Below are 72,089 nucleotides of genomic sequence, written 5' to 3' on the forward strand. Positions count from 1 at the left end.
TATTTCTGCCAGGATACACTTCTTTCCACACCTATCACCCCAGCGGCAACGCCAAAGGTGGCGCCTCAGTGATTGTGCGCTCCACATTGAACTACACTCCACAATCTTCTATCTCAACTGTGGAATGGCAAATAGCTCGAGTGAATCTACTAACATCGGAGGGAATAGTAGAAATCGCGTCCGTGTATCTCCCTCCTGATGTACCATGGACCCGAGTGGGATTTGAATCCCTGTTCGCCGAGCTTGGTAACAAATTTATTGCTGGAGGTGACTACAATGCCAAACATGCATGGTGGGGCCCCACGAGTGGCAATCCGATTGCCTACTCCAGAAGCAAACTGTTGCAAGAAGTAGTAGCGAATAGCCAATACCAGATTGTGGCAACGGGTGAGCCCACTTACTATTCCTACAACGCACAAATTACACCATCAGCAATAGATTTTTTTGTTACCAATGGCATTAACAGCAATAGGATCCATGTCAGAACGCTCCACGAACTTTCTTCGGATCACACTCCTATATTGGCTGAAGTGCACGCTACTCCGTCAAGGAAGCCACTACGCGATCGTATACTCTCTCGTGGTGCCGATATCAACATTTTCAAGGCGCACTTGAAGGAGGAATTGGACATATACATGGAAATTCAAGAGGAGGAGGATATTGACAACGCCATCAATATTTTCATGAACCAACTAACACAAGCTGCAACAAGAGCTGCTCCTAGAAACCTACAACAAGCGAGTGAACAACGGCAGCTTCAGCTTCCTCATGCAATCATCGAACTCCTCCGAATTAAGCGCAAAGTCCGAAGAGAATACGCCAGAACTGGTGATGCTCGAATCCAGCAGATTCACAATAGATTGGCCAATCGTCTTCGCAAAGTGCTGGCTCGCAGGAAACAAATGCAAATTGGCAACATGCTCGATAGCTTAGGGACGGATGCTTCTACTAACTACTCCCTGTGGAAAATAACTAAAAGGTACAAGACGCTGCCCACAACAAAGTCTGCTTTTAGAGACCCTGCTGGAGGCTGGTGCCGCACTAGCCGTGACAAAGCAGAAGTGTTTGCAAACAACTTAGAGCAACGTTTTAAGCCACATGACTTTGCGCAAGAGAGCCATCGCCGAATGATTGCGGAGTCACTTGAAACTCCTTTTCAAATGGCCTTGCCCGCAGATCCTGTCACACTGGACGAAGTTAAACATTTAATTTTGAAATTAAAAGTGAAGAAAGCCCCTGGCGAGGACTTGCTGGACAACAGGACCATCAGAATACTTCCAGATCAAGCTTTGCTATTCTTGGTCCTCATCTTTAACAGCATCCTGCGTTTGGGATACTATCCGAGAGCTTGAAGTCGGCGAGCATCATTATGATACTCAAACCAGGAAAGCAACCATCAAATGTGGATTCTTACAGGCCTATCAGTCTTCTTCCTTCTTTAGGAAAAATAATGGAGAGACTGATTCTGAACAGAATGATGAGTGTCGAGGCTGTCACCCCACAGTGGGCGATTTGGTCCCGCTAGCGGCATTTAATTAATAACTTCTAAACTAAAATAGATGTCTTCAGTCGGTTTTTTTTCACTGATCAGAAAAAATCATAGAATTTTTAAGTTAAAAAATTTTTTTTAATTTTTTAAAATTTTTTAATTTAAAAAATTTTTTTAAATTTAAAATTTTGTTTTATTTTTATTTTATTTGAACTTCAATTAACATATTTCATATATAAACTTTATCTAAAAAATGATGGGATGATGGAAAAAAATGGGATGACTTCTGAGTGCAATACTAAAAAAGATCCCTTTTGGTACTAACACTGTATCTAAAAGTACCATAGTTTCAAGGCTAGCAGATAATAGCAGTTGATAAATTCACATTTTGGACGCCACTGATTCACACTTTCGGCTAATAAAGGAGTTAGACTGGACTTAGTTGAACAAATTAAGTTCTACTCCACGAAAGACAGGTGTACGCTAATCCGGGCTAGTTGTTAATACACTGAATTACCACTACGTTTTATGAGCTACACATTTATAGACCGGTCACAAACATTGATTTTTTTGAAAATACATACCTTGAATATAATAAAAAACCAAACTTGTAACAAATTCACCAAAAATTTTAAATTTCCGAGGAACTCAAATTCCATGCGCGCAAAGAGAAAAAATTGTGTAAAGCTCTTTGCGAAATCATATGCTGTGTTTGACCGATCACAGCTGATGATCAGCTGATCGTAGAGCTTTCAAAAGCTTTTAAAAATCTAATCAAAGCATCTGCTATCGATATGTGAAAAAATATTAACGGATTTTTCAATTTGAAAATTTGAATTAAATGCCGCTAGCGGGACCAAATCGCCCACTGTGCTCCGTTCCGCCGACCGAAAAGCACTCAAAGCTTTTTCGCTCACCAGCAATGCGCTCAATGCGTAAGAATGCACTCAAGCTCCAGTGCTCTCAGCTTCTCTCTCCCACAACTCACCACCGCTGAGCGCGGCTCAGCGCAATAGATCGACGAAATGCCGTCGGCATTTTCTCTATTGTTAGTTCTAATTTTCGCCTCTTTCGCTACGGTATAATTACCCCCAATTGTGCGTTTTCAACAACCCGAAAAGTTTGCAATAAATACATATATATAATAAGAAAAAAACGCGAGTGTTTTTTATTTCGGGAAGAAGAAACTTTGGAACTATTTCAGCGCCCCCACGAACATTTTGTTTTCATTTTTCTTTTTCTTTTATTTATTACAAATTAATTTTCTGAGCAACTTTTATCAATTTCTCATTTATTCTATTTTAACATTTCTTTAGGTTCATTTAGTTGCGTTAATTTTCATGTGCGAAATGTGCGAGAACATAAATATTTGTACCGGGCGTACATTTTTCGAAGAACGGGTTAAACGACAAGGTGTTTTACAAAAAGAATATTTGTTTCTCTACACATTAAACACATTCGCACATTTTCAATTAAATATTACTAATTCTTTGTATAACAAATTATAAATTAATTTAAACAAATTTTTTTTCTAATGTGTGTTCATTTTTTTCACATGACATTTAAATTCTTTTTCTAATTTACGATTCGCTTTCGAACCACTGAACATTTCTTTTCTTTTTTTTTACAATTTACTTGTACTCTTGTTTTTATACCCGCTACCCATAGGGTAGAAGGGTATTATAACTTTGTGCCGGCATGAAATGTATGTAACAGATAGAAGGAGGCATCTCCGACCCTATAAAGTATATATATTCTTGATCAGCGTCAACAGCCGAGACGATATAGCCATTTCCGGCTGTCCGTCCGTCCGTCTGTCCGTATAAACACCTAGATCTCAGAGCCTATAAGAGATAGAGCTATAATTTTTTTTCGACAGCATTTGTTATGTTTGCACGCAGATCAAGTTTGTTTCAAATTTTTGCCACGCCCACTTCCGCCCCCGCAAATCAAAAAAATTGAATAACAGACGCAACTTTAAAGCTAAAGCTGCGAGTTTTGGTATATACAATAATAACAATAGTAGTTATGATTCCTGAAAATTTGGTTGCGATCAGCGTTTCGTCAGACAAATCCTTCGGAGTCGGGGTCGGGGTCGAGATCGCTTGTCCCGAGACGCCCTCGGGGTCGGAGTCGAGATCGCTTGTCCCGACACGCCCTCGAGGTCGGGGTCGCAATCGGTCTCGCACTCGGGGTCGCAAACGAAAACGATTCGTAGATCGAGGACGAAAACGTGCAACGAACATGTGCTACGATACGCTCTCGAGGTCGAGACGAGACGGTGAGGGATCGTGGTCGGTGTCGCAATCGAAAACGATTCGTAGATCGAGGGCGAAAACGTATGACGAACACGTGCTACGATACGCTCTCGAGATCGAGACGAGACGGTGAGGGATCGCAATCGAAAACGATTCGTAGATCGAGGACGAAAACGTGCAACGAACACGTGCTACGATACGCTCTCGAGGTCGTGTGTCCCGAGACGAGACGGTGAGGGGGTCGGGGTCGTAGTCGATTCGTAGTTCGTACACGAAAACGTGAGACGAAGTCGTCCTACGAAAACGTGATACGCTCTTTAACGAACGTAGCGTATGAACGCGCGAACACCCACATCGAAAACGTAGGTCGTGGGGCAACGCATCATACTAGATCGAAACGAATGGACGGAAACGTGACGCAACGCCACATCCAAGACGATCGAATACGTGAACGTCTAACACGAATCAACGTTACGAAACGTGATGAAATATATTCGGAAACCCAACGCTACCTGAAAAAACGATCGAAGGTGTCTTGCACGTAACGCATGTGATGTAATTCAGACGAGAGTACAACACCATTTCCAAGACACTTGAAGATAAAATAGAAAATCTGAAAGAAAAACCGAATAGTGCTGTAAAAATTCCATTCCCCATAAAGATATAGTATTCTTCTTTGTATGTTCTGTATGTAACATAATTTTATTTCCAAATACATTGTTTAAAATCAATTCTCTAAACTAACATACATTTTTATAATTTTTTTTGATTTTTGTGAGCGAACAGTATAGAAATGACAGGCACATGTATCGACTCCATCCTCCACATCGTTATGAGCCCAACAGCAGGATGTGAAATGTTGTCCATGAACATTAGAAACCAATGGCCCATCACATATTCTATTATTAAAATATTTCAATGATTCTGATAAATATTCCATGTGATCAGGAAAAATTTTATCGTTAAACATTTTCATAAAATTATTTATTTCAGTTATAAGTTGTTGTATCGAAATATGAGTTGTGGAGTTGGTCTTGTTTTCAATCAACATCATTTTAAACGCAATGACTGCAAACCGTGGACGTTCTCTATTTGCAGCTAGCTTAACGTTCCATACATGATGAGTCCCCTGTACCAACGAGGGATTTATATAACAATCCCAGCTGCGGAATGAAAGTGGAAGTGTAGCACCACTTTTGACTACATTGAACATTTTAATTTTAGTAGTATCGCTTGGAACAATGTGGGGTACTCTCCAACTAATGTTCTGTATAGCAATTTTATGTTCAACACCTCCGACCGTTTTTTCAAACATATCATTCATATTTTTAGCTAGCAAGAGAATGAGTTCATGTTTACAATTTAATATAACTTTTTTATGATCTTCAGCGAATCCCATTAGCATTTTTAGTGGTATTGAGAAGCTGAAATGACCTCCGGAAGATATACTCTCACCTCCACTCCACCCGGCATTACGATAACATAGAGACTCCTGTCGACCAATGGAAAGAAAGTTTTTCAGAGTAGATGTGATTCCAGTAAACCGTGTTCTATCCAGTTCGCATCCGTTCAATTCATATCTTATTTCATCCAAAAATAGGCCATGCAATTATTTTAAGCAAGCCGGCAACATCATTTGTTGTACTTGTGCCTGAATTTTGGTTAGTAATTTTACTAAGTGTCCCTTCAAAGTGGAGGAAACTTTCAGACGGTAATACATACAAATCTTGGTTTTAGATTGTAATACGAACTTCATCATTTGTTTTGAAGTTCTGCTGATATGGGTAATAAGTGTGATATTCTTTTTCGTGATACTCTCATCATTGTGAGGTTTATCTTGCACAAAAAAAATTTCATTCATTTGAAATGAAGGTAGTAATTTTACTGAATATTAAATCCAAGTGATTTTAAAATCAGTTTATTTTTAATGATACCGCAGGTCGTGGATATGATGGTGCTCGAGGTGATAATGATGATGGTGTTTTCACTTCACCTTTACATTTAGTAATGGGAGTTGTGAGGTGATGTAACGACCTTTTATTATAAATAATCATTCTGTTGCTCGTAAATGAAGACGAATTGATATAGTTTCCCTCGAAAATTGATTAATTCCCCCTCCTGATCAGTTATCCGTACTTCGAGCGTGCTTATTTCTCTAGTGTTGATAGGTAAATAAATCAAGTTTCGTGGTGTAATACTCATTTTATATCCCGGAGGAACATTGATTCCAAATTCATGAAGCACATGATTTGGTCTATTACCTACATATGATCCACTGATAATGTTGCATTCCAATCTAATTGTATTTACTTTTAAAATATTCACAGGATTATCTGAGGCATAAATTTCAGTATTGTGCGGTTTTAGAATACGTGCACCAAATCCAAATAGCTTTCCAATACTTCGTTCACGATTAAAATATACTGTTTCTTTTTTAGTGGTAACTTGAACTTTCAGCGTATTATTGTTGGTTTCTATTTTTAACTCATCATAAGAACCATACCCCTTTAGGACATCAATAATATATGTTGCAATCTCTTCGAGTTCATACGATCCAACAGGTATTTCTATACATTTATTTCCAATATGAAATAGATTGTTCCCTCTATCTACGTTTGGTATAGAATTGTATGTGTGAAAGTCAATGAGAGCACACTCATAATTTCTATTTAATTCAATTTGTGGGAAAAAATTTTCGGTTATAACTGATGTGTTTCCATTTAATGCAAATGTTAGTGATGTAGACATTTTGAAGTCTGAGTTTGGACTGTTGTTTAATCATCATATCATTAGTTTTATATTCATATTATTAAAGTATAATAAATTGATCAAAGCCTTTTCTGTATCGCCCATTTTTCATATCATCATCTTTAGAGATTAGTAGAAATCCAAATTTCTCCTCCCAGCATTTTCGTGAAATTTCCATAAATGATTCATAGTCCATGTCACTGTTTACATGATCTCGATATATATGACGCATGTTCAAATCATCTTGTTTAAACATTATAATAAAATTAGCATTGTCACGTATTAAATGCTTCGGTATATGTGTGTATGTTTGACATAAATAGAATGAATCAATATTCTTATGTCTTCCCATACAAAAATAGTTTCGGATATTATCCTGCTTTTCACATGCCACATCATCGAATATCATAATGGAATTATTTTTAGCTTCGTGCGGTGATAACACTGCATCGTTTCCAGAGAATGTAAAATATCCCATTCCTTGAATTGGTTTGATAAGTTTTTCCAAATATTCATATTTGGGTTGGTATAAACTCTTTGAAAATACATAAATATTTTCAAATTTGAGACCATTGGGACTCTCTATAAGACTAAGCATCACATTGGTTTTCCACAATTTGATGGTCCAACAATTAATGCTCTAATTGTATTGGGTAGCAAAACACTATGTCGAGGTTGTTGATTATTCTCTCCATGTCCACCACCCTCAATGTTTCGTACTAGTATGCTTTTCTTATGTCTTAAAAAACGCATGTTAGTGAGAGAAGTACTTCATTCAATGGGAATCGTTTGTTGATTGAGGTTGCTATAAAATGGTCAAACGTTTTTATAATTTAATTAGTTCAAAATCAAAATTCAAACAGGGTAGTGGTCTTGTAAACAATATAATAGACTCTCTACCTTTTGAGGCTCATATACTTGGATACAATTACTGTGGACCTGGAACAAAGTTAGAGAAACGATTAGGACGTGGTGATCGTGGAATTAATGGTTTGGATGAAGCGTGTAGAGAGCATGATATTGCATATTCAAACAGTAAAGAGTTGAGTGAACGTCATAAAGCTGACTCAGTTTTAATTGAAAAGGCTTGGAATCGTGTAAAAGCGTTAGACAGTAGTATTGGAGAGAGAGCAGCAGCATACTTTGTAACAAACATGATGAAGACGAAGAAAAATTTGGAATGGGATCAAATCAGGAGAGAAAGAAAAGAGTGAAAACATCATTGACTACAATAATCAAAAAGGCTACAAAGGAATTGAAAAAGAATAAACCGCTTGATATCTTGAGTGCAATAAAAGTTGCACGTAAAGCAGTATCGAACTCGATGGGATGTAGGAAAAATGTTGTTATTCCACGTATTATAAATGTACCCAAGATAGGTGGGTTCTTGCCACTTGTCCCAATTTTAACAGCTCTGAGCGCTGTGGGTAGTTTGGCGTCAGGTAGTGCAGCAATAGTAAAATCTATTAACAATGCAAAGATGGCTAAACAACATCTAGAGGAAAACAAGAGGCATAATAAAAAAATGGAAACGGTTGCATTGGGAGCTGGCTTGTATTTACAACCATACAAAATGGATATGGTATATCATTTGGTAGAAATAATCAAAGTCAAAAACGTATTCAAAAACTAATAGGTAAGCTACCCAAGAGAGCATTATCAAACTTTGATATAATGAAGTTTGCCTTTAGAAAGATTCCTCATTTTCGAGGTGTTTATATGAAGGATCAATTACCCAAATTTCCACATCATTTCGAGTGTGGAATAATAAATTTAGCAGACTCAATATCGAATGGAACGCATTGGGTAGCATATTACAAGAGAGGATCAGATTCTTATTATTTCGATAGTTTTGGGAATTTACAACCACCATTAGAAGTAGTCAGATATTTAGGAAAAAACATTAAGTACAATTATGAGCGTTTTCAAAATTTTGGGACTGTAAACTGTGGACATTTGTGTTTAGAATTTTTAATGTGGTGTATGTCAGTTGAAGAGTAGGGAGACACTTATCAGTGGGATGGTTGTCCTTCTCTAGCACTTGAGAAGTCCTACAGCTAGTAACAGCTAGAAAGTCAACCAATCAAAGGAAAACGTCCTTAGGTAATGAAAACCTTTGAAAACAACAGTGGAAGGGGAAAGTGAGAAGTATAAAATCAGCTAGCCTCTCGAAGGAAAATATCATTCAGTCATCACCACTCATCACTCAACAACACCAGCAGCACCAGCAACAACAACAATATCATCACCATCATCAACATCCTCACCAACTCCAGCATCAACAACAACGACAACTGCAGTATCAGCAGCAACAGCAGTACTAGACACAGAAACACACACAGACACCAAATAACCAGGATGAATCCATCGTTTGAGGTTAGCAATGGAGAGGAGATTAACTTCACCGAAGTTAATCTTCCTCTTGTTACTCCTCTTGCTGAGGACATTCAATTCCTCGCCAACGACATGGAGATTGAATCAACACTGAAATATTTGAATGCAATCAAGAAGAAAGAGAAGCTCCCTTTCCGCGCTCTTCCAAGGAATACTTAATTCAGGATATATGAAGCGTCGAAGGTTCCTAGTAAATTTAATACCAATTCACTAAAATTAACATTGGAAAACTATTTAATTTATCTCCCGAAATGTTATGATGATGTTAAGCCTGTATACATTAAAGAATTAAATACTGGTAATTATACCATAACAAAACAGGATGATGGAAAATGTTTATTCAAATTGAAAATGTAATAAAATATATCCAAAACAATAAATTATATTATCAAAATAAAATAACAAAATTATTTTAAATGGGGAGTGGTAAATTTGGGGAATTTCAGCCTTCTTTTTCAGCTTTCTTTTTCACCTTTATTAGTTCTGATACTTATTACAAATAAATGTTAATGAAATATAAAAACGAAATTTTCATTAGGAATGGGAAATTGGGGAATTTTCAGCTTTTTTTCAGCCACTGTTCTTCTTTTACATTGCGTGAATATATGTAATTGAAAATTTAATTTCATAATTTTAAATGGGGATATGGGAAATTGAAACAGATCTGTTAACAGAAACAGGTCTGTTATCAGAACCGGATACCTGATCTGTACAACCAGGTCTGTTTAGAAGAACAGCTAGCTGTTTGATACAACCAGGTATCTGATCTGTACAACCAGGTACCTGGTCTGTACAACCAGGTATCTGATCTGTACAACCAACTCTCTTCATAAAAACATGCTAATGTATCTGTTTATTGGTTATATATGGTTATGTTTCGTAAAATAGATCACAGTACACTAATGACCACAAGACTGAAATAATCATTAACCCACTAACAGTTGAATGAGATAAATTTGAAAGAAAATGAATCAAAAAGTTTTAACTCAATTAACTAAAAGCCGAAATGCTCTAAAAAAATTTTCTGATCTTAAACAACTCAAAAGTCAGAACAGTATTGGTCTGGAGGAAACATTTAAATCTATAACTGAACCACTACATGAACTTGTGAATGATAACAAAAATTTCAGACATTGATACCATCAGAGTTCAATAATGTTGAGAGTGGAAAAAAACTATGCAAAACTACTCTCAATCGACCGAGAGAAAAACACACCACCTAACAAGAAAAGGAAACTCACATTTCACAGTGCTAAGAGTCAATTCTCAAAACCTAAATATGATATTGAGAAGGCATTGGATTGGGGATGGATAGTGTTAATGCTCAAGATGATGATGATGATGATGATAATGATGATGATTAATTCTATTCTCAACCAGCTATAGAAGACACATCGTTTGAAGGCTTACCTCATACCTCGAAATCGTTAGCGAGAGAAGGTTCTCCTTATTCATCATCTAAGTTTATGAAGCAAATATCCCCCCACACTTCGCTTCCATTACCGGTTCAAGACTCACTCCATTCATCATTGCCGTTAATGAGTCAAGAGCCCTCTCATTCATCGAACGTGTTATCAAATGAAACAGCTATACATTCAACGCCTTCGATAACGAGTCAATCAATCGAACATGAAGACAACTCAAAAAATTTGAATATCAGTGAACTGGCACGGGAAGATCTTTTGGATAAGACATATGGTCCATACAAAATGCAAGTGGACAATTAATGTTGGGGAATTCACATATTAATGTGACTCACAAAAAAATTGAATTGGATGATGGGAAAAACTGGCGTCTTACAAGCGGATTATATTCATTAATATTCCACCGCCTACCTCAAAATTATAATTCAAATGATTTAGAAATATATAATGAAATTTTATTGATAACTAATGTGCACCGGAGAAATTTTAATTCCGATGGACAGATCAGAGGAACAAGGGCAAAGAAATATACAAAAATTATTAAACCACTCTTAACAAAATCACGTACTGCCGAGTCTACACCTAAATTCTCAAAATCTATTGTTTCTGGGACTGGTTTCATGTCACTCGCGACGAATAAACCCAATTATGTATATTGGGACGATCCAAATGAGTTGGTTGAGCGATTACAACTCTTAATTGCCTCTCAAACAGCTGGAAATACGAATCATACTAATGAAATTACATCAATAATTGAAGAATTGAGAGAGGCTCAAATTATACACTAAATTCATATATAATTGATTGATAACATTGAAATGAACTTATAATCATCATGTCTGTTGACAAGTTTGGACGTTATGTAAATGATAAGCAGATCTCTATTCATTTAAAACGACGTGAGAAAATACCAGGACTCTACATTGATAATGATGGAAGTTACAATATACAAGGAAGACGTTTAAAAAATGGTCGCTTACCAATTGAGAATGCCGACTTGGCGATAAAAGAATATGTGGACCAAGTTGTAGACGATCTGAGAAATTTTCTAACATCAATGATTTCAAGTCATCAAGAAAGGAATGAGAGATTATTATCCGATAAATTGTCTACAGTTGAACAGCGAATAATCAAGACTGAAAAACTACATCAGATATTCTTGATAAAATTGTACGCTCTCATATTCGAAAGTAATAAATATGTCTAGACGGGGAATAATTAATGAAATACATGCTTCTTCACGTAAGCATTTTCTTAGACGTAGAGTCATAACAAAAGGGATAAACGAATTATGGCAAGCTGACTTGGTTGAAATGGGGAAGTATGCACACTCAAACAATGGGTATCGCTACATGCTAACAGTGATAGACACATTCTCAAAATTTGGATGGGGGAAGCAATAAAGTCTAAAAATGCAAAAGATGTTGCTGAGGCCATGGAGAAAATATTTCAATCAGGAGAGGATTCCCCAAAAATCTTCAAACAGACGATGGAAAAGAGTTCTTTAACACCCAATTTAAGATATTAATGAAACGATATGGAATCAACCACTATTCAACATTTAGTAGTCTAAAGGCCTCAATTGTTGAACGATTTAATAGATCATTAAAAGACCTAATGTGGCGTGAATTTAGTTTCAATGGGACATACAAGTGGGTTGATATATTCAAATCACTAATTTCCGTTTACAACAATAGACATCATAGAACTATACGAATGCCACCCGTTAATGTAAACACTAAAAATGAGAAACATATTTTGAAAACCGTCTACAATAACATTAAAATGTTTGCGGGAAGCAAATTGAAAATGGGTGATTATGTACGCATCAGCAAGTACAAACACGTATTTGAAAAAGGCTATACTCTAATTGGACAACTGAAATTTTTAAAATAAACAAAGTACAGAATACTTACCCAACAACATACTTACTACAAGACTTCAATGGGAATCCAATTCAAGGTGGTTTCTACAAAGAGGAACTGAAAAAAACAAGTTTTCCTAACACTTATCTGGTTGAAAAAGTGTTAAAAAAGAAAGGCAATAGAGCTCTAGTGCGCTGGTTGGGTTTCCCCAAAACCGAAGACAGCTGGATTCATAAGAATGAAATTTTGTAATATTATAAGATTGAAAACAATTTTGTGTTTTGTATTTTTCCTTTTTATTTTATCTTCAAGTTATTTATAATTTTTTATTTTTCTTAATTTACTAATATGTACACTTAATTTTAAACATTTTTTATTTTTTAATTTATACATTTCAATTTTCAATAAAGTATTGTTTATTAATCTAATCATCTAGTTTTCTTTTTTTCATTCTATCCATTAACAAGAAATGAAATATTAATTGTCCTTCGTAAATGTTGATCGCACTTTCATTATTATCCAACTTTCTTTTAAGATTATTTATTTTGTTCACATCTGCATACTAGAACGTTCTTGCTTTCCTGTATACAAAGTATTTGAATAATTTGATAATGAAATGCCCATCAAACAACATGCCTTTACCCCCTTATTTTTTTTGACGCATATTTCACCAGAGTTATCGAAATTTTCATAAGTGTACGCATACATTTTTGAGCGTAAACCAACAAACTCAGTCATTGGTTTACCATGCAACTCATCCTTAAAGAAACCTAATCGTTTCTTATTACATTTCTTAAACTTATACAACTCGGCCAATTCATCTGGATATTCGGACGTGTCAAACTTTAATTCCACATCATCCCGAATATCTGCATAAAAATCATTTGTTTTTATGCTGTAAATAAATGAATCCGTATCCATATAATTTAATTTGAGTGCTTTCCCAAACTTAGGTTTCATGTAGTCATAATGGAAGTCATACATTTTGTATTTTGACATCTCCAACACTACAAATCCTAAATAAATTGGTTTATCACAAATGTTGTGTAACCTCTTCATTTGAATAGCATACATACTTTCACTGAACCTTGATGCACTATGAAAATTAGATTTTGATATTAAATCCCTGGCACATAATTTGGGTCGTCCTAACTTCCTATTTTCAACTGGATACTCCCACTCCGTTATTATCCGTACATCCACCCTTTTTCACTGTTTTCCATGGTTTTTCCATAAACAGCATTGTTCAATAATTTAAAAATCTTTTTCAAAATTATTTTTGGTTCTGGTCCTATGCTCAGTGTTTATATCAATATATTTCTTGAGCCAGGCTTTCTGCCTAAATTGAAGGATGGAGTGAATTTTTTAATTCCAAGCCATGTCTCATACACTGTTTTAAAGTCTTATAGTATATGATATAATTCTTCTTTTCAGCGAGATCGGCTATTAACTTGGGAGTTTTACAACTGCTTGATGGTAGCTTGTTATCCGGACAGAATGGTAGATCATTATGTTCATCATGAACTGAGTAAGGGTAATCTAGATCAACCTCTAGAATATATCCATACTCACTATTTTCATGAATATTTTCTAGATTAAAACTCTTAATCTGATTCGTGTCTAACCATTTGAACTCACCGTAAGGTAGTGGTTCAGACATAGCCCATCCATACAAATTGTTTGCATCCACATACATTAAAAATTCCGATTCTTTAGTAGGATCAAAATTTTTAAGTATTTGTGGTTTGCTTTTGTATGTCTATGACTACATTGCACCAACCCACCCCGAATTCCACTCTTAAAATATGTAATCATATCAATATCAGTGAGTAACTCGAGTTCAATCTCTGTGGTTTTTAACATAGCATCCCACGACAATCCTGGTGTAGTGTAATAATGGGCGGGGTCAAGATTGTAAATTGAAGAACAAATTGCCCTAAAATTTTTGGAAAACGTCTGTTAACAATAAAACATCAGTTTTCAAATACAATTCTAAGTATTCCTTCAATGAACGACAATTAAAATGATGCCATACTTGGATGGCATGAGCGTAATCCTCTTCTGAACATTCTGACTCTGTTAAATTACTATAGAACTTGGATCTCGGTGGGAGAGAAGTTTCATCTAGTTTTTCAACAGAATCTAAATATTCATATGGGAAAACTCCTTTCCTGCGAAGTAGTTCAAAATCGGACTTGTTTTTGTACTGTGATTTCAGCACATTGAAATTCTCCTCACTCAAATTCCCGCGAGTGTGTCTAGACTAGAGGGCATGAATCTGATAGTATCCAAAAACCTGATTTCTAACGTATTTTTCCTTAGAGGGAGATATTTAGAAATTGAAATATACAATTCCTTATTCAAAGGAATAACTTTTATTTCCCTCAATTTCTCCAAGTTCTTTAACAAACAAATGAGAATCGTATTTGGAGAAATTAGTGAAAGAATACGGGGATAAAATCACCCGTCTTGTAATTAAGATTACAGGAATTATGGGCTGCACCTCTATATCTACCTGTAAAATGACAATGATCTTTCACTCTATCATTATTTAAAATACCCTTACATATGTGGCAAATGGTCGCTTTCCTAAAATTATCTAACTCATTATGAGTCATGTGCATTGGAACCACTATTTTCATGTGGTTCTCATACAAATCGGACAAATCTGACGTTAAATTTTTAATGAAAGTGCGAGCGACATTACCTCCTGTCTTCGAAACAAACTTATCTAAGCCAGAGTCAAATGCACACTTTATGTAGTATGCAAATGCTACTGGCACATGCTTATTAATAATTTTCGTGTTTACACTTACATCTAATGATACTGGTTCCAATATACATTCAAAGTCTGCATACACGACGAACGGAACCTCCAACTGACGATGATGGTTTTTAAAGTTAATCTTCTGATCCTTCCTTGGTCCCTCGGTAACCACCACATCTCAATGTATGTTGAGCCGCCCTCTCCTCACTCGTTGAGTATTGTAAGCATTGATTACAGAACCAACGCTTAACTCGATGTTTACCCAGTTGTTTGGCAAGTAGACTGTGAATGAAAATTGAAATTGTAAGGTGATTGTGATATTTTCAAATTTAATGAATGTACTTACGATGAAATATTTTTAATCCACACATAGTGTCCATGAATACCCGCCGTTGCTCCGTCGACGAATAATAAATTAATGTGGATTCTCATTTCCACTCCATCGCAGTAAAGTGGTCCAATTATTTTATCAGATTCCTCATCATACCCGAAAACATTTAAACTTATGTGAGGGTTTCGTTGAGTGAACTCTTTTATTTTTCGAATTTCCATCGGGAATGATAATCCATTGAAGTCAATCTTTATGTTATTCACCTCAATTATTGGGGACGTAATCTCAACACCATAACTATTACAATGGTATGATCTACTTATTGGTTTGAGGGCCGATATAATTGCCCACTTAAAACAGAAGGCATCTTTGTTATGTACATTAACAACTGCCTTTCTATTTTTTAATTTAAGCGGAAGCTCAAAATGATTAGATCCTTTTGTCGGATCACATTTATAAACATTAAGCTCCAGCCTAATAATTCGTGTCAAGGTCCATCCACTATCCTTTTCCTGAAACTCACTCATTTTTGCGTCTATCACATTTTTATGCGATTCAAAGAAGCGGGTGAAGTCGGATCCAGTCGTAACCTGAGACATTGTGCTCTGGAACGATTTTATTTCTTGTTGAATATCATACTCTTTTATTAGCATGTACTCAGCAAACAACTCAAAATTGCATTTAGATGATAGGTGGGTAGTCATCACGCATTCCAAGTGTGGGATCAGTGCTAATCCAGCCTCATTTAGGAATTCAATAGGCATCCTTACATCCGCTCCCTCATTCTCAAACATGTATTGGAGAATACGTCCCTTGTACCCATTCACAATCTGCTTGATTCTTCCGTCCACCGGACGGATAGAGTTGTATTTATGTATATCAGTGCGAGCGTGGAAATGCCATTGCATACCTGCAGGTAGGTAATGCTGGCAGGAATAGCAATACTCCCCATTGATGGTGTTGGTGGTGTAGTTGAAGTTGTTGATATTCTCGAGATTCATGTTGATTCTTCCGTCCACCGGACGGATAGAGTTGTATTTATGTATATCGGTGCTAGCGTGGAAATGCCATTGCATACCTGCAGGTAGGTAATGCTGGCAGGAATAGCAATACTCCCCATTGATGGTGTTGGTGGTGTAGTTGAAGTTGTTGATATTCTCGGGATTCATGTTGATGTTTTTTGTTTGTTTCTTTTTATTTGATGGTTGAATGAAATAAAGTTTATTTTATTTGAAGTATTGTTTTTAAAGTATTTGTTTGTGTATTGTAAAATTGATTTTTACAATGTTGTTTAATAATAATTTTCGAATTTTACAATTTGTTTAAACAAACTTGATTTTGAAAGTTATTAACAATTTTCACTGCACAATTATATTTTGTTTTCGACGAGGGTTTTATTGTTAATACTGAATGTTTAAACAATTTTTCACTACACAATTATTATTTTAACAATTTTTAAATATTGTTAACTTTGGAGAATCGCGGAGCCGATGTGTATCTTCGAGTCACAAACTAGAAGTGATTTTAAGGATTTTAGGTTTTGGATGAAAACCGAGGAAAATTGAATAGTGGACGAATATCTATGGGTATTCATGGTGTGCTACCCTCATTGCATCTTGCTTATAATATTCGGCTTTTCTTTTGGATTTTCTAATTTATGTTCAAGTGTCTTGGAAATGGTGTTGTACTCTCGTCTGAATTACATCACGTTCCCATCCTTTTTAACGTTCATCACATCGTCCTTCCTCCGCTCCGATTTCGAATACATTCGAAATGACGAGACAAGTGGGCGCCACACCTTCGTTCGTTTTATAGATAGCGTGGCGCCTACGATCGTTTTACAGCTAGCGATGCTAGCTAGCGTGCAAGGCGTCTTCGATCTACAAATCGTTTTCGACTGCGACCCCGACCCCCTCACCGTATCGTCTCGGGACACACGACCTCGAGAGCGTATCGTAGCACGTGTTCGTTGCACGTTTTCGTCCTCGATCTACGAATCGTTTTCGATTGCGACTCCGACCGCGATCCCTCACCGTCTCGTCTCGATCTCGAGAGCGTATCGTAGCACGTGTTCGTCATACGTTTTCGCCCTCGATCTACGAATCGTTTTCGATTGCGACACCGACCCCGATCCTCACCGTCTCGTCTCGACCTCGAGAGCGTATCGTAGCACATGTTCGTTGCACGTTTTCGTCCTCGATCTACGAATCGTTTTCGTTTGCGACCCCGAGTGCGAGACCGATTGCGACCCCGACCTCGAGGGCGTGTCGGGACAAGCGATCTCGACTCCGACCCCGAGGGCGTCTCGGGACAAGCGATCTCGACCCCGACCCCGACTCCGAAGGAATTTGTCGACGAAACGCCCCGACCCCGATCCCGATTCTCATCGAAGAATTTGTCTGACGAAACGCCCCCGACCCCGATCCCGATCCTTTCATCGCATCTTTATTACTTGTCTCGGCTCGCGTACGATTCGTCACACAAATCCCACACTTGTCATTTTCACAGCTAAGAAATGTGCTATGTATAGAAACGGGTTAATTCAACTACTTACATAGTCAAAATGTTGAAAAATCTGCAAAACAAAAATTCGACACTAACTTTGTACTAGCTTCGCAGATGTTAAGCGTTGCCATGCCAATTTCAATTGATTTGCAAATTTTGTAAAATAATCACAAAAATTTAATTTTCTCGAAAACGTCTTTAATTGACTTCAATACGAAACGAAAGCACAGCGCAACGAAATTCGCTAGTGCTCATCGTTCCACATTGGCAGTGTTGCCAGGTTAGCTTATTATAAGCTAGTTCTAGCATATTTGGAAATGGAAAAGCTTGTAAAATTTGCATCTAGCTTATAGCTTGAAATATAGCTTATTTAAAAAAACCATCTAGCATATTCCAGCTTTAAATGTTTTTGCGACATCAACGGTTTGTTTTGTAACAAAAATATTCTTTATGGCATGAAAATATCGGAGCTTGTTCTTTTTTTGCCGATGGTTATGTGCATTTCATATGATCGTAAATTTATTTCTAATTAATAATGTCATCGAATATCGTAATCGTTTGAAATTATTGAAATTGTGAAATTAAATAAAGCGTTTGTTAAAATGCCAAAAGAGATATAGATACAGTGGCGAGCAAAATTGAGTGCATGTTCACGACTCAGACTTTTGTCTCCCACAAAATCATAACCACACAAGATAATCCAAAAATGATTTTTGTTTTTATTTGAATATTTTATTCTTAATAAATTAACAATTAAATTAAATTAAATTAAATTAACAATAATGATACAAATTAATTCGAGAAAAATAAAGTAAAAAACGAAAAAACCCGTATAAACTCAATTTTGCACGCTTCAAAAAGTTTTTAATATTAAAATAATATTAATATTTTGTCCAAAGCCCTTTATTTGAGATGACTTCCTGTACACGGTCAGGCATGCTCTCTACCAAATTTTCAATTATGTCTTTGGGAATACGTCTCCATTCAACTTCAACACGCTCCCAAAGGTTGCCCATGTTGGATGGAGCTGCTTCGTATTGCCGAGCCGTCTTTTCACGATTGACCAAAGGTTTTCCATCGGATTGAGGTCCGGACTTTGTGCTGGCCATTCCATTAATTTAAAAGGTTGCTTTTCAATCCATTCCTTAACAATTTTGGCAGTGTGCTTCGTATCCCCATCTTGTTAAAAAACAATTCCCTTTTCGAGATAAGCACATTTTTTAATAAAATTGGGAAGATTGAACTGTAAGATTTGTAGAAAGCACGCTTTGGTGTTAGAAGCTTGTTCCTCCTCATTCCCGACATCATTAGTCGAGCAACCTTCAAAAAATTTCTTGCGACCTGCGACTTGCGCTTTGGCAGTCACATTCCGTCTCTTCTGAACAGCGATTACCGCCGATTGGCTTATACCAAGCCTCTTGGAAATTACACGTGATGTACAACCATTCTCGGTCAGGCTAATTACATTATTTTCAATATCTTGTGACGCACCATACTGCGCCACAAACTAAACAATAGCCCAAAAACGTATATACCAGAGTTTTTCTCTCGTACATGGTCACTCACCCAGCTGTGCTGAGTTAACAGCGCATGTGCAACGCAAAGAGAGTTAACAGCGCATGTGCAACGCAAACATGAGCCTAGCAAATTGACAGCGCATGTGCAACGCAAAAAAAGCCAGGCGAGTTAACAGCGCAAGTGCAACGCAAAGTGAGTTAACAGCGCATGCGCAAATTTAGGAAAAGTAAGTAAAAGCGAGTTGGCAGAGCCAAGACCTTGACCTAGATAAAAAGGCGAGAGTAGGAGGAGCGGGTCTCTCACTCTCTGATAAGAACTTGCCAGTGCGTAACACTTTTACCCGCGAGTGCCATCAAGAAAAGTCTAGAACCACGTGCAAAATATACAACGAGAAGTTCCATAACGCAACACACGAATACTTTAAAGGTACGTTCAAGCTGAATGCTTGATTATTGATTATTCCCTTTGCTCCCCGTTTAACATATCCGATTACGCGTAGCCATTAGCATAGTTATTGTATTAACCCCCTTCGAGTGCGACAACGCACTAACACAACCACACTAACGATATACGCTAGATATTGTTTCTTTTCGCCGCGTCTTTCGTTCGTCGTTGGTTTCCTTTTCGCACAACGCACATATTTTTTCCCCGTTCACTGTAGTAGTGTGATTACAGACTACTACAGTCGACGCTGAAAAAGTGTGTACAGTGTGACTGTGCCAGTGTGATCACACGCCAGCATTTGTCTCACTCATACTGTGTGCTTCGTTTTTCCGTAGTGCTTGTGCAAAGCAAAGTGCCCGTTCGCGGTAACAGTGAGACTACCCGTAGTACAGTCGACACTGGAATAGTGTGCATAGTGCGGCTGTGTCAGTGTGATTACACACCAACACGCGCCTCACCTACACCGTACATCCCGGTTACGATTCTTCGCGAAGTACACCAAACTCCCGCTAGCCGTAATAGTGTGACTACAAACTATTACAGTCGACGCCGGAACAGTATGTACGGTGTGATTGGGCCAGTGTGATTACACACTCACAATCATTCCACCCACGCCGCGTGCTACGATTCATACTATTCGCACGAACCCCCAATTTCTTCCCGTTAGCCGTAGTAGTGTGACTACAAACTACTACAGTCGACGCCGGAACAGTGTAACATCCCTATCAACGTTGGACCTGAGGATAACCCCAGAAGCGGGGTCTCCATTTGTCTACAAAGATTGTCTCACACCTTGTGATACTCGATTTGTAGGGTTTCAGCGAACATAAATTTTTTTATTTCGACCCCTGGACAGCGCTAGTTACCTCGGCGTTGTGACGGTTCGTTACAAGTGGCGCCCGAGCAGGGACCCTACAAGTCAAGAGGAACTCAGTTTCCGAGTGGCATAAAAAGCCACTAGCAAGGTGTGATTTTGTAGTTTAAGTCGTTAAATTTCCGTGAGTGTTTCAAAGAAAAAAATAAATAATGAGTGATCACGAGAGTGATAGCGACGCATGCTCACAGGAGATACCCAACCCTGGAGTTGGCGTGAAATGGATCTACTACCGTCGGCGCGATGAGCTAGAAGCATTGGCGCAAGAATTCAAGTTCTCAGTCGAAGGCAAAGTGGAGGACATGCGGAAGGCGTTCGCGTCACTAATAGCCAAAAGTAGACTTGGAAGGAAAGTCTGGGCTCGACTGGCCGAATTGGAAATATTATACACGCGACCGCGCACTCCACAACCCGACGCGCAAGCCACCACCTCGGGCTTGAGCCAGCAATTTTTCCACGCCCCCGCCGGTTATCCTGCCCAAGACGGAAGCACGTACGACGTCTCAAGTCCCGGTGCTGTCCTCTACCCCCGCCACGTCAAGTCTACACAGGCCAATTCCCCCGGCACTCGTCAGCGAATCCCAGCCGAACCCGATCACCGCCAACCCAAGCCCTTGGCCATACGGCACTCACCTGGATCGAATTAGGAAATGGGGAATCCAATTCGACGGCCAGGGTAATCCGTTGGCTTATGTCGAGGTATTGGAGGAACGGGCTCAGGCATATGGGATCTCGGTCGATGCATTGCCAAGGAGTATGGCCGAAGGCTTGGTGGATCGTGCCGCGCGTTGGTTCCGAACCAGTGGGCTGAGCGCAGTCCCTTGGTCAGAGTTCCGTTAGGAATTTCTCGGATTTTTCTTACCCACGCGGTATTTCGAAAGGCTAGAAGATAACATCCGCGATCGGAAGCAACGAGAAAACGAATCCTTCAAGGATTATGTCACGGAAATTCGGTTCCTCATGCACCATGCTGATTACAGCACGACGCAAGAGTTGGACCGAATCTACGACAACGCCCGCCCCGAATACCAGTACTACGTCCGTCGACACGAGATCACAAGTCTTCACCAACTGATCCAGTTGGCCACGGAGTTCCAATACATCCAGGATCGTATCCAGCCACGGACCTCACTGGCGACGGCGACTGTCATTTTACCCCCGGCACCAACCCGCCGCGAGGCATATCCGTCAACTCCGACTCCACCGACGTGGCATAAGCCTTTTCGAGGACCACCCGAGGACAGGCCCCGCCAACCACCCGTACGAAACACTCCCACAAGACAAACTTCAGTGCCGGATGTAGCCCGGGATTGCCGACGATGCGCGGAACCAGGACATGTACAGGCAGCATGTCAGAATCCGGCCGTGATATACTGTTGGGACTGCGGCAAACGAGACATACGCACGATCCAACGGGACGGAAACAGTCATCGCCCTCTACCCCGGCGGGAGGAGCAGAGGACGATAGACACCACGACCCGCCAGTAACCCCCACGGTACATCTAACCGGTGGGAGAATCGTGGCTAGGATCCAGATCGAAGGCATGCCCACCGAGGGAACTGTGGATACCGGTGCCACCACGAGTTTCATCAGTGAAGAGTTGGCCACGAGACTTAGTACCCCCGAGAACACATTGGTTAAGGATTCGCGAATTTGTCTCGATGACGGCTCCGTTCGGGACGTCACGAAGACGCTCATAGCGCGTGTTCACCTGGAGAATCGAGAAGCTAGCATAGCCTTCCTAGTCCTGCCAGATTTCCTCTGTTCCATAGAAACAACGATTTGCTGCGGTACAGCCCAGATTCGTTTACATAACTCGCTCACATCGATGAAAATACCTTTGTGCCCTCAAGCTTCGCACTCCGAGCCTATCCTGGCGACACCCCCTTCTCCAGTTCCACGGAAACGAACATGCGTAGAGGCAGATTCAATGCCCCGACCGACTCCTAGACCCCGGCTTACAAGGCACGACCCCGCTGCCCCAATTCCGCTCCCGGCCACCTTGTCTAGTGTAATTCCTGCCGTTCCGGACACAAGGGGACCGAATGTCTATGACACGACCCATCTCCAGGACTGACTTCACGTCCTCTCCAGCCCTCGAGACGGTGTCCGACACAGACGAACAAGGACCTTCCCCATGGCCTACAGACATTGCGCCAAGCATTCAGGGATTCCTACAAGAGGAAATCCCCAAGTTTAATGGGATGACCGGGGTAACCTCAATCGCGGAGCACACTATAACACTGCGCGACGAGCGACCTATCAAACAGCGTTATTCCCCTAAGAACCCAGCCATGCGAAGGATCATCGACGAACAGGTCGACCAATTGCTGGAGGATGGACTAATCGAGCCTTCTTATAGTCCCCAATCGTGCTAGTAAAGAAGAAGAATGGGCAATGTCGGATGTGCGTGGACTACCGACAACTCAACGAGCGATCAGTTTCTGATGCATACCCCCTTCCGAGGATTACCTACATCCTGGAACGCCTACGACACGCAAAATTCATATCCACTTTGGACCTTAAGAACGGCTATTGGCAGATACCGATGGCTACGGGAAGTCGAGAGGTCACCGCTTTCACTGTGCCAGGACGCGGCCTGTATCAATGGCGAGTGATGCCATTTGGACTACATTCGGCTCCGGCGACTTTCCAGCGTACCTTGGACTCCGTGATCGGAGTCGACATGGAACCGTTCGCTTTCGCATACTTGGACGACATTGTGGTGGTCGGGAACTCCCTAGAGGAACACACTAAACACCTTAGAGAAGTGTTCAAAAGGCTCCGGCGAGCGAACCTACGTATAAACCACGAAAAATGCGCATTCTTCCAGCGGAAAATAACCTACTTAGGGCATGTGATCAGTGAGGAGGGGATTCACACGGATCCCGGCAAGATGGCAGCTGTCCGCGAATTAATTCCCCCGTCGAACTTGAAAGAATTACGCCAGTGCATCGGCATGGCGTCTTGGTACCGCAGATTTGTTCCTAATTTTGCTACGGGGCGAAAGTGGACATGGGGCGAAGAGCAGCAGGCCGCGTTCGACGAACTAAAAACTCTCTTGACCACCGCCCCTGTGCTAGCGTGCCCGGACTTCCACGTGCAGTTCGTGCTACAAACTGACGCTAGCAACGTAGGAATCGGAGCAGTCCTGACCCAAGAAATCGACGGTCAAGAACGTGTGATATCCTACGTTAGTCGACGGCTCAACAAAGCGGAGGAGAACTACTCCGCCACCGAGAAGAAATGTCTCGCCGTGATCTGGGCCATCAGGAAACTTCGTTGTTATCTGGAGGGTTATCGATTCGAGGTCGTCACCGACCATCTGGCACTCAAGTGATTAAATTCACTTGAATCACCACATGGACGTGTGGCACATTGGGCTTTAGAGCTGCAACAATATCAATACAACGTGCGATATCGACCCGGAAAGCAGAACGTAGTCGCCGACGCCCTTTCCCGACAACCCCTCACCAGGATGGCTATGTTAAAGGAGGAGGCCCAACCATGTTCTTGATTATCCCGGCGCATTCAACAGGTGAGTGAGGAACCACAACGCTACCCGGATTATATCATCAGGGACGCACAACTGTTCCGGCACATCGTGCATCGGTCCGATGACTTCGACGACGTTACATGGAAGTTGTGCGTACCCCGGATCATGCGACCTCGCGTTCTCCACGAGGGTCATGACCAACCATCTGCCGGCCACTTAGAAGTACGTAAGACTATTCTTCGAATCAGTCAGCGGTACTACTGGCCAGGTATGCATCGGGACGTCAAAAAAGCACGTCCGACAATGCCTGAGTTGCCAAAAATTCAAGGCATCACAGCAGAAGCCTGCATACTCGGCCCGCAGAAGAACCCTTCGCCGTCATTGGAGCCGATTTCGTCGGCCCACTTCCTCGTTCCAAGCAAGGTAACACTATGCTCCTCGTTTTGACTTGTTTTCCAAATGGGTAGAACTAGTGCCACTACGACGTGCCACTACTGCGAGCCTTCAGCGGGCGTTCCGAGAGCGAATCCTCGCTCATTTCGTGTGCGACAATGGGACGCAATTCACTAGCCGGTCCTTCAAGGCATTCCTAAAAACCGCCGGGGTCGACCTACAACACACTGCTCCCTATTCGCCACATGAAAACCCAACGGAACGAGCCAACCGGACAATTAAGACCATGATCTCGCAACTAATCGACGGACAGCAGAACCAATGGGATGAGTTACTTCCAGAGATCACATTCGTTATCTATTCCAGCGTCTCCGAGTCCACCGGCTACAGTCCAGCTTACTTAGTACAGGGTAGGGAGCCACGACTTCCCGGAGGATTATATGACGAGGTGACACCAGAAGCCCCCGGCGAACTAGAAGACCCTGGCAATAAGGCAAAAAGACTGCAGGAGATCTTTACAATCGTACGCGGAAACCTGAACCAAGCGTGCCATGATTCCCGACTCTACGAAGCCACGCGATTCCCCGTGGCCCGAGGATGAACCCCGGATGACGTTTGACCCCACGAAGCCACAATATTCCCCGTGGCCCGAGGATGAACCCCGGATGACTCCTCACCCTACGGAGCCACATTACTCCCCGTGGCCCGAGGACGACCCTGGGTACCGTGGTAGCCTACGAGCCATTTACAACCCCGCCAGCGAGGGGGAATCGGAGGAGGAGAGGCCATACGAGGAGGACGATGTATCCGAAGAGGAGGAGAGCAGCGAGGCGGAAGAGCCCTTTCTCGGCTCCCACCAGGCGCTGGTCACCCAGGCCCGGACAACGCCGCGACCCGCGACTAGGGCGTGGGGTGTATGGTCGACCCCCGTCGCCGACCGAGACGGAGGCGCAACGCTACCAGCCTCCCCCCACTGAGGATAGTGACGCGGACGAGCCATTCTTCGTCCAGGAAGTAGACCGTACGGTAACATACGAGCCGGCCATCCGCCCATGGGGAATGCGAGTAACCCGCATTGACCGGGCGGTGGTAGATGTTATCCTCCCTCCAGGAGAAACCCCCACCTCATATTTCGAGCTGCCGGAGCGCTGGAACTATCGGGGGCCAGCGATCGCTGACCGCCCAGTTCCACCACCCTACTTCCCGCCAGCTTTTCGACGCCCTAGGACACCCATCCTACGCCTACTCGAGGAAATGGACATATCCGACCCCGACGGGTTTCCCCTTCCCATGTCTTCCTACGACCCACCGCAAGAAGGTCCACGCTGGGAGTCCGCGTCGTCGGACGACGAGCCGGACGGGCCTCGGCTCCGCCGGCAGTACGCGAGGACATCCCCAGCCAACGAGGAGTACGACCCTCTCGCCGACCTATTGGAGGTCTTGGGGCAGGACTTGGTGCCGTTGGAGGAGGATGAAAAACAAAGCGTGATGACCGAGGTAGCCCACGGAAGCGAGCTGGTGGAAGCTCCTACCGACTGGAAGGTGGAAACGCCCCAACGTAAACTACCCCGGGGCCTAGTTGAGGAGGTCCGCGGCAGCGAGGGACGAGGAACTAGAACAAGGTTCACGCATACGTACCTTGACACCACCTACCAGGTGAACCGAACCAAAACCGGACGTATCCGGATTTTTATTCGCCCGGTGGGAAAGGGGGGAGTGTGACGCACCATACTGCACCACAAAATAAACAATAGCCCAAAACGTATATACCTGAGTTTTTCTCTCATACATGGTCACTCACCCAGCTGTGCTGAGTTAACAGCGCAAGTGCAAACATGAGCCTAGCAAGTTGACAGCGCATGTGCAACGCAAAAAGAGCCAGGCGAGTTAACAGCGCAAGTGCAACGCAAAGTGAGTTAACAGCGCATGCGCAAATTTAGGAAAAGTAAGTAAAAGCGAGTTGGCAGAGCCAAGACCTTGACCTAGATAAAAAGGCGAGAGTAGTAGGAGCGGGTCTCTCACTCTCTGATAAGAACTTGCCAGTGCGTAACACTTTTACCCGCGAGTGCCATCAAGAAAAGTCTAGAACCACGTGCAAAATATACAACGAGAAGTTCCATCACGCAACACACGAATACTTTAAAAGTACGTTCAAGCTGAACGCTTGATACCCACTTACACATTGATTATTCCCCTTTGCTCCCCGTTTAACATATGCGATTACGCATAGCCATTAGCATAGTTATTGTATTAACCCCCTTCGAGTGCGACAACGCACTAACACAACCACACTAACGATATACGCTAGATATTGTTTCTTTTCGCCGCGTCTTTCGTTCGTCGTTGTTTTCCTTTTCGCACAACGCACATATTTTTTCCCGTTCACCGTAGTACTGTGATTACAGAATACTACAGTCGACGCTGAAAAAGTATGTACAGTGTGACTGTGCCAGTGTGATCACACGCCAGTATTTGTCTCACTCATACTGTGTGCTTCGTTTTTCCGTAGTGCTTGTGCAAAGCAAAGTGCCCGTTCGCGGTAACAGTGAGACTACCCGTAGTACAGTCGACACTGGAATAGTGTGCATAGTGCGGCTGTGTCAGTGTGATTACACACCAATACTCGCCTCACCTACACCGTACATCCCGGTTACGATTCTTCGCGAAGTACACCAAACTCCCGCTAGCCGTAATAGTGTGACTACAAACTATTACAGTCGACGCCGGAACAGTATGTACGGTGTGATTGGGCCAGTGTGATTACACACTCACAATCATTCCACCCACGCCGCGTGCTACGATTCATACTATTCGCACGAACCCCCAATTTCTTCCCGTTAGCTGTAGTAGTGTGACTACAAACTACTACAGTCGACGCCGGAACAGCGTGTACAGTGTGATTGGGCCAGTGTGATTACACACTCCCAACCATTTCACCCACGCCGTGTGCCACGTTTTATATTATTCGCACGAACCACAACTCTTCCCGCTGTAGCTGTAGTAGGGTGACTACAACCACTACAGTCGACGCTGAAAAAGTGTGTACAGTGCAACAAAGTCAGTGTGCTTCACGCTGATTCCCGTGACATACTTGTCTCACATCTTGTGATACTCGTAGGGTTTCAGCAAACATAAAAAAAAACGAGGCATGCTCACAGGAGATACCCAACCCTGGAGTTGGCGTGAAGTGGATCTACTACCGTCGGCGCGATGAGCTAGAAGCATTGGCGCAAGAATTCAAGTTCTCAGTCGAAGGCAAAGTGGAGGACATGCGGAAGGCGTTCGCGTCACTAATAGCCAAAAGTAGACTTGGAAGGAAAGTCTGGGCTCGACTGGCCGAATTGGAAATATTATACACGCGACCGCGCACTCCACAACCCGACGCGCAAGCCACCACCTCGGGCTTGAGCCAGCAGTTTTTACACGCCCCGCCGGTTACCCTGCCCAAGACGGAAGCACGTACGACGTCTCACGTCCCGGTGCTTTCCTCTACCCCCGCCACGTCAAGTCTACACAGGCCAATTCCCCCTGCACTCGTCAGCGAATCCCAGCCGAACCCGATCACCGCCAACCCAAGCCCTTGGCCATACGGCACTCACCTGGATCGAATTAGGAAATGGGGAATCCAATTCGACGGCCAGGGTGATCCGTTGGCTTATGTCGAGGTATTGGAGGAACGGGCTCAGGCATATGGGATCTCGGTCGATGCATTGCCAAGGAGTATGACCGAAGGCTTGGTGGATCGTGCCGCGCGTTGGTTCCGAACCAGTGGGCGCAGTCCCTTGGTCAGAGTTCCGTAAGGAATTTCTCGGATTTTTCTTACCCACGCGGTATTTCGAAAGGCTAGAAGATAACATCCGCGATCGGAAACAACGAGAAAACGAATCCTTCAAGGATTATGTCACGGAAATTCGGTTCCTCATGCACCATGCTGATTACAGCACGACGCAAGAGTTGGACCGAATCTACGACAACGCCCGCCCCGAATACCAGTACTACGTCCGTCAACACGAGATCATAAGTCTTCACCAACTGATCCAGTTGGCCACGGAGTTCCAATACATCCAGGATCGTATCCAGCCACGGACCTCACTGGCGACGGCGACTGTCATTTCTCCCCGGCACCAACCCGCCGCGAGGCATATCCGTCAACTCCGACTCCACCGACGTGGCATAATCCTTTTCGAGGACCACCCGAGGACAGGCCCCGCCAACCACCCGTACGGAACACTCCCACAGGACAAACTTCAGTGCCGGATGTAGCCCGGGATTGCCGACGATGCGCGGAACCAGGACATGTACAGGCAGCATGTCTGAATCCGTCCGTGATATTCTGTTGGGACTGCGGCAAACGAGACATACGCACGATCCAACGGGACGGGAAACGGTCATCGCCCTCTACCCCGGCGGGAGGAGCAGAGGACGATAGACACCACGACCCGCCAGTAACCCCCACGGTACATCTAACCGGTGGGAGAATCGTGGCTAGGATCCAGATCGAAGGCATGCCCACCGAGGGAACTGTGGATACCGGTGCCACCACGAGTTTCATCAGTGAAGAGTTGGCCACGAGACTTAGTACCCCCGAGAACACATTGTTAAGGATTCGCGAATTCGTCTCGCTGACGGCTCCGTTCGGGACGTCACGAAGACGCTCATAGCGCGTGTTCACCTGGAGAATCGAGAAGTTAGCATAGCCTTCCTAGTCCTGCCAGATTTCCTCTGTTCCATAGAAACAACGATTTGCTGCGGTACAGCCCAGATTCGTTTACATAACTCGCTCACATCGATGAAAATACCTTTGTGCCCTCAAGCTTCGCACTCCCGCGACACCCCCTTCTCCAGTTCCACGGAAACGAACATGCGTAGAGGCAGATCCAATGCCCCGACCGACTCCTAGACCCCGTCCCCGGCTTACAAGGCACGACCCCGCTGCCCCAATTCCGCTCCCGGCCACCTTGTCTAGTGTAATTCCTGCCGTTCCGGACACAAGGGGACCGAGTGTCTATGACACGACCCATCTCCAGGACTTCCGACTTCAAACGTCCTCTCCAGCCCTCGAGACGGTGTCCGACACAGACGAACAAGGACCTTCCCCATGGCCTACAGACATTGCGCCAAGCATTCAGGGATTCCTACAAGAGGAAATCCCCAAGTTTAATGGGATGACCGGGGTAACCTCAATCGCGGAGCACACTATAACCCTGCGCGACGAGCGACCTATCAAACAGCATTATTCCCCTAAGAACCCAGCCATGCGAAGGATCATCGAAGAAACAGGTCGACTAATTGCTGGAGGATGGACTAATCGAGCCTTCTTATAGTCCCCACAGCGCCCCAATCGTGCTAGTAAAGAAGAAGAATGGGCAATGGCGGATGTGCGTGGACCCCCTTCCGAGAATTACCTACATCCTGGAACGCCTACGACACGCAAAATTCATATCCACTTTGGACCTTAAGAACGGCTACTGGCAGATACCGATGGCTACGGGAAGTCGAGAGGTCACCGCTTTCACCGTGCCAGGACGCGGCCTGTATCAATGGCGAGTGATGCCATTTGGACTACATTCGGCCCCGGCGACTTTCGAGCGTACCTTGGACTCCGTGATCGGAGTCGACATGGAACCGTTCGCTTTCGCATACTTGGACGACATTGTGGTGGTCGGGAACTCCCTAGAGGAACACACTAAACACCTTAGAGAAGTGTTCCAAAGGCTCCGGCGGGCGAACCTACGTATAAACCACGAAAAGTGCGCATTCTTCCAGCGGAAAATAACCTACTTAGGGCATGTGATCAGTGAGGAGGGGATTCAAACGGATCCCAGCAAGGTGGCAGCCGTCCGCGAATTAATTCCCCCGTCGAACTTGAAAGAATTACGCCAGTGCATCGGCATGGCGTCTTGGTACCGCAGATTTGTTCCCAACTTTGCTACGGTGGTGCAACCCATGTCACAACTCCTCAAAAAGGGGCGGAAGTGGACATGGGGCGAAGAGCAGCAGGCCGCGTTCGACGAACTAAAAACTCTCTTGACCACCGCCCCTGTGCTAGCGTGCCCGGACTTCCACGTGCAGTTCGTGCTACAAACTGACGCTAGCAACGTAGGAATCGGAGCAGTCCTGACCCAAGAAATCGACGGTCAAGAACGGGTGATATCCTACATTAGTCGACGGCTCAACAAAGCGGAGGAGAATTACTCCGCCACCGAGAAGGAATGTCTCGCAGTGATCTGGGCCATCAGGAAGCTTCGTTGCTATCTGGAGGGTTATCGATTCGAGGTCGTCACCGACCATCTGGCACTCAAGTGGTTGAATTCACTTGAGTCACCACATGGACGTGTGGCACGTTGGGCTTTAGAGCTGCAATAATATCAATACGACGTGCGATATCGACCCGGAAAGCAGAACGTAGTCGCCGACGCCCTTTCCCGACAACCCCTCACCAGGATGGCTATGTTAAAGGAGGAGGCCCAACCTTGTTCTTGGTTATCCCGACGCATTCAACAGGTGAGTGAGGAACCACAACGCTACCCGGACTATACCATCAGGGACGGACAACTGTTCCGGCACATCGTGCATCGGTCCGATGACTTCGACGACGTTACATGGAAGTTGTGCGTACCCCGGATCATGCGACCTCGCGTTCTCCACGAGGGTCATGACCAACCATCTGCCGGCCACTTAGAAGTACGTAAGACTATTCTTCGAATCAGTCAGCGGTACTACTGGCCAGGTATGCATCGAGACGTCAAAAAGCACGTCCGACAATGCCTGAGTTGCCAAAAATTCAAGGCATCACAGCAGAAGCCTGCCGGACCCATGCATACCCGGCCCGCAGAAGAACCCTTCGCCGTCATTGGAGCCGATTTCGTCGGGCCACTTCCTCGTTCCAAGCAAGGTAACACTATGCTCTTCGTTTTCTTTGACTTGTTTTCCAAATGGGTAGAACTAGTGCCACTACGACGTGCCACTACTGCGAGCCTTCAGCGGGCGTTCCGAGAGCGAATCCTCGCTCATTTCGGGGTTCCGCGACGTTTCGTGTGCGACAATGGGGCGCAATTCACAAGCCGGTCCTTCAAGGCATTCCTAAAAACCGCCGGGGTCGACCTACAACACACTGCTCCCTATTCGCCACATGAAAACCCAACGGAACGAGCCAACCGGACAATTAAGACCATGATCTCGCAACTAATCGACGGACAGCAGAACCAATGGGAAGAGTTACTTCCAGAGATCACATTAGCTATCAATTCCAACGTCTCCGAGTCCACCGGCTACAGTCCAGCTTACTTAGTACAGGGTAGGGAGCCACGACTTCCCGGAGGATTATATGACGAAGTGACACCAGAAGCCCCCGACAATAAGGCAAAAAGACTGCAGGAGATCTTTACAATCGTACGCGGAAACCTGAACGAAGCGAGCCATGATCAGAGTCGGCATTACAATCTACGCCGGAGGCAATGGCGACCTACTTTGGGCGGAAAGGTGCTTTTGCGGCAACACCATCTCTCCAACGCTGCCGACGGTTTCGCAGCAAAACTAGCTCCGAAATTCGATGGCCCGTACGTGGTAAAGAAGTTCATTGCAGCAAACATCGTCCGCTTACAACACACAACGACCAACCAAAGAAGAGTAGCTAACATTGAAGATCTCCGGAATTTCCAGGGGCAAAAACCCGAGTCCGAGGCCGAAGATTACGAGAGCGACACGTCGGGAGCCGCGATCAAACCCTGATCCCATCCCTCCGACCACAACTTCCTCAGTCGCCCTACCAATAATCCCACTATTTTTCTTAATCATTACAGAACATGGAACCGATCGATCTTACGAGACGGAGGCGCAACGCTACCAGCCTCCCCCCACTGAGGATAGTGACGCGGACGAGCCATTCTTCATCCAGGAAGTAGACCGTACGGTAACATACGAGCCGGCCATCCGCCCATGGGGAATGCGAGTAACCCGCATTGACCGGGCGGTGGTAGATGTTATCCTCCCTCCAGGGGAAACCCCCACCTCATATTTCGAGCTGCCGGAGCGCTGGAACTATCGGGGGCCAGCGATCGCTGACCGCCCAGTTCCGCCAGCTTTTCGACGCCCTAGGACACCCATCCTACGCCTACTCGAGGAAATGGACATATCCGACCCCGACGGGTTTCCCTTCCCATGTCTTCCTACGACCCACCGCAAGAAGGTCCACGCTGGGAGTCCGCGTCGTCGGACGACGAGCCGGACGGGCCTCGGTTCCGCCGGCAATACCCGAGGACATCCCCAGCCAACGAGGAGTCCGACCCTCTCGCCGACCTATTGGAGGTCTTGGGGCTAGTTACCTCGGCGTTGTGACGGTTCGTTACAATCTTCAGATAATTTTTGCATTTCTATGCTCGCAAATTTTCAACAATTTATTTATAATTACAAGCTAATTCAATAACACTTTGAAGCACGTTTTAATCTGTGCTACGAACATCAAGAATAATAGAAAATCAAAAATAACTGTGAAGCTTACCGATTTCTGCTAATAAGAGAAGTAAGAAAGCGAAAATGGGTGAAAAAGTGCCTACATGCAAAATTGAGTTTATCCGGTTTTTTTTTTGTTTTTACTGTAATTCTCCTGGAATTAATTTGTATCATGATTGTTTTTGCTTGGAATTAAATAATAATTTTAGTCGTGAACATGGACTCTATTTTGCTCGCCACTGTACAACGAAGAAGCACATGTTAGCAATAGGCAGTAAAAACACATTTAATAAGATTTTTGTTCACACATACAAAAAACTATTATAAATTCATAACATTTGAATTCGTGTTTTTATACCCGCTACCCATCGTATAATACGATCTCTCAGATAGAACCAACTGTGCCGAGTTAACAGCGCATGAGCAACGTACGTAGAGCTAATCGAGTTAACAGCACATGTGCAACGGTTTCAGAACCAAGCGAGTTAACAGCGCATGTGCAACGTAAGCAGCGCCAAACGAGTTAACAGTGCATGTGCAAATTTAGGAGAAAGGAAAACAAAGCGAGTTAGAAGAGCCAATACCTTGACCTAAATAAAAGCGAGAGTAAGAGGACAAACTCTCTCTCTCTCGTCGTTAGAATCCAGTGGTGCGCAGAACTTTGTTTTTCTTCTACAAGTGCAAATAACGACCACGAGTTTCACCCCGCAGCCAAAGCATACTCTGTCGGTACGTTCAAGCTTGATGGTTGATACTTATTTTATACATTTATTCCTCCCAAATTGTCTAACTCAAAGCAATTGGATGCTGTATTGCGATATCTTGCCTCTGGGTGTTATCAGTTTTCAATCGCTAAGGACCATCACATAAACATAGGATGAAGCACATTTGAAAAAATTCTGCACATAATTATTCCGTTGCTGGACAGGCTTCTATGTCAGGATATAATTTCCCTTCAGATGTCTAGCCAGCAAATACAAAAATCTTGCGAATACTTCATTAGGAAATATCAACTGCCAAGTCGCCTGTGTACAATAATGAAACCTGTAAAAAATGCCTGTTTTTTTATCAGAAAGGGTTATAACAGCATGAACTAGAGGTGCAGAAACATCGATGTTTGCCAATCATCGGAACCATCGATGGTTTGTGGGCCACCATCGATGTTTTTTCACACAACTCTAGACTTAGTGGCAGCAAACAAATAAATTGTGAGTAAAAGAAGTTTTCAATTGTTTTTCTATAATTAACTAAATATTTAATTCAATGTAGGGTTTCTAGTCGTGGTGTTGGTTAATGTGGATGGATGCAGGATGGACAACTACCTGAAAAGTTTTTAATCATTGCAGTCCAAGCTGCAAATTTACTTACACACATACATACATGCATTTTTAAATTTGGCGCAAAATTAAGTCATGTCGCAACCAATTGGCGCCAAGACCTTGTTTTATTATGTTATTGATAAAATATTCAGAATAACATATAATGTACTAACATATTTTATTTATTTATTTGTTTAATAGAGCAGGATCGTCAAATTCTTTAGAGTTGGAGAGAGAAGCAAAACGGAAAAGAGACCGTTCGATTGCTTCGGACCATTTCAAAAAAAGGAAGAAAGTTACAGTCTAGTGTGCTCGACTGTGAGATACCCGCTACCCATTTTAATAAGGGCAAAATATTGCGGTATTATTTTCAAAATATACCGAAAATACTAAAAATATACCAAATTGTATGTTTGGTATATCGATACAGCACACCATTCAAAATATACCATAGACGGCGCAATGTACCAGATTATCAGCCAAAGCAACTCAGTCCTTAGTAAGCAGTGGTGCCAGTTTAGCAATTTAGTTGCTACATCTAGCAACTTTTTAAAATATTTGCAACTTTTTTTTTGAAAATGCTATTAGCTACAAATTTAGCAACTTTTAGTTTTTTTTTTTTTAGCAATTTTAGCTATTTGAGCAATTTTTCATTTATACTTAAAGCCTTTATATTTTGTGTTCCCTTTTTGCCATTCACTGCAAAAATTGCGATTAATAGTTCACAATGATCTTGGAACGGAACTTGTATTGAACTCAATGGTTCGATTATATGAGCTACTTGAGTTCACTGACATCTTGAGTTAACAGAATTTCAAAAGTTCTCGGAAACAAGTGTTTTGTTATTATTATTTTTGAAATCAAAGAAAAATGCCAAAAATATATAAGCAACATTTTCGCGATGCTTGGCTTAAAGACGAGGAGTTCAAGCAGTGAATTAGAAAGGATTGCACGGATTCAAAAACGTTTTGCTCATACTGCAAATGCAAAATAGGCGCAAAACTTTTTGATATTCGCCACCATGCCGCCTCAAAGAAGCAGGTGACTGCGATAGGAGCTAAACATTCGGCGATAGCGACATGTGACCATTTGTCCAACCTACATATGTGTGCAGCAGTTTTCAGCTTGTCAAGGTGCCGCAAACATAAAACTGGGCAGTACCAAGTGCACTTACATAATAAAAAATGTCCTTGCGGTGCATTTCATGGAGGACTTACATAAAGGCATTGGAAACGCTGCATTTAGCCTTTCATTGGATGAGTCCACTGACATTGGTGTAACAATAATTCTTGGTAAGTTTTTGATATTATTTTATGTTGATATTTTCGTTTATGTACCTGTATATGTAAATTTTCTTAAATCTTTACGAGTCGCTATTAGCTATTTTAGCAAATCCAAAGGGGATGTAGTGTCGACATTTTAGGCCTCGAACAAGTTGAGACAGCAGATGCAGTTTCGATAGCAGATACCATAAAGAAGTTGCTGTTAAGCAAAAATTTAAACATTGGCAATATGATTGGTATCAGAGCAGATAACGCTAGTGTTATGACTGGCTCAAAAAGTGTTTACACCGAATTGAGAAAATCTGTACCGTCTCTCAAGCTCATAAAATGCGTATGCCACGCAATTCAACTGGCAGTAACAAAGGCTTGCACGAAGGTATTGCCGGACTGCTTAGAATTTCTTGTGCATGAGACTTACTCATGGTTTTGTAAAAGCTCAAGTCGCCAGTTACAATATAAAAACTGTATCAATGTTTAAATGATGAGCAGGTATATGTACATATGAATTGATGTATTAACAAAATTAATCAGAATTGTGATCGTCTGCTATTAATTTACTAACGATATACGAGATGAAGCTTACTTTTTTGGTGTGTACCAGTTACATGTTATTTGCAAACATTTTCTGTATAAAATTTAGTCAACTGTTTATTTATTATTATTTAGAATCCTTTGAAAATACCAAGAGTGTGCGACACAAGATGGCTGTCCATTGAGAATGCAGTTTCCCGAATCGCGGACCAGTGGACAGAACTAAAACTCCACTTTGAGTTAGCAGCCACTTCTGAGAAGTGTCATAAGGCACATATCCTCAACGGGCTCTATAAAGATGATGTAAATTACCTTTATTTATTATTTTTGAGGCCTATATTAAAGGAGATGCAAGCCCTTAATAAAAACTTTCAGAGTAAATATGGCAATCCAACCCAACTATATTCGGATGTCATAATGGACATCAACTCTTTGAAAGTGAAAATTATACCACCTGATTGCGAAATCAATATTTTAAAGGATGATTCAAGTGACGAGTAGTGCGTACACATTTGTGTTTGTGTCACTGGACTTTGGACTTGTGACAATCAGCAAGTAAACTTTACCATATTTATGCGGTACCAAATGAATATTTTTCGGCTTTTTTAAACGCACTGCTACATCACCGATGGTTATTTGTTCACCATCTAAATCTTTACTATCCCTGGCAATTGTCGCACAGTGTCGTCCCCATACGGTCTTCTGGAGGCTTTGCCGCACTAAATATCCTCCGCGACATTGTAGATGATATATCATAGCAGTTATCGTCGATCGATCAAGACTTTAAAACAAACAACAAACAAGAGGATTCGCTACTGATGTCTACTATGCTAATGTCGGTTTAAGGAACAGGTAGTTAAATAATAACAAAATGATAAACGTGTTGTGAAGCATATGTTCAATTCAGAATAAGTTCTCTTGAACGGTTCCAAAATGATTGAATGAACCAGATGGAAATCATATGGTCGTTCATTTGAGTTCCATTATATCCGTTCACACTGCGGTCATCTCTTGAATATAAAATTACGTATTTGCATTTAGTAAAATTTAATCTGGATTTCTTTCAATTATTTTCCTAGCTATTTATCAAATTTTGTATGTTGAGCTACGTTGATAATGCATATAAAAAATTGAAATAAAAAAATAAGAAATAAGTGAGACCGGAATTGTAAAAAGATTTTGATTCACGCTGATTATTAGCTGATTAGCAGCTAAAATAGATATGGAGCTATATGAAAATATATGATCGCTTTGGTAGAATTGTATTTGGAATTTCTTGTTAAATGGTGTATTTCTGAAAAATTGAGTCGAAGGGTTTTGAGCTCGATGGTATATTTTAACGGTTAAGCCACGGCCACACTGCTTGAATTAATATGTTTCTGAAATCACCAAAGTTTTAATGTTTTTGTTTGTTCATAATTAAAAATATATCAGGCATTGGAAAGACACTCAACGAAAAAGAGTTTACTTTAATTTGAAAAAGCTTTTGTATGAAGTAAAAATATATGTACATATCTTAACAAGCTAATGCTGGTCATATGTTGATGTGATCTTTGTTTTTTAAAATGGTAAACAATTGCTGTAATTGTATTTTATTAAATTACATGTGTATCTTTCCCCTGTAATAGACAAATATTGTTGTAATACTGAGCTTTATTTGCTACATCGCCTCGATCTCGAGCAGCGCACAGCATTTAGCATCCCCACCGAACATCATTCTAATTCTGAACGATGGTCAGGATATCGACTTGCACGGCATGCATCCGCTTCAACAGACAATGCAACTGTTTAAGATGTTTGGTAGTCAGTTGACACATGCATTTCCCACCTCTCCCATTTGTTGTCCGTCGAGAGCAAGCCTCTTATCGGGTCAATATGCCCACAACCACAAGACGTTCAACAATTCATTGAATGGTGGTTGCAATGGTCAGCATTGGCGTTAAAAATCGAGCCTCGAGCATTGCCTGTACTATTGCAACAGCACAACTATCAAACGTTCTATGCTGGCAAATATTTAAATCAGTACAAGGGCGCTGAAGTTCCGCCTGGTTGGCAAGAATTTCATGGACTTCATGGCAACTCACGGTACTACAACTATACACTGCGAGAAAATGCACAAAACGTCAGCTACACGGACACATACTTAACCGATCTTCTAACAGAGCGCGCAACTAATTTTATTCGAAATACGATTCGAAAAAAACCGGTACAACAACATTTTTTGCAATGATTGCTCCACCAGCTGCACATGAACCTTTTACACCAGCTCCACGTCATGCCGGTTCCTTTGCCGATGTTTATGCTCTGCGTACTCCCAGCTTTAATGTTCCACATTAAGGTAAGTCAGTTGATTTATACTTAAATTTATTATTTCACCAGCTGTCTATAAAATTCTAAGTATCTTCAATTAGCTAACGTTATTCATATGTCTCAGTGCACATCAATGCATTAACACATAAAAAATGTAAACAAAAATTGTTTACAAGAAATTATATACAATTTTTCAAATATATACGTTTTTCGCAGTTTTTTTTTATTATTTTACATTGCAAAATTATTGTTAAAATAAATTAATACAGGTGGTTTGTTATTTAACAGGACACCCCATTGTAGGAATTTTTCAAAAAGTGTACCAACGAACAAAACTCTTGCTCGTTGCTCTTAATATTTTTTGGGTTGCTATCTATTAAAAAAAGGTTCCATTTTTAAAAAGTGAATGTACGAAGAAATCAGTCATGGTACAAAAGTATTAAATATATGAGGAAGTTGTAAGATTATAGACCCAAAGAATACGCTAAAATTTAAATTTCTTACTAAATTTTAGGCATACACAAATAGTGATTTATGCTAATTTTATATAATTTAGATAAACACTGGCTCGTTGGGTCATCCAAACATCTGTCAAATGCTGCAGTCTCCACTATAGATAAATATTTTCAAAAGCTATGGGAGACACTTCTTTCAGTGGATGAGATGATGACGACTTTGGTGGCTGTGCTGAACGAAACGCAGAGCCTTGCAAATACCTATATAGTATATACGTCGGATAATGGATATGGACAGCCTTACGAGACTGACATCAAGGTGCCTATGCACATAATGGGACCAGATGTGCCCAAAGACCAATTAATACACATTCCGGTCAGCTTATGGGATCTTGCGCCTACTAGGCAATGACGAAACATTTAATCCTTTGAGCCCATGGCAACGACAAGACCATTTATCCCAATGTTCTCCAGTCGCTGAATGTCATTGTCAAGATGCTTGGAATAATACATACGCTTGTGTTCGTGATTTCCGGTACAATCTCGATCGTATCTATTGCGAGTTTCAGGACACCGAGGTAAACCCATATGTAAATTTCTAAAAATAGAATGGCGTCTTAATGGAATAACTTCTTTTAACAACTAGCATTTTGTGGAGGTTTATGATTTATCAGAGGATCCTTATCAACTGACAAATATTGTGAATGATATACTCCCAATTGAACAAGCCACATACAGTATACTGCTCGATAAACTTAGGAAATGTGCTGGTAAAAAATGCAGTGAGTAAATTTCAGATCAGGGTTGCAAGCCCCGATGATTGTGGATTGAGTTTATTCGGCTTTTTGACCTCTGTTGCGAATCAACAGCTATGGATGGGTTCATGTAACAGTTTCAGAGCAAACTCTTTTTTATAAAAATATTTTCTATAAATCTTTATATAAATCTCATCAAAAAAATTAGAGACTCTTATATCGTTATCATACTTAAAATGTTGGTAAGAGGATTGATGGAAAATGCCGCAGCAGTGAAGTCTACAACGATGGTAAAAGTATAGAAAGATAAAGATGTATATTTTGTCAGGTTTATTGCCTGGCTTATAAGAATTGCTGTGATGACGAAGAGTGCTATTTAAAGATGGTTGCAATATTAAATTGGAAACAAGTTGCCATAAATAATGGATTAAAGATAACGAATCATCTATATCATAATATATTCTATAGTTATTCAATTCATATATGTATACTTTCTACTACGAGAGTTCACAATTTATTCAATTGAATAAAGTTTAATATTTATATATGTATGTATATGTACACCATAACGTGAATAAATGTATTAAATTCTGTACATCGCTGTGGCTTACTGTTTTTTTAAATATGTTAAATAATAAAAATAAAAATTCGATCGTAACCAAATTTTACAAATTTAGTTTTTAATATTATCTAGCTGCATTTTTCAATGCAGTGGTCAAAATAGGCGTGGCTAGCTAAATATGCCGTACAGTTGGAGACTAAACTATGGCGGCAGAAAATTTTTGTTTTATACCAGAATACATGCTTAATGCTGGACGGGAGTTATTCCCACCAATGATCGTGCTCAACAAAGAACTAAAGGATATTTACATACCTGACTTACGAATATAATGTCCATGCCTTCTGGTTGTTTATCTGGAAGGATTCCAGCAAAATCTGCTTTAAGTCGTTCGCATATTTATACCCGCTACCCATAGGGTAGAAGGGTATTATAACTTTGTGCCGGCAGGAAATGTATGTAACAGGTAGAAGGAGGCATCTCCGACCCTATAAAGTATATATATTCTTGATCAGCGTCAACAGCCGAGACGATATAGCCATGTCCGTCTGTCCGTCTGTGTGTCTGTGTGTCCGTCCGACTGTCCGTATGAACACCTAGATCTCAGAGACTACGAGAGATAGAGCTATAATTTTTTCGACAGCATTTGTTATGTTTGCACGCAGATCAAGTTTGTTTCAAATTTTGCCACGCCCACTTCCGCCCCGCAAATCAAAAAATCGAATAACAAGCGTAATTTTAAAGCTAGAGTTGCGAATTTTGGTATATATAATAATAACTATAGTAGTTATGATTCCTGAAAATTTGGATTTCAGATAAAAATTGTGGAAGTTATAAAAGAAATACTTTTGTATGGGCAAAAACGCCTACTTATAAGGGTCTTAGTTACTTTGGCTGACAATCTGGTATATTGAGCCGTCTATGGTATATTTTGAATGTGGTACTTTATTGATATACCAAACATACCATTTGGTATATTTTAGTATTTTTAAGTATTTTCGGTATATTTTCAAAATGATACCGCAATATTTTTGCCTTTATTAAAATGGGTGGCGGGTATCTCACAGTCGAGCACACTCGACTGTAACTTTCTTACTTGTTTTATTTTGCAAATGTCTCGCATTTTGTACAGAAATAAATTATTCCAGCCTTATTGTAACGGTAACGGAGTATTGCTGGCGTCATAATGATTGCACAGTCTCGAGACCAAATGAGAGAGCGGCGAAGTGATCATTGATTTATTTATTTTAATAAGTCGCAAATATCTTAGCACGCAACAGTATCACTTGATAATTATTTTTGAGTAACAATTTACCGGTAAGGATCTTGACATAACAAATCAAACGCACATCACAGAGTTTGTAATGGTCGCAAATAAAAATTGGGCGTAAAATCTCTTTCTTCTTGAGATTTTAAATTTGCCGCGCAAAGTTAGCGAAGACACAAACCATGGCACGATAAAGGGACAATACACCTCTGCAAATTAAATTTCCCTCCGTGGTGAATTGTCTAGCGAAAGATCGTAGGAGAAGGAGACGAGCTTTGTCACTTTGGCAACGACAGCTCTCTTTTTTCTTATTGGACTACGATCAGAGACGGATGCATTCTGGGTTGATGCTGTTTAAAAAAAATTTTAAACACATGCATCACCAGAAAAGAAGAAATACATAATCTGTTATTATCATCAGCATCCATCGATGCTTTTTGCCTTGAGCAAAATAAATACACCAGCTCGTTACGCTTGCAACGCAAAGATTGTGAAAATTCGTCTAAGCCGTCATTATTTTCTATTAAATAATACGGATAGACAAAATTCTACACCTATAGTGGATTTGAATTCCACAATTCCGGCGCATGTTAGTCAGCGGAGGCCGACTATTTCGTGCCGGAAGCCTTTTTATATTTCTGGTCTGCCGCCTGCAGAACCAAAAACAACAACAGTGAAGTGCAGTGCATCTCTGGGCAGATCACTCTTGCACCACTGTGCCGAGCCGCGCAAGGCTCTTGTACCAGAATCGTCACTTCTCTCGTTTGCCGCTTCTATCGTTCGCCGTCTCCACTCAGCAGCAGCAGCAGTGCAGTGCCAGTGCCAGTGCTAGTGAAGATGTGTAGTGCAAGTTTGTGAATAATAGTATGACAAAAATAAGTTTGTTAAAATTAAAAGGTCATACAATAGTTGTACACAGAGGCAATAGTAAAAGGGGTAAAAGCCCAAATAAAAAGCAAAAAGATTTGCATTTGCCGTCAATATATTAAAACAATTTAGTTGCCATACATATAAAATAATAAGTAACGAAAAAGATAACGAAAAGTAAAGAGAAATATCAATTGTAATTTGGCACTTATTTTTTTGCGCTATTTTTTGGTTTGCTTTGCTTTGTTGGCCATTATTGCCCTAGGCCTTAAAGGGTATAGCCAACGTGAAACACAATAATTAAAAAAAAAATATATATAAATAAATAAATAATGCAAATATAATCTCATACATAATAACCAGCCACCATAAAACCCTGTGCAAAACAATAATAATTATGACAATGTGTGTGGATGTGAACAACCAAACAAAAGAATATACCCTATAAGGTATATAAACAATCATTTTTATCATCATCATTAAAATCATCATCATCATCAACATCATCATCACCAACAGCAACAACATCATGAAGGCCTTCGTCGTGGAGTTCTGTCGGGTAAGTTTTAAGTCCGAGTGTCCGAAATAAAAATACATAAAAGAAGTTTTATAACATAAATGTTCGTACATATGTAATTACATACATACATACATACATATGTTGGTGCCTGTTCGGCCACGCAGCAGCTGCCCACAGTTTTGCTTGCATTGTATTTTTCATACTTCTTCGCAGTTGCGAAAGCTCCCAAACAGCATATGAGCTGTCGGCTGATACCCTAACTTTTGGGTCAGGCCTATACCTTTTAGTACTGTTTTGCTTCCGCCTATATTGTTACTATTATTATTGTTTGTTGGTACAGCACAGTGGTTTAAACATGATTTACAAGTAAATAAATGAACATCAAAATTAAATATGATAAATTAAATAGAGAAAAATAAATAAATAAAAATAAATATTAAATATGAATTAAAATTAAATAAATAAAAAGTCAATATTAAATTTGGATAACTAAAATATAAAAAGTAAAAATAAAATGAAATAATAAACATTAAAAAATAAAATAATAAAAATTAAAAATAAAATAATAAAAATTATAAATAAAATAAATAAAAATTAAATAATAAATAGGATTTAAAATAAATAAAAATTAAAGATAAATAAATATTTAAAAATAAATAAATAAAAATTCAAAAATGATTTCATAATAAATACAGCATAAATAAAAAGTGGTTGAAATAAAAATCAATAGATAAAAAAAAAAAAATGAATATTAAAAATAATTAAATAAAAATGTTTCACAAAAAATTAAAATAAAATAAATATTAAAAAATAAAAAAAAACGATTTGAGAAGAAAATAAAAACTTTAAAGTAAAAATAGTAAATTCAATAGAAAAATCTCATGAATCTGTTTGCTAAAGCGCGCATCCAAAAATAGTTGCCAAAATTTGTTTGCTTATGAATTATTGATTGTTTATTAAATATTATTAGTTTTTACATCTTCTTCTTTCTTAGTTATTATTGTAAATGGGTAGTCGCCGTTGCTAATAAAAAAGAATATTGTATTGGATTGAAATAACTGCCCTATAAAAAAATTATGGAAATACTTATACCGTCATAATTATAATTCATTTGAACCAATGGTTTTGTTTTTGTTATAAATAAATACTGATGTTAACTTTGAGTCATTGGACTTTAATAATGAAATTCTAGATTTTGTTCTGATTTCCGGAGACATGGGAGCATAAAATAAAGGGGGAGTTGTAATAGTTTTGGGGTCATAAAAACGTTTCATCTTATGACCATGGTTGGGTGGGTATAGACCAGGGTGTGGCAGTTAACATCTTATAAGACCACCCCTGCTTTTCTTAAATTTTGTCCGAATTTCAAAAGTGTGCCTGCATTTGTTTTGTTTATTAGGTATTGGTAGTACTCCGATCGAGTTGTATTGTAGCTTCGAATCGGATTAGATTATTGACGAGAGGATCGACTCATGTGTTTGTTTTTTTAGAATCAGGAGGGACTCTATAATAATAAAGTTTTCGTGGCTTTGTGTAAAGCATAGCAAAACCCACCCCACAATCCCGAAAGAGCTAAGGGTTCAATGGGTCCCGCTCCGCTATATGCTTGCACGCGAGATGGTTGTGAATGATATTTGCAACCGTCTTCTCACATCCGGGGCTGACTATTCTTAGGAATTTTTGGCGCCCAATCGTGGGTCTGGCAACGCCATCATAAATGGTTGGCTAGCCCAACGTGAGACTGGCAACGTCACATAAATTTTGGCGCCCAACGTGGGCAGCAACAACTTTAGCATCGTGAAACAGCATCGGAACATCCGATACAGGTTGTTTTTGGCCTACTTTGATGGAAGTAGGGCAGAAGTAAAAGTGTCTTCGATTCTGGACTTTGACTAATCTTACGTATGTGAAATTACTCGACCGAATCGCACTTTGCATCTTTTAAGGATTATCTTGTATAATTCTGTTATCGATTATCGAGAGCCTTACATCCTTCAATACCAAGCTCGTTTGTTTTCGCTAGGTCTTATAAATTGATGGAGCAATTTAAGTAATACCTCTTTATACATTTTCGGAATTCGAATATTTGAATCTTTGAATATTATCGACCAAAATTATCGGTATTGAGATTGCTTAATAGTTCAAATAATTTATTAGTTTCTAGTAACTTTTGCTCTTTTTTGGTATCGCATTGATGAAGATCGATTGTAACTCCGCTTTCTTCTGGAATACAATAGTATATGCATAGGCGTATCGTTGTCCGAAGAATACGAAGAAGCCTTCGATGTAATCAGGTATCAAAAATGACAAAGTTTAGTTTCAATAGCCCATATTAATAATCCTCCACTGTTGAGTCGGAACAAAGTTTAAATTCCTTTTTATTTATGTCTCCCAAAAATGTCGATGGAAATCTAAATTTGAAATATGCCCGTTACACGTAGTTTTGAAGAACCTCAGCCACTGCCACCAGCAGAAGCGGCTGAAAATATTTGTCTAATTTGCAGTGAACACATGTCGGATACGCAACCTTGTGCGATAACTAATTGTGGTCATGTGTTTCACAAAAATTGTCTAGAAAATCGAATCAAAAGTATTAAAGAGTGTCCAAGTTGTTTGAAAAAGGTTAGTCATAACGAATGGAAAGTGGTTGTAGGAAATCATTCGCCTAATGCCAAACAGCAATCGCAATTGTCTACGCAACCAAATCCACCCGTAGTCTCGCAAATCGTTACACGTTCATTGCAACGTCAATTTGACGCCGCGCAAGCGTTGTCAGCTGCCGATGAAGAAGCGAGAAGTAATATCGATCAATCACACAATACAAGTACTGAGAGAAATCCTCCACTTCGTAGTACGCCCAACAATCAGGGGGCCAGACCAAAAGTGCCTGCTTATGAAAGGAAATGCACCTCGAAGAAGAGGAAGACCATTTAGACCAGTACAGCCTTCGAGGCCAAATAATGGTCGTCGTAATATACAAACTCCAGAACCAGATATAGAATCAATCGTAAGAGAAACGGTGAGTCGAGTAATCGCTTCTATGAATAGTTCAGGTTTGATAGTAGCAACTGCAGCAGCAGCAGATCAAACCGTGGAAGGGTTATCGTCCAGCCAGAGAAGCTCACGTAACACCAATTTGGGTCCACTATTGACTACACATAAAATTGCTGATATGTTACAAAAGTGGGGTGTTCGTTTTGATGGTTCGTCGGAAGGTTTATCGGTTGAAGGATTTTTGTATAGAGTGAACATTCTCACTCGAGAAAACTTAAACAATGATTTTCAATTATTGAACAAACATATTCACTTATTACTGAATGGAAAAGCCAGTAGTTGGTTTTGGCGTTTCCATAGAAGAGTTCAAACCATCACTTGGGAAGAGTTGTGTGAAGAGTTAAGAGAGCAATATCGCGAGAGCCGTTCTGTCACTGAACTTCGAGAACAGATAAGAGCTCGTAAACAAAAAGTTGGCGAATCTTTTGATTCGTTTTATGAAAATATATGTAAGCTTATGGATAAGTTGTCGGTCAGTTTTCCAGAAGACGAATTCGTGGAAATAATTCAAGGTAATCTGCTAACAGATATGAAAGACAGGTTATTGTTTGAGAAAGTCTCTTCTATATCCGCTTTACGTCGTCTGGTACAAAAACGCGAAAATAAACAGGAAGTTGGAAAAAATCGGTCAGTATCTTTTAAGGCCAAAGAAACTTCTCGAGTTTATGCTGTTGAAGAAACTGCTCCCGAGGAAGAATCTAGTTCTGAGGTCGAGGCAGAGATAGCAGAAGTAAAGCGAGGAACTGCTTCTAAATTAGTTTGTTGGAACTGTGAAATCCCCGGACACATCTGGGAGAATTGCTTAAATGAGCGTAGAGTTTTTTGTTACGGATGCGGTACTCCTCAGGTATACAAGCCGAATTGTCAAACCTGTAAACAGAGGTCGGAAAACCGTCACTCCGGGGCATTCAATGCAGGAAGGATGTCCCGACAGTAGAGATAGATAATAAAATTGAACCTAAGATTAGAGAAAATGAAGGATACATCGGTGATGAACGCACGATGTTAAGATTTTTACCTTACCATGAAAGATTAAGGAATTATAATTTAGTAAGAGATAGAATTTTTAGAACACATTTAGTTAAGAGCCGTCGTAATACCTTACGTATGCGAAAATATTATAGAAAAATAAAGAAACAAAAGAAACTGGTTATCTCAACAGTTTTCAAAATGAGTCGGATCGACGTAGTTACGCGAAAGTCGCGTTCCTAACTTTTAGCGAATTTGGTTTGCTCGACACCGGAGCCAACATTAGTTGCATTGGATCGTCGCTAGCATTAGAAAATTTTTCTGATTTACCAAATTTTAAACCCATTAAATCGCAAGTGCGTACCGCAGATGCCAAACCACATCAGGTACTCGGAATTCTGAGAGTGAGCATGCAATATAAGAAGCAGCAAGAAGATATTGACTTGTATGTCATACCTTCTATAGCTCAGCGATTAATTCTTGGCATAGATTTTGGCGTATTTTTGCATTAGCACCTGGAATTATTAGCTCTATTTCTGAAGAAGAAACTGAAAATATCGAATTTGAAGATCACTATCCATTGTCCGAATTACAATCTCGTCAACTGGAAGCGGTCAAAGCATTATTTCCGAATTTCGAAAAGCAAGGTCTCGGACGAACTGCGATAATTAAACATCATATAGATATTTCTGATGCTAAAGCGGTGAAGCAACGAAACTATCCAATTAGTCCAGCTGTAGAGAAGTTGATGTACAAAGAGATTGATCGTATGTTAGAGCTAGGAGTCATTGAACCGTCACAGTCAGCATGGAGCTCACCTATTCGTCTTGTGGTGAAACCAAATAAGGTCCGATTATGTCTTGATGCGCGAAAACTTAACGAAGTAACGAAAAAGGATGCTTATCCCCTACAGAGCATTGAAGGAATATTTTCTCGTTTACCAAAGGCTAACTTAATTACGAAGTTGGATCTTAAAGACGCTTATTGGCAAATTGAGTTGTCTGATGAAGCCAAACCGTTAACAGCTTTACTGTTCCCGGTCGTTCGCTGTTTCAGTTTACCGTCATGCCTTTTGGGTTATGTAATGCTCCATCCACCATGTGTCGATTGATGGATGACTTAATTCCACCAGACTTACGTTATTGTGTTTTGGTTATCTTGATGACTTATGTATTGTCTCAGGAGATTTTGAGTCACATTTGGCAGTATTAGTGCGTGTTGGCGCATTTGATAGTTATTAGTTAAGAGCATGAAATACCAAATGAAGTTGTTAGAATTAGGGCGAAGCGAGAGCGCAATAAAGCTTTCGTTTGTTGCTCTCTGAGCGAATTCGCCTCGCTTCGCCGCTCTAGTTAAGTTAGGCTTAATGTAACTTAGCATAGATTTATAAAGACAGTTGAAATCGAACACTTATCAGCGCGTCATCATTTACTCCGTTCTCGTTTTCGTCGTTTGTAACAACAACAATTAGGTTCAGTCTTTGTGTTCGCGAATCAAGCGGAATTCTAATTGCAAAAACTCTTGTAATTTTTCATGGCGCCCCCGGGTGGACTCTAATTGTTGTTGAACGCGAGTGCTTGATTTAAAATATAAAACAGAAAACAAACCAAAACAAATTCGCGCCGGTCGTTTTTAAAAATATAAACAAACTATTGACTGTGCCAGTGCTGTGATTTCTCTTGTGTTTGTGTCATCGCTGGATTCTTTGCATCATCGCTGGAGGATACCCTGCACCTGCAGAAAACACACAGAGGAAAGTGGCTGGGATCATTAAAGATCGCCAATTCCAGGTACTGTGCGAAAATTGGAAGCGAAAAACTGAATTGGTTGCCAAGTTGCAAAATTCTAGTGACGCTTTCAATTCTTGGCACATACGTAATAGTAGAGCATTTGTTTTTAAATTTATATTTTAATTTAAAAGTGAACCGCTTAGGCAGAATATTGTTTTTGTTTTCTAAGTGAAAGTGACTAGGAAAAAATTTTATTTCCATTGCATCGAACTTCTTCTCTTAGTTCGTTGCAATTTTCGCTTTCGTCGCCCCCTTTGTCACCAGATTCGTAGCCGCTGTAAGTTGTGTGCTGTTGCTAAGCGCACATACGTATATACATACATATGTATATACCCGCAAGCCAACACTGCACCGGTGCATTTCGGCTCCGTGTTGTTGTTGCTTGCATTTTCGTTTTCGCTTCGCGCGCTTAGAAACAGCGCACATACACACATACATACGTTAGCAAGCCAGCATCTGCACAGTGCATTGCGCTCTGTAGTCTGTGTTGTTGCTTGCACTTTTCGTTGTCGCGCGCTTTGCAGCGCTCAGAACTCGCTCCCTACATTCGTTGGTTGAGCATATCTGTGCGATATCTCGTTTGCTCCCTCGAATTGTGTACTCCCTATTATTGTCCGAGATAGCTTAGTGGTTGCTAGGACAATTCAAAAATAATAATATATATAAAAAAAAATAATTCAAAATAATAATTAGAAAAAATAATAATAAATTTTTTTAATTTTCGTTTTCGTTGTTGTTGTTGGAAGCAACAAGATTTATTTTGTATTTTATTTTTATATTTTTTTGTCGTCTCCTCTAATAACATAAAAAAAAATGAATTCGAAAGAAACTCTTGAAGGCTCTAAAAGAAACTTGCTATTTGCGCGAAGAGCATTTGCAGAGTTAATAATCAAATTCTCGATGACACGATCGGTCGAGATTTGACAGAGCTAGAGTGCAGGCTTGAGATGTTGTCGTCGCATATTGAAAATGCTCTCAAATATCAAAGCAGAATTGAGACATTTGACGAATATGACGATTACCGGTGCGAGTTAGAAGAGATTTGCATTACTGCAAAGGCAAGGCTGAAGGCGATGGTGAAATCGTTGACCGATACTTCATCCGCCAATATATCGATTCAGCCGATTGCCGCTCCTCGTACCCGTCTACCTAAACTCTCATTGCCAAAGTTCAGCGGAAAGTATTCCGAATTTAAAAATTTCATAAGCTTGTTTGAGACTTTTGTTGACAATGACCATTCAATTCTGCGCATTGAGAAATTCAATCATCTCATTTCTTGTCTCTCTGGTGAAGCTCTTGGAACGGTGAGAGCGTTTCAAGTCACCGAGGACAACTATGAGAAAGCAATGGCGAGTTTGAAAAGAGTATATGACAATGATTGTCTGATATTTAATGAAAATATCACTGCTCTTTTCAATTTGCCAAAGATTTCGCAGCCCTCCGCTTCAGCGTTGCGAAACTTGATTGACACTGTCTCTGCGATATACGGATCTTTGTTGTCGATAGGTGATGATAAGAAGATTGCAAATGCAATCCTTATTCACCTGGTCATGCACAAAGTTGATGCAATGACAAAGAAGAAGTGGGATGAGCAGCTAGATTACACGAAAATTCCATTATGGAGTGAGTGTGAAACTGTGCTTAATCGTCGATATCAGCACTTGTCAGCTGAGAATTCGACAAAGTCCAATAGTCAAGCCGTTTCCACTAAACAGCTTAATAAAAGCTCGTTTTCGTGTACGACGCTCAAAGATAAGATTGATCAAAAGACCCAAATATGCGAATATTGCAATTCCGAAGATCATTCCATCGTGAGTTGCTCGATGTTTGCTGCCTTGGCAGTTAAACAGAGATTCGACTACGCGAAAACAACTGCATTATGCATAAATTGTCTTCGGAAGGGTCACACTGTCGCCAAATGTAAGGCGAAAAAGTGTCGTGTTTGCAGCCGTTCACATCATACGTTGCTGCACATATATTCTGCGACTACAAATAGTAGAGCGTTACCACCCCGAGTCTCTCCGCTGTTGAGCCTGATCGTCCATCCACTTCACATGCGATGCATGCGACCGTGTCGGATAAAGTGATCCCGGCCACAGCAGTCATCAAAATAAAGACGAATTCAGGCGATTTCGTCTTAGCCCGAGCTTTGCTGGATTCTGGGTCACAAATTAATTTTGTGACTGAGGAACTAGCTCAGCGGCTGCATTTGCGTAGAGAAGACTCGTGCATCAGCTTGCTTGGCATTGGTGAATCCAATTCTCAAGTTAAGAAAAAGATACACACTGTGGTGAAGTCGCGAGTTGGCTGCAATGAATACGCGATCGATTTATGGATCCTCAAATCGATCTCAGGTTATCAGCCAGATCACACTGTAAATGTCAGTGGCTGGAAGATACCTGACAATATTCAGCTAGCGGATCCCTATTTCTTTAAACCGCAGAAAATTGATCTTCTTATCGGCGCTGAAACATTCTTTGATCTATTGTCCGTTGGCCAAATCAAGCAAGGTCCAGAGTGTCCAATCCTCCAAAAGACAAGCCTTGGGTGGATTGTCTCGGGCGGTACACTCCTGGTGAAAAATCTCACCAGAAGATGACTGTCAATCTGAGCTATCAGGAAGAAAGTTTGAGCTCGATTGACAAGACCTTGCTGAAGTTTTGGACTGTCGAAGATGTGCGCTCTCCCTCCAAAGTCCTTTCCGCTGAACAACAAGGTTGTGAAGATCATTTCACAAATAATGTGAAAAGATTGCCGTCTGGTCGTTTCGAAGTAAGACTGCCGTTTAAATCAGATCCGCACCAGCTTGGGTGCTCATTTGAAGTTGCTAAACGGCGGTTTTGTCGCTTGAAAAACGCTTAACTCGAGATCCCGAGTTAAAGCGAATGTACTTGGAATTTATGGAAGAATATGTAGAGATGGGCCACATGTCCGAAGTGAGTTACATCCTTCCAAGTACACCACACTATGTTATTCCGCACCAATGTGTATTACGGCCCCAAAGCACTTCGACAAAGCTGAGGGTCGTATTTGATGCTTCGTGTCGCACTTCGACACATAAGGCGTTGAATGACATTCTTATGGTCGGGCCGACCATTCAAGAAGAGCTGTTTTCGACTCTGCTTCGTTTTCGATTGCATAAATATGCATTAACGGCCGACATCAAAAAGATGTACCGCCAAGTTATGGTGCACGAGGCAGATCGAAACTATCAGCTCATAGTGTGGAGAAAAGATCCATCAGACTCGTTGAGATTATTCAGATTAAATACTGTAACATATGGCACTGCGCCAGCGCCATTCTTGGCCATACGGTGTTTGATCCAGCTGAGCGAGATTGCGAAATCCTCGCACCCCATGGCAGCTGAAGTTATCAGGCAAGACTTCTACGTTGACGATATGTTGACTGGTGCCGCATGCGTCGAAGACCTGAAGACAATTAAGTCTGAAGTGTCGCAGATACTGCTAGGAGCAGGTTTTGAACTTGCGAAGTGGTTCTCGAATGCTCCTGGGTTCTCCGCATCAAACAGTACACCAAAGCCGATAACGATCTCCGAGTCTGACGCAACCAAGACTCTAGGTGTGATTTGGTTGCCAAATGAAGACGTGTTCCAATTCCGGATCGACGATTCATTTATGGGTCTTAAAGCGACAAAACGGAACATTCTCTCGGTGACATCGCGGTTATTCGATCCGCTTGGCCTATTGAGTCCCTTAATTATAAAAGCAAAGATACTGCTTCAAGAGCTCTGGCTTCAAAAGTTGGAGTGGGACGAATCCATACCATTGAGTTTCGATACATCGTGGCAGCAATTGAAGTCAAATTTGACACAATTGCAAAACATAAAAGTGCCACGATATTTGTTCACAGAGCCTACGTCACCGATAGAGATACATGGCTTTGCCGACGCCTCAATAAGAGCGTATGGGGCGTGTATTTACGTTCGTACGCAAACTGCAGAAGGTTTTAAAGTATCATTACTAACCTCAAAATCAAAGTAGCTCCCCTCAAGACTAAGACTCTTCCTAGACTTGAGTTGTGTGCAGCTCACCTTCTTGCAGAACTCTGCCACCGCATCCGAAGGCTGATCCGATCTCCAATTGAACGGACTGTTCTTTGGTCAGATTCGGAAGTCACTCTTCATTGGATCCGGTCACATCCTTCCACTCTCGCGACATTCGTGTCGAATCGAGTGGCCGAGATTCAAGAGTGGTCAGAGAGCGTGGAATGGCGTCATGTTCCAACTAAGCAGAACCCCGCAGACATTGTATCGAGAGGTTGCGATGTGACTGAACTGTGCGCGTCAATGTGGTTTAGTGGTCCGTCATTCTTGATGGAACCACACGACGCATGGCCAGTTAACCACCATTTCGTCTCTGAAGAGACGCGCAATTTGGAAGTGCGCAAAACAGCTGTTGGACTGACAGCTATAGTGGTAAAGTCAGATCTAGTGGACTCGATCGAAAGTTTTTCGTCGCACACAAGTCTGTTGAGAGTGTTCGCTTATGTGTTCCGCTTCATTCGAAGATGTAAAGACAAAACAGTTCAATTTGAACTGGTTCCAACGGCATCAGAACTGAAAGAAGCATTCAGTAAAATAGTAGAAGTAATGCAAGATTTCGAATTCAGAGACGATATAGAAAGGGTTCGTAAGAGTACACGTGTGAGCTCGAGTCTACAACGACTCAATCCTTTCATACATGAGTATGAAGGATCTTGGTGTTCGTTTTCGTTGTTGCGAGTCGGGGGGCGACTGGTAAATGCTCCTATTTCGTATGATGCTAAGTTTCCACTCCTCTTGTCGAAGCGCTCACAATTTGCTCGCAGCTATGTGAGGTACCTTCACTTGACCAACTGTCACGCTGGCCCAAGAGCGCTCGTGAGCATTCTTAGAGAACGACTTTGGTTAGTTAATGCTCAAGAGCTTTGTCGTCTGACAGTACGATCATGCATCCGTTGCTTTAAATGCAAACCTCGGTTGCTTAAGCAAATAATGGGAAATTTGCCTGCTGATCGACTCCGAGCGCTCCGCCCATTTTCAATTTGTGGCGTAGATTTTTGTGGCCCGGTTGAGACAACCTATAGGATTCGCGGAAAGCCGCCGTACAAGTCGTACATAGCTTTGTTCGTCTGTTTTGCGTCAAAAGCGGTTCACTTAGAAATTGTATCCGATCTGTCAACTAATGCATTTCTAATGGCTTTCCAAAGGTTTGTTGGTCGAAGAGGATGTCCGAGCCGAGTCCATTGCGACAACGCGACGAACTTCGTCGGAGCAAGTCGCCATCTGGAGGAGCTAAGGAGGCGAGTCGAGGCCGAGGAGAACGCAGTTCGCGACTTCGCATCAAGAAGCGGATGCGAATTTGCGTTCATACCGCCGAGGGCTCCTCACGTCGGAGGACTATGGGAGGCAGGTGTGAAGTCTGCAAAGCACCTACTCCTACGGACGGTGGGCAACGCCCTGCTCACGCTCGAGGAGCTGCAGACAGTGGTCGTGGCGGTCGAGGCGGTGCTCAACTCCCGCCCGCTAGGAGCCGTAAGCCAAGACCCCAACGACGGCGAGGCGCTAACCCCGGGCATCTACTGGTGGGCGGACCACTGGTGGCACCGGCAGCATCGCGGACCCCGGACCAGGAGGGTCTAAGTTGCTTAAGGCGATGGCGAGCTGTCTCGTCGCTCAAGCGAGCGTTCTGGCAGCGATGGTCCCGGGAGTATGTGCTCGGCCTGCAGGCACGGGCCAAGTGGGACCAGTTGCAGCCGAATCTGCAAGTCGGAGAGCTCGTCGTCGTCGCAGAAGACAACCAGCCGCCGATGCAGTGGATGGTGGGTCGAGTCGTGGCGGTGTATCCAGGAGCGGACGGGGCGGTGCGCGTCGCAGACGTGCGAACCAGCACAGGAGGGCTGTTTAAACGGCCAATACACAAATTGGCGCCTCTGCCAATCGGATGAAGGCACAGCCGTTCATCGGGGCCGGTGTTGGCGCATTTGATAGTTATTAGTTAAGAGCATGAAATACCAAATGAAGTTGTTAGAATTAGGGCGAAGCGAGAGCGCAATAAAGCTTTCGTTTGTTGCTCTCTGAGCGAATTCGCCTCGCTTCGCCGCTCTAGTTAAGTTAGGCTTAATGTAACTTAGCATAGATTTATAAAGACAGTTGAAATCGAACACTTATCAGCGCGTCATAATTTACTCCGTTCTCGTTTTCGTCGTTTGTAACAACAACAATTAGGTTCAGTCTTTGTGTTCGCGAATCAAGCGGAATTCTAATTGCAAAAACTCTTGTAATTTTTCAGTGCGTATAGCTGATCAATTTAAAAGGCTAATCTCACATTAAATATTTCAAAAAGCAAATTTTGTGTTACAACAGTAAACTATTTAGGATACGTTATAGGAAGCGATGGAATTTCTCCAGATCCAGAGAAAATATCCTGTGTCCAAAATTGGCCCACACCCAAAAACTTAAAACAAGTACGAGGTTTCCTTGAGTTTGCGGATGGTACCGGCGCTTCATACAAAATTTTGCGGAAATTACCTTTCCCATCACTGAAGTGTTGTCCACTAAGAAAACTTTTAATTGGACCCCGGCAGCTCAGTCTGCAATGGATACGTTAAAAAATCTTTTAACATCAGCCCCGGTTTTACAAAATGCCGATTTTATTCGGAAATTTTATGTGCATTGCGATGCTAGTGACTATGGAATTGGAGCGGTGCTCATTCAACTGTCAACTTCTGGAGAAGAAAAGCCTATAGCATACATGTCAAAGAAATTATCTAAATCTCAGCGTAACTACAGTGTCACGGAACGAGAATGTTTAGCCGTCATTTTAGCAGTAGAGAAATTCAGATGTTACCTTGAATTACAGCCCTTTGAGATAATCACTGATCATTCTAGCCTCGTCTGGCTTATGAGACAGCAAAATGTATCTGGTCGATTAGCTCGTTGGATTTTTCGATTACAGGCTTTTAAATTCACAATTTCTCATCGGAAAGGAAAAGATCATATTATTCCTGACGCGTTGTCACGGATAGGTGAAGGTGATATAGATAGTTTAGAACTTGTGGGACCGGAAATTGATTTAGAATCGTCAGTGTTTCTCGAACCTGATTATCTAGATCTAAAATTGAAAGTTGAATCTCATGGTGAAAAATTTCCAGATCTTAAAGTTGTAGACAAATTCGTATACATACGAACGGAGCCATCAACAGGAGATAATCTTCAAGATTCTCATTGTTGGAAGCTTTGGGTACCGGAGAGACTGCGAGAAGCTGTGATTTGTCAAGCACATGATAGTCTAAGCTCTGCACATGGTGGAATGCAAAAGACGATCGAAAGAGTGCGTCGTAATTTATTTTGGCCAGGTTTATCAAAAGACATTAGAGACTATATTAGGCAGTGTGATATGTGTAAGCAAACTAAAGCTCCAAATATGACACTACGTCCGCCTATGGGAGAGCAAAGCGTCTCTAGTCGACCATTTCAAAAGCTTTATATAGATATCTTGGGTCCTTATCCACGAAGTCGCAAAGGAAACATTGGTTTACTAATAGTTCTTGACCATTTTAGTCGCTACCATTGGCTATGTCCATTGAAAAAGTTCACTACGTCGTTAATAACTGAGTTTTTGTCACAAAGGATCTTTTGCCGAATTTGGAGTTCCTGAAATTATAGTATCAGATAATGGTTCGCAATTTAAATCAAACGAATTTGAAGCGTTTATGACAAAATTCGGTATTCGTCATGTTTTTACTGCATTATATTCGCCTCAGAGCAATGCAGCGGAGCGAGTGAATCGTTCCTTATTAGCCGCTATTCGTGCTTATCTTAAGTCGGATCAAACTGAATGGGATATGTATTTGCCAAGTATTTCATCTGCCTTACGTTCGTCGCTTCATCAATCCATAGGTTGTTCCCCTTACAAAGCATTATTTGGAGTAAATATGATTAATCACGGAGATGATTACAAGCTCTTAAAAAAATTGTCCTTGCTGGAGGAGTCTCCATATTTAGAAAGAGGTGATCAATTAGCTTTGTTGCGAGAAGACATTAAGAAAAGTAGTAGAGAAGCCTACGAGCGTAACGCCAGACAATACAATATTCGATCCAATCCTGTCATTTATAAAGAAGGCCAAGAAGTATTTAAACGGAATTTCCATCTTAGTGATTTCAGTCAGAATTATAATAAAAAGCTAGGACATCAGTTCTCAAAATGTCGGATAAAGAAGAAAATTGGTAATTCTTTTTATCTACTAGAAAATCTACAAGGTAGAGAATTAGGAGTGTATCATGCGAAAGATATTCGAATCTAATTCCCATCTAATCTGCCTTTGTATGACTCGTAAGATTATCTGGTGGGTGTAATGGTCGCAAATAAAAATTGGGCGTAAAATCTCTTTCTTCTTGAGATTTTAAATTTGCCGCGCAAAGTTAGCGAAGACACAAACCATGGCACGATAAAGGGACAATACACCTCTGCAAATTAAATTTCCCTCCGTGGTGAATTGTCTAGCGAAAGATCGTAGGAGAAGGAGACGAGCTTTGTCACTTTGGCAACGACAGCTCTCTTTTTTCTTATTGGACTACGATCAGAGACGGATGCATTCTGGGTTGATGCTGTTTAAAAAAATTTTAAACACATGCATCACCAGAAAAGAAGAAATACATAATCTGTTATTATCATCAGCATCCATCGATGCTTTTTGCCTTGAGCAAAATAAATACACCAGCTCGTTACGCTTGCAACGCAAAGATTGTGAAAATTCGTCTAAGCCGTCATTATTTTCTATTAAATAATACGGATAGACAAAATTCTACACCTATAGTGGATTTGAATTCCACAATTCCGGCGCATGTTAGTCAGCGGAGGCCGACTATTTCGTGCCGGAAGACTTTTATATTTCTGGTCTGCCGCCTGCAGAACCAAAAACAACAACAGTGAAGTGCAGTGCATCTCTGGGCAGATCACTCTTGCACCACTGTGCCGAGCCGCGCAAGGCTCTTGTACCAGAATCGTCACTTCTCTCGTTTGCCGCTTCTATCGTTCGCCGTCTCCACTCAGCAGCAGCAGCAGTGCAGTGCCAGTGCCAGTGCTAGTGAAGATGTGTAGTGCAAGTTTGTGAATAATAGTATGACAAAAATAAGTTTGTTAAAATTAAAAGGTCATACAATAGTTGTACACAGAGGCAATAGTAAAAGGGGTAAAAGCCCAAATAAAAAGCAAAAAGATTTGCATTTGCCGTCAATATATTAAAACAATTTAGTTGCCATACATATAAAATAATAAGTAACGAAAAAGATAACGAAAAGTAAAGAGAAATATCAATTGTAATTTGGCACTTATTTTTTTGCGCTATTTTTTGGTTTGCTTTGCTTTGTTGGCCATTATTGCCCTAGGCCTTAAAGGGTATATCAACGTGAAACACAATAATTAAAAAAAAATATATATAAATAAATAAATAATGCAAATATAATCTCATACATAATAACCAGCCACCATAAAACCCTGTGCAAAACAATAATAATTAAGACAATGTGTGTGGATGTGAACAACCAAACAAAAAGAATATACCCTATAAGGTATATAAACAATCATTTTTATCATCATCATTAAAATCATCATCATCATCAACATCATCATCACCAACAGCAACAACATCATGAAGGCCTTCGTCGTGGAGTTCTGTCGGGTAAGTTTTAAGTCCGAGTGTCCGAAATAAAAATACATAAAAGAATTTTTATAACATAAATGTTCGTACATATGTAATTACATACATACATACATAGATATGTTGGTGCCTGTTCGGCCACGCAGCAGCTGCCCACAGTTTTGCTTGCATTGTATTTTTCATACTTCTTCGCAGTTGCGAAAGCTCCCAAACAGCATATGAGCTGTCGGCTGATACCCTAACTTTTGGGTCAGGCCTATACCTTTTTAGTACTGATTTGCTTCCGCCTATATTGTTACTATTATTATTGTTTGTTGGTACAGCACAGTGGTTTAAACATGATTTACAAGTAAATAAATGAACATCAAAATTAAATATGATAAATTAAATAGAGAAAAATAAATAAATAAAAAATAAATATTAAATATGAATTAAAATTAAATAAATAAAAAGTCAATATTAAATTTGGATAACTAAAATATAAAAAGTAAAAATAAAATGAAATAATAAACATTAAAAATAAAATAATAAAAATTAAAAATAAAATAATAAAAATTATAAATAAAATAAATAAAAATTAAATAATAAATAGGATTTAAAAATAAATAAAAATTAAAGATAAATAAATATTTAAAAATAAATAAATAAAAATTCAAAAATGATTTCATAATAAATACAGCATAAATAAAAAGTGGTTGAAATAAAATCAATAGATAAAAAAAAAAAAATGAATATTAAAAATAATTAAATAAAAAATGTTTCACAAAAAATTAAAATAAAATAAATATTAAAAATAAAAAAAAAACGATTTGAGAAGAAAATAAAACTTTAAAGTAAAAATAGTAAATTCAATAGAAAAATCTCATGAATCTGTTTGCTAAAGCGCGCATCCAAAAATAGTTGCCAAAATTTGTTTGCTTATGAATTATTGATTGTTTATTAAATATTATTAGTTTTACATCTTCTTCTTTCTTAGTTATTCTTGTAAATGGGTAGTCGCCGTTGCTAATAAAAAGAATATTGTATTGGATTGAAATAACTGCCCTATAAAAAAAATTATGGAAATACTTATACCGTCATAATTATAATTCATTTGAACCAATGGTTTTGTTTTTGTTATAAATAAATACTGATGTTAACTTTGAGTCATTGGACTTTAATAATGAAATTCTAGATTTTGTTCTGATTTCCGGAGACATGGGAGCATAAAATAAAGGGGAGTTGTAATAGTTTTGGGGTCATAAAACGTTTCATCTTATGACCATGGTTGGGTGGGTATAGACCAGGGTGTGGCAGTTAACATCTTATAAGACCACCCCTGCTTTTCTTAAATTTTGTCCGAATTTCAAAAGTGTGCCTGCATTTGTTTTGTTTATTAGGTATTGGTAGTACTCCGATCGAGTTGTATTGTAGCTTCGAGTCGGATTAGATTATTGACGAGAGGATCGACTCATGTGTTTGTTTTTTTTTAGAATCAGGAGGGACTCTATAATAATAAAGTTTTCGTGGCTTCGTGTAAAGCATAGCAAAAACCCACCCCACAATCCCGAAAGAGCTAAGGGTTCAATGGGTCCCGCTCCGCTATATGCTTGCACGCGAGATGGTTGTGAATGATATTTGCAACCGTCTTCTCACATCCGGGGCTGACTATTCTTAGGAATTTTGGCGCCCAATCGTGGGTCTGGCAACGCCATCATAAATGGTTGGCTAGCCCAACGTGAGACTGGCAACGTCACAAGTTGCTCATGAAGGAGATGAAATATATCGATTGTTATCACAATCGATAGCACCCGTGCTTATTAAATTTGTACATATACTCGAAATTGTAATAATGTTACGTTTTGGATATCGTTTGTGCCAGCAATGCTAGGGGGGGTTATCGATATATCGCGAAGCGATATATCGGAGATAGGGAATGGCAACTCCAGGGAGGGAAAAATTTGAAAAATGGCTCCAGCTGTAAAATAGGAGATGAAAGAGGAACGTCAAATTTTTCACGAGATGAGCATGTGGATTTTGCTGGCTCGAAAAGTTGATTTTTGATCGAGGTTGGAGACGGTCGGCCGGAAGATCGTGCTGACGATCTTGATTTTTTTTTCCTTGCGGAGTGGAATTTTGAAGGAGGTTGGAGACGCTCCACCTATAGAAAAAGACTGTTCGAGTGTTATTTTGGCTAGTCAATGTTCGCGCCATAGCAAGTCCGGTTGAATCGCCGAGAGTATAAAGGCGCGAGACACCAACAAGCAGTGAAAAAGCAACAACAACAACATCAACTGCAACTACAAAAGCAGCAGCAACTGCAACGACAAAAGCAGCAGCAACAACAACAACATCAGCAGCAACAACAACAACATCAACTGCAACAACAACAACATCAACTGCAACAAGAGAAGCAGCAGCAGCTCTGAATCAGGCATTAAGCGCTGACGGTGTAGTGTACATGTGCATCCAACCGCAACATCCAAAGGAGCGGCAACAACAACAGCAGAAGCAGCAATAACCAGAGCAACAACAACAACAATAATAGCAGCAATATCAGCTGCAACAAGCAACTGGAACGACAACAACAACGACAGCTACAACCAGAGCGTCACCGCTGGACAAGCGCGGGCGACCGTCGCCGCAAGAAGGCACACGGCGCTTCAACGACGTGGAGAAGCATCCACGACGTGGGATAGTGGGCGAGACCACGCCGCCAACGCTGAGGCAGGAGGAGGATATCGACTGGTGAGTCAGTTCCAAGCCCGCCCCATATCCGACCGCCAGTGCGCTTCGTCCAAACATTCGCAACTGCCGTCACGTTGCGTAAAAGTAAACAGCAATCAATTGTATTTTTTTTGTAATTTGTTGTCTGTATTTTACTGCAAGATCATTTAGCAATCATTAATTTAAGAATGTTGCAAAGTAAATGAAATTTCCAAGTAAATTAAATAAATAATTAATTAAAGTAAATTAAAGTTCGAAATACGATATAAATTAAAGTAACTTCAAATTTATTTTCTTGTAAATAAATAACAGAGTAGGGCCACAGACACCTTTATACATACATACATACATTCTTAAAATCTACTTGCTGCGGGATTAGATGTTCATGTTTACTAATTTACATATATATATACACACATTTTTCAATCATCACTCAATTCGCCCCTTTACCAATCCCAAGAGCTCTTAGGTAGGTCAAAGTAGATGTTTAAGCGACGTAAGTAAAGATATTTATATTAAAGCATACGAACATGTGTATGTAAATTGATAAATGCAGACATACCCATCCCCTGAAGGTGTTACATATAATAAAAGTTGTCCTTTACGCCGTTGCGGCTACATGTTGGTTTCGCTCGTCCTACTGCGTGGTTTATGAATCTTGTTCCTTTGCCGTTTTAAAGTCCAAATAATTGTATGTTATCTATAAATAAAAATTAAGTAAATAAAGTAAATGTTAGTTATTAAGAAAAATTCATGAATTATAAAATAGTACTTACGTTGAACATGGTTGTGTAAGTTTCTCAGCATGGAGGGAGGGAATTCCACAGCACTACGCCGGATGAGGAGCAGCCACTGATATAGTGGCCAACGCAAAGGAGATGGCGTCGATGTGGCCATCTCAGGCAGGATGGGTACGCCGGGGTCCAGCTGTGGCCCTGTTCAAACATAAAATGGATCAGTGAGTGTGTTTATTATTGTTTTTCTTTGTACTTATCATCGTCAATAGTTTGATTTGAATTTCCTTTTGTTTCGCGCAATTTTCAATTGCGCGGCAGCTGTTATGTTTTTCTGTTAGTGATGCGTTTTTTCTTCTGTTATAAACAGCTGTTAATATCGGTGAAATTATCGATTGTGCGGACTGCGGGCCAGGTATGGAACTCCACCTGAGTACCGATGAGCCAGCCGGCACGGCCCCAGGAAGACAACCAGTCCGTAACAATATGGCGCCCAAATGGAATTTGAAATTTGAATTCAAGAAAATTAAAAAAGAGATAGTTCCATCGATGTAGTGTATGTCCTTTTGTCGAGTGAAATTGTGTTCATCTGATGTCTTATGTGGTACGATGTAGTCACCCATAATTGCGTGGCTCTGAACAATATTTCATTTGGTGACAGGATCCAAGTCTTAATGTCATTTTTTTGTTGCAGTGTTGCAGTAGTGCAGTAAAGAGTTTGCAACGTGTCATCGTAGCCTGGTGGCAGCAACGAACAAAGACTGTAATAAAATTGTGATATTAGGTTAGCCTTGTTGTCTCTTAGTTTCTCTTCGTTGTTTATGTATACTATTTGTTCCGTCTCATTTTGAGTGGCGTTGGATGTGTGCTGGCCTGATGCTCTATTATCAGCATAGGCGACAGGTGACCCAGATCGATACAGGATCGATTCTGCGCCGCACCTGCCATACAGCGGACACCAATCGTGCTCAAAAGCGAGACGGATTCAAAATAGACCTCAAGTAGCGCTCCTGATGCCATCCATCACGAGAGTGATGGATAGAGCATCTGATTAGTGCTTAAGTGTTTGTCCATTGTTTGAATTGTGCGTAGTAAAGCGTTGGTTAGGTCGTAGTGTGAAGTTTTTCTCTCCTTCCGTTCGTTAATGTTATAAAAGGAAAAGTTTTGTTGCTGTTTGAGTTATTTATTTATTTATTAGGGTACGTATTTATTTATGGTGTTTATTTATTTATTATAGGAGCTTATTTTGGTAGTTATCGTTTTCTTACATAGCAGTAGATTGATACGAAATTAGAAATGTCAGAGGATCGGGAAACAGATGGAGCACCGGGGAACCTGCCGCATTTAGTGGGAAGTATGGCGAGGACTCCGATGAACTTTCGTGGATTCCCGGAAGTACAGTTTCCATCGACTGAGGCACTTGTAGCATTGGAGCAAGAGGCTTTGCAACCGGGAACTCAACCACCAGCAGTAGCATCCGGCATGGGAACCACAACTGCCAGCAACTCGGCGGATACAGGCCGACACGTCTATCCTCCGGAGCCGACGGACTCAGTCCTCAAGTCGACGGTGAATGCAGCTCTCGCGCAGGCCCACGCGACCTACAGGAGTTCACTACAGGAGGGTATTGCAGCATCGTTACGCGATGAGATTCGCGCAGGCTTCATGGAGATGATGAGGCTGGTGCAGGAGACCATCAGGCCGCAGAGGGACGGTAGTAGTGGCCTTCAACCCGCCTCTACGTAGCAAAAATCGATGGCAGGGACAGGAGCAATCCCGAAGGTCCACAAACATGAGCCGGAGCCGCCGGTGCAGACCATACGAGGACCGTTGCCGCGTCCAGATTATCTAACGAGCCCTGAAGAGGTGTACGATCCGCATGCTAGGAACTGGCGGAATCCCCACGGCAACATGCGTTCAGATGCTGGAGACGGAAGGGCCGAATTAGACATGGTAGCTGAGTCGTCGAGGGGCCGCACTTACCTGAAGCTGGAACGCTGGAACGTGCGATTCGAAGGTGCCGATTCCACTCACGCTGTGGAGGATTTTGTCTTCCGCATCGAATTTTTGCAGAGACAATACCAATGCCCATGGAGGGAAGTGCTACGCGACTTCCATGTTCTATTGGAGGGCAGAGCCAGGGAATGGTACTGGATGCACGTGAGGCACTCGAGAGTAGACAGCTGGGCTGAATTGCGTCAAGCAATGTTGGACCGGTTTCGAGCTACCAAACCGAGCATGACCTCATGCAGGAGCTACTGCAGAGGAACAGCAGTCTAACGAAGGTGTGGACGACTATATCCACCACATGCGGCGGCTAGCTTCACGCTTCCAGAAACCTCTTCGAGACCGGGAACTGGTAAAGATAATAAAGCGCGGGTTAAAGGAAGGCTTGGCACGATATGTGTATGCGATGGATATTCTTACGGTTGTCGAGTTGCGCCAAGAATGTATCGAAGTGGAGCGATACATGAGCCGTCGAGGGCGCTCATCACAAGGACAACAAACCAGATAACCGTCAGTTTACGAGGTTGAAGTCCCACCTCAGCGCGACGAGAGTCCATCCCCGGAAGTGGAAGAGGTGGCAGCGAAGACCCGCGAGACGAGTAAGCGGATCTGCTGGAACTGCCGGCAACATGGTCATAGTTTCCGGGACTGTATGTCTGGGACGAGGAGCATTTTTTGCTTTAAGTGTGGCAAACCTGACACCTTCAGCCCGCAATGCGTCAACTGTCCGGGAAACACCTGGGCGAACGCGATGAAGCCGGGTCAGACGCGTTCGGAGCCGAGACCCGACCAGAAGCCGGAGTGGCGGGCCAACAGGAGCAAGTAAAGGATGAGGCTGCGAATAGAGAACATAAGTTTAGTAATATTACAAGTAGGTTAAGGAGAAACATCGTGAATGAAGAAGAAACGAACACATTAGTGAGAGGAAGAACACTAAAAGGCTTGCCATATGAAGAACGTGTTCGGGCATACATGTCGGCCCGAAATAGAATTTTTGGTGAGCGGCAGTGTGAAGGAACGACACTGACCACGAAACGCGTCATAAAGGCACGCGCTCGTTTTCGTCGACGAAGGATAACGAGGAGGCAAGTCGTAGAAGCAGTTCGGAGAGTGGAATACATCGACCCCCGAGTTTTTGCAGACGTCGTCATCGGTGGACAAATTTTAAAGGCCTTCTGGACTCTGGCGCATCCGTTAGTCTTATGGGGCGAGGATGCCGAGAGCTGGCCAGTAAGATGAACTGGAATGTTCAGCCGTACGCGTCCATGGTCACCACTGCTGCAGGAGCCAGCCGACCGATCCTAGGACGAGTTAATCTGCCGGTGTCATACGGCGGCAAGTTGGAGCAAATAACTTTCTTCATGTGCCCCGATTTAATACTGGAGATTTATTTGGGCATCGATTTCTGGAGAACGTTCAACATCGCTCCGTATTTGTTTGGAGGATTGGACCACCGAGAGTCACCTCGAGATGTGTCGGAAGTAGCCACTGTGGAAGTGGATTATTACCGAGGCGAGGATGTTGTCGAGTCTGATCCGGAGATGTGGGATCTGGAAAAGATGCAGAGGAGTCAGTTGGAAGCCGTGAAAAGCGAATTTCTTCAATTTGAAATTCATGGATTGGGTAAGACTCCTCTGTTTCAGCATCGGATACAGCTAATTGAAGGAACCGAACCCGTGAAGGACCGACATTTCCCTCTATCCCCAGCAAAACAGGAGATCGTGTGGAAGGAGGTTGATAAGATGCTTCAGTTGGGCATCATCGAAGAGAGCAACAGTCCATGGAGCAATAGGACGACGGTCGTCATGAAGCCCGGCAAGAATCGATTTTGCTTAGACGCTCGGAAGCTGAACAGCGTGACGGTGAAAGATGCGTACCCCCTTCCATGCATCGAAGGCATTCTCTCGCGGATCGACGAGACGCACTTCATCTCAAGTGTCGATTTGAAGTTTGCTTTCTGGCAAATCGAGCTGGAGGAAAGCAGTAGAGCCTATACAGCTTTCACAGTTCCGGGACGACCGCTGTACCAATTTCGCCACATGCCCTTCGGGTTATGCAATGCAGCACAGCAACTTTGCCGACTCATGGATAAAGTAATCCCGACGTCCCTAAGGTCCAATGTATGCGTGTACTTGGACGATTTATTAATCATCTCAGCGGATTTCGACACACATCTGAAATATTTAAAATTAGTGGCGGAATGTTTGAAGAAGGCGAATCTCACCATTGGCATGGCCAAATCCAAGTTCTGCTTTAGGAACCTCAACTATTTAGGTTTCATCATAGGTGGAGGCACTTTACGGATGGACCCGAGCAGAGTGGAGGCCATCAATAACATCCCTGCTCCAAGAACGGTCAAGGAACTGAGTAGCTTCTTGGGTACGGCTGGCTGGTATCGGAGATTCATTAACAACTTCGCAGAGATCTCAGTACCACTGACGAATTCTCTAAAGAAAAGGAGTGGGAAGTTTCAGCTGAGTGAGGAAGCCATTGACGCTGTGGATAAATTGAAGAAGGCACTTACCACGGCTCCCGTGTTGGTGCACGCCGATTTTAAGAAGCCATTCTACATCCAGTGTGACGCATCGAATTTCGGAGTCGGAGCTGTTTTGTTCCAACTGGACGATGAACAGCAGGAGAGGCCGATCGCGTTCTTTTCGGCCAAACTGAACCGGCACCAAATCAACTATACCGTGACTGAAAAGGAGTGCTTGGCCGCGAAGTTAGCCATTCATCGATTTAGGCCGTATGTTGAAATGATGCCATTCACCGTGATCACCGACCACGCAAGCCTCCAATGGCTCATGAGTCTCAAAGACTTGACAGGGAGACTGGCCAGATGGTCCAGTGACCAGTGAGTTCAGTGAACTCCAGGCTTTTCCGTTCACGATGCAGTTTCGAAAGGGGACTGAGAATATCGTTGCGGATACTTTGTCGAGAAGCGTAGAGGAGTTAACTGTGACGCCGGAGGATCTTCTCGGGATGGAGACGACGGAGTTCGAGTCAACCGACTATAAACAGCTGGTCAACGAGGTCACCAGCCAACAACATCGGTTGTCAGACGTAAAAGTACAGGGTGGCATGCTGTTTAAGAGAGTGACGGAGGAGTCTGTTGACGATGGAACGACCCAGGCGAGCTGGAAGCTTTGGATACCCGATTCACTAACGGCGGGATTGATCCAGAAAGCGCACTCGGACGAGACATCAGCTCACGGCGGGTGGCGAAAACTCTGCACGCACTGAGGAGGCATTTTACTGGCCTGGCATGGCGGTACAAGTACAAGATTTTGTACGAGGATGTGCTACCTGTAAGGAGACGAAAGCACTAAATTACTCAACGCAGGCCGGCATTGGAAAGGAAATGCTCACCGATCGCCCATTCCAGAAGTTATATATAGACTTTTTGGGGAAATATCCACGATCCAAACGTGGGCACGCTTGGATCTTCATAGTCGTGGATCATTTTTCCAAGTTCACCTTCTTAAAGGCAATGAGAGACGCTTCGGCCGCGGATGTCGTGGACTTTCTAGTTCACGAAGTATTCTTTAAATTCGGAGTACCGGAAGTGATACACTCCGACAACGGACGGCAATTCATTTCCAAATCGTTTGAGACGATGGTCAAAGCCTTTGGAATCACCCATATGCGCACGCCGGTGTATTCGCCTCAAAGCAATGCCGCTGAACGCGTGAACCGGACTGTAATATCTGGCATAAGAGCGTATTTGGAAAACGACCATCGGGAATGGGATGCTTACCTACCGGAAATCGAAGTAGCGATACGCCACGCAGTCCATAGCGCTACTGGAGTGACTCCGTTTTTCGCTGTATTCGGCCAACACATGTATTTGAACGGACACCAATACAAGTTGGCCAGGAAGCTGAGATCGCTGTTGGATCATGGTATTGTTACGTTTTGGATATCGTTTGTGCCAGCAATGCTAGGGGGGGTTATCGATATATCGCGAAGCGATATATCGGAGATAGGGAATGGCAACTCCAGGGAGGGAAAAATTTGAAAAATGGCTCCAGCTGTAAAATAGGAGATGAAAGAGGAACGTCAAATTTTTCACGAGATGAGCATGTGGATTTTGCTGGCTCGAAAAGTTGATTTTTGATCGAGGTTGGAGACGGTCGGCCGGAAGATCGTGCTGACGATCTTGATTTTTTTTTCCTTGCGGAGTGGAATTTTGAAGGAGGTTGGAGACGCTCCACCTATAGAAAAAGACTGTTCGAGTGTTATTTTGGCTAGTCAATGTTCGCGCCATAGCAAGTCCGGTTGAATCGCCGAGAGTATAAAGGCGCGAGACACCAACAAGCAGTGAAAAAGCAACAACAACAACATCAACTGCAACTACAAAAGCAGCAGCAACTGCAACTACAAAAGCAGCAGCAACTGCAACGACAAAAGCAGCAGCAACAACAACAACATCAGCAGCAACAACAACAACATCAACTGCAACAAGAGAAGCAGCAGCAGCTCTGAATCAGGCATTAAGCACTGACGGTGTAGTGTACATGTGCATCCAACCGCAACGTCCAAAGCAGCGGCAACAACAACAGCAGAAGCAGCAATAACCAGAGCAACAACAACAACAATAATAGCAGCAATATCAGCTGCAACAAGCAACTGCAACGACAACAACAACGACAGCTACAACCAGAGCGTCACCGCTGGACAAGCGCGGGCGACCGTCGCCGCAAGAAGGCACACGGCGCTTCAACGACGTGGAGAAGCATCCACGACGTGGGATAGTGGGCGAGACCACGCCGCCAACGCTGAGGCAGGAGGAGGAAATCGACTGGTGAGTCAGTTCCAAGCCCGCCCCATATCCGACCGCCAGTGCGCTTCGTCCAAACATTCGCAACTGCCGTCACGTTGCGTAAAAGTAAACAGCAATCAATTGTATTTTTTTTGTAATTTGTTGTCTGTTTTTTCTGCAAGATCATTTAGCAATCATTAATTTAAGAATGTTGCAAAGTAAATGAAATTTCCAAGTAAATTAAATAAATAATTAATTAAAGTAAATTAAAGTTCGAAATACGATATAAATTAAAGTAACTTCAAATTTATTTTCTTGTAAATAAATAACAGAGTAGGGACGACAGACACCTTTATACATACATACATACATTCTTAAAATCTACTTGCTGCGGGATTAGGTGTTCATGTTTACTAATTTACATATATATATACACACATTTTTTCAATCATCACTCAATTCGCCCCTTTACCAATCCCAAGAGTTCTTAGGTAGGTCAAGGTAGATGTTTAAGCGACGTAATTAAAGATATTTATATTAAAGCATACGAACATGTGTATGTAAATTGATAAATGCAGACATACCCATCCCCTGAAGGTGTTACATATAATAAAAGTTGTCCTTTACGCCGTTGCGGCTACATGTTGGTTTCGCTCGTCCTACTGCGTGGTTTATGAATCTTGTTCCTTTGCCGTTTTAAAGTCCAAATAATTGTATGTTATCTGTAAATAAAAATTAAGTAAATAAAGTAAATGTTAGTTATTAAGAAAAATTCATGAATTATAAAATAGTACTTACGTTGAACATGGTTGTGTAAGTTTCTCAGCATGGAGGGAGGGAATTCCACAGCACTACGCCGGATGAGGAGCAGCCACTGATATAGTGGCCAACGCAAAGGGAGATGGCGTCGATGTGGCCATCTCAGGCAGGGTGGGTACGCCGGGGTCCAGCTGTGGCCCTGTTCAAACATAAAATGGATCAGTGAGTGTGTTTATTATTGTTTTTCTTTGTACTTATCGTCGTCAATAGTTTGATTTGAATTTCCTTTTGTTTTCGCGCAATTTTCAATTGCGCGGCAGCTGTTATGTTTTTCTGTTAGTGATGCGTTTTTCTTCTGTTATAAACAGCTGTTAATATCGGTGAAATTATCGATTGTGCGGACTGCGGGCCAGGTATGGAACTCCACCTGAGTACCGATGAGCCAGCCGGCACGGCCCCAGGAAGACAACCAGTCCGTAACAATAATATTTATTTCTAAACTTTAGATTATTCAATAAATAATCTTATCTTCCAATCATTGTCATACACAATCAATGACTATTTTACATTAATATTTTATAATAATATATGAGCTTTTTATAAAAATATTTACCATTTTTAACTGATAGTTACCGATAGTAACTGGATTATATCAATGGTTTATAAAAATGAATTAAGCTGAACTTAACTTAATACAAAAGAATTTTGTTTACTATTTTTTCCATACATTTTTTTTATTAAATTATAAATATATTTTAAAAGTACGAGCACAAAATATATATGTATATTCATTTCATTTAAAAATATTACTGGTATTTCTATTATATATATTATGTGTATGTATTATATATATATTTATATATATGTATTATATATATTGTATTGAAAAAAATGTTTCGAATAGTTTCGAAAGTAACATTTGATTTTTTTGTAATTAGCGGTATCAGTACTTATACAAATATCTGGCTTATAATAATAAATATTTTTCTTTTCTTGAATGTAGAGTTTATTAGCGATGCAAATATTAAATTTTATCAACACATAAATGTTTTTTATTATTAGTAATATTAACATTAATAATATTCTTTGAGCATAGTTAATTTAAGGAAAAATTACCGTGATAACAAAACATAATCGATAATAAGTAAACTAACTCTCATATTTTGAAAGTTACTCAAAAACAAAACCAAATGTTATTTCTTGGTTAAGAGTTATAATAGTATTTTCCAATAAATTCAACAAATGTGTCGGAAAACAATTTAAATTCTTATTAGATACAAATTAATTTCCTTCGTTCCGCTAAACCACCCTTCATGTTCTGTTCAGCGTCAACAGCCGAGACGATCTGGCCATGTCCGTCTGTCCGTCTGTGTGTCTGTCCGTCCGTCCGTATGAACACCTCAGGGACTATAAGAGATAGAGCTATAATTTTTTTCGACAGCATTTGTTATGTTGCACACAGATCAAGTTTGTTTCAAATTTTTCCACGCCCACTTCCGCCCCGTAAATCAAAATCGAATAAAACGCGTAATTGTAAAGCTAGAATTTTGGTGTATACAATAATAAGTATAGTATTTATGATTCCTGAAAATTTGGTTGCGATCAGATAAAAATTGTCGAAGTTCTTAAAGAAATACTTTTTCATTAGCTATCAATTCCAGAGTCTCCGAGTCCACCGGCTACAGTCCAGCTTACTTAGTACAGGGTAGGGAGCCACGACTTCCCGGAGGATTATATGACGAGGTGACACCAGAAGTCCCCGACAATAAGGCAAAAACACTGCAGGAGATCTTTACAATCGTACGCGGTAACCTGAACCAAGCGAGGCATGACCAGAGTCGGCATTACACTCTACGCCAGAGGCAATGGCGACCTACTTTGGGCGGAAAGGTGCTTTTGCGGCAACATCGACGGTTTCGCAGCAAAACTAGCTCCGAAATTCGATGGTCCGTACGTGGTAAAGAAGTTCATTGCAGCAAACATCGTCCGCTTACAACACACAACGACCAACCAAAGAAGAGTAGCTAACATTGAAGATCTCCGGGATTTCCAGGAGCAAAAACCCGAGTCCGAGGCCGAAGATTACGAGAGCGACATGTCGGGAGCCGCGATCAAACCCTGATCCCATCCCTCCGACGACAACTTCCTCAGTCGCCCTACCAATAATCCCACTATTTTTCTTAATCATTACAGAACATGGAACCGATCGATCTTACGCTTCCCTCCCCGCCACGCGACTACGCCGGCGAGGAACCCCGGATGACTCCCGACTCTACGAAGCCACGCTATTCCCCGTGGCCCGAGGATGCACCCCGGATGACGTTTGACCCACGAAGCCACACTATTCCCCGTGGCCCGAGGATGAACCCCGGATGACTCCTCACCCTACGGAGCCACATTACTCCCCGTGGCCCGAGGACGACCCTGGGTACCGTGGTAGCCTACGAGCCATTTACAACCCCGCCAGCGAGGGGGAATCGGAGGAGGAGAGGCCATATGAGGAGGACGATGTATCCGAACAGGAGCAGAGCAGCGAGGCGGAAGAGCCCTTTCTCGGCTCCCACCAGGCGCTTGGTCACCCAGGCCCGGACAACGCCGCGACCCGCGACTAGGACGTGGGGTGTATGGTCGACCCCCGTCGCCGACCGAGACGGAGGCGCAACGCTACCAGCCTCCCCCACTGAGGATAGTGACGCGGACGAGCCATTCTTCGTCCAGGAAGTAGACCGTACGGTAACATACGAGCCGGCCATCCGCCCATGGGGAATGCGAGTAACCCGCATTGACCGGGCGGTGGTAGATGTTATCCTCCCTCCAGGAAACC

At 41.7% G+C, this 72,089-nt stretch overlaps 4 protein-coding genes and 3 long non-coding RNA genes across 7 annotated transcripts; 4 read left to right on the plus strand and 3 right to left on the minus strand.

Moving 5' to 3' along the window:
* Window positions 1-36,025: 36,025 nt before the first annotated feature.
* On the plus strand, window positions 36,026-36,592 carry LOC133849882 (uncharacterized). Its single transcript, XM_062285918.1, has 2 exons — window positions 36,026-36,150; window positions 36,227-36,592. Exons 1-2 carry the CDS (start codon window positions 36,133-36,135, stop codon window positions 36,590-36,592), a joined length of 384 nt encoding a protein of 127 aa, XP_062141902.1. The 5' UTR covers window positions 36,026-36,132.
* An 841-nt stretch (window positions 36,593-37,433) lies between these two features.
* LOC133849884 (N-acetylglucosamine-6-sulfatase-like) lies at window positions 37,434-39,720 on the plus strand. Its single transcript, XM_062285919.1, is given in 7 exon segments — window positions 37,434-37,659; window positions 37,720-38,029; window positions 38,032-38,288; window positions 38,291-38,429; window positions 38,958-39,209; window positions 39,262-39,434; window positions 39,503-39,720. Coding segments are annotated over 7 exon segments (1,278 nt in total). The 5' UTR covers window positions 37,434-37,656; the 3' UTR covers window positions 39,647-39,720.
* A 3,038-nt stretch (window positions 39,721-42,758) lies between these two features.
* LOC133849898 (uncharacterized) lies at window positions 42,759-43,239 on the minus strand. Its single transcript, XR_009895500.1, has 2 exons — window positions 42,957-43,239; window positions 42,759-42,856 (listed from the first exon to the last, which is right to left on the minus strand). It is a non-coding gene; the product is annotated as an uncharacterized LOC133849898 (long non-coding RNA).
* A 5,080-nt stretch (window positions 43,240-48,319) lies between these two features.
* Window positions 48,320-54,779, plus strand: LOC133849892 (uncharacterized). Its single transcript, XM_062285927.1, has 2 exons — window positions 48,320-48,637; window positions 53,846-54,779. Exon 2 carries the CDS (start codon window positions 53,864-53,866, stop codon window positions 54,581-54,583), a length of 720 nt encoding a protein of 239 aa, XP_062141911.1. The 5' UTR covers window positions 48,320-48,637; window positions 53,846-53,863; the 3' UTR covers window positions 54,584-54,779.
* LOC133849885 (uncharacterized) lies at window positions 51,808-52,741 on the plus strand. Its single transcript, XM_062285920.1, has 2 exons — window positions 51,808-52,559; window positions 52,699-52,741. Exons 1-2 carry the CDS (start codon window positions 51,808-51,810, stop codon window positions 52,739-52,741), a joined length of 795 nt encoding a protein of 264 aa, XP_062141904.1.
* Window positions 54,780-61,628: 6,849 nt separating the features above from the next.
* Window positions 61,629-62,027, minus strand: LOC133849901 (uncharacterized). Its single transcript, XR_009895505.1, has 2 exons — window positions 61,780-62,027; window positions 61,629-61,703 (listed from the first exon to the last, which is right to left on the minus strand). It is a non-coding gene; the product is annotated as an uncharacterized LOC133849901 (long non-coding RNA).
* Window positions 62,028-69,153: 7,126 nt separating this feature from the next.
* On the minus strand, window positions 69,154-69,383 carry LOC133849897 (uncharacterized). The gene is made up of 2 exons (XR_009895499.1): window positions 69,305-69,383; window positions 69,154-69,228 (listed from the first exon to the last, which is right to left on the minus strand). It is a non-coding gene; the product is annotated as an uncharacterized LOC133849897 (long non-coding RNA).
* Window positions 69,384-72,089: the final 2,706 nt, after the last annotated feature.

This window comes from Drosophila sulfurigaster, unplaced genomic scaffold, assembly GCF_023558435.1.
Source record: "Drosophila sulfurigaster albostrigata strain 15112-1811.04 unplaced genomic scaffold, ASM2355843v2 ctg21_pilon, whole genome shotgun sequence".
Classification (NCBI taxonomy): domain Eukaryota; kingdom Metazoa; phylum Arthropoda; class Insecta; order Diptera; family Drosophilidae; genus Drosophila; species Drosophila sulfurigaster.

Bases quoted from the DNA above. Each gene is read 5' to 3' on its own strand.
- LOC133849885 (XM_062285920.1), top strand. From the start codon at position 51,808: ATGTACCGCCAAGTTATGGTGCACGAGGCAGATCGAAACTATCAGCTC. The intron at 52,560-52,698 runs GTATGGGGCGTG...ACCTTCTTGCAG, and splicing joins GCCGACGCCTCAATAAGAGC to AACTCTGCCACCGCATCCGA.
- LOC133849892 (XM_062285927.1), top strand. From the start codon at position 53,864: ATGTCCGAGCCGAGTCCATTGCGACAACGCGACGAACTTCGTCGGAGC.